Source organism: Natrix helvetica, assembly GCF_964273705.1.
Source record: "Natrix helvetica genome assembly, chromosome: 3".
Classification (NCBI taxonomy): domain Eukaryota; kingdom Metazoa; phylum Chordata; class Lepidosauria; order Squamata; family Natricidae; genus Natrix; species Natrix helvetica.
This window is the reverse complement of record NC_138549.1, coordinates 160,238,810-160,310,898: the sequence shown is the minus strand read 5'-3', so window position 1 is coordinate 160,310,898 and position 72,089 is coordinate 160,238,810. Positions and strand designations below refer to the sequence as shown.

The 72,089-nt window shown below is 41.3% G+C and overlaps 1 protein-coding gene and 1 long non-coding RNA gene across 3 annotated transcripts; one reads left to right on the top strand and one right to left on the bottom strand.

Annotated features, from left to right (window-relative positions):
* Positions 1 to 17,448: 17,448 nt before the first annotated feature.
* TFAP2C (transcription factor AP-2 gamma) lies at positions 17,449 to 43,207 on the bottom strand. Of its 2 annotated transcripts, none has more exons than XM_081946210.1 (7): positions 42,900 to 43,207; positions 35,955 to 36,434; positions 32,335 to 32,386; positions 29,556 to 29,778; positions 26,919 to 27,037; positions 22,073 to 22,214; positions 17,449 to 19,821 (listed from the first exon to the last, which is right to left on the bottom strand). In XM_081946210.1, exons 1-7 carry the CDS (start codon positions 42,945 to 42,947, stop codon positions 19,536 to 19,538), a joined length of 1,350 nt encoding a protein of 449 aa, XP_081802336.1. In that variant the 5' UTR covers positions 42,948 to 43,207; the 3' UTR covers positions 17,449 to 19,535. The 2 variants fall into 2 exon arrangements, with proteins under 2 accessions (XP_081802336.1, XP_081802337.1); XM_081946211.1 differs by having other exon boundaries at positions 29,556 to 29,745.
* Positions 43,208 to 43,536: 329 nt separating this feature from the next.
* Positions 43,537 to 45,518, top strand: LOC309389818. The gene is made up of 3 exons (XR_014175011.1): positions 43,537 to 43,796; positions 44,330 to 44,490; positions 44,871 to 45,518. It is a non-coding gene; the product is annotated as an uncharacterized lncRNA (long non-coding RNA).
* The last annotated feature ends 26,571 nt before the right edge of the window (positions 45,519 to 72,089 follow it).

Here is a 72,089-nt window from a genome sequence, read left to right as displayed (position 1 = left end):
CATTCAAGCAAGATACAAGTAACGTTTCTTTCAAGTGGAGCAAAATTCCTTATAACTTGGACACGATTTTTTCTCAGTACAAAAGGCTGTCTTATTTTTGGGATTTTTTTTTTTGCTTTTGTTTGTTTTTTGACTTCTTAAACTCCCATAAAATAATAACCAAGCCTGACCCTGCTTAGCTTTTCAGTCAGCCAGGCAAGTCACGCTACTGAAGCCACGGAAGGATAGATGTTATATTAACAGATCAGACCAGAGGTGGTATTCTACTGGTTCGGACCGGATTGCCCGAACCAATAGCGGAAATCGTGGATGGCTCCACCCACCTGTGCCTGGCTCTATGGCATCTCATTTTGGCTCCTTTTTTTGCCAAAAGTGCAGAGGTCACATTTGCAAATCGGTAGGGAAGGTACGTGTATACCCCTGGCTCAGACCCATTACATATAGCCATTTCAGTCTTTGATAGCATTGCATCAAAATATGTCTTCACAAATGCTTCCTGAATCTACTGGGCTTCTGCTGTTCTCGTTTATTCTGAGAATGTTGAAGCATTTCTTCTGCATTGCTGTTGGTGGCGTTGGTTGAGGTTGCAGGAAGAATCATTGTTTTCATCACTATGCCTTTCTATCTGTTGGAATCAAAGGTGGGTTGCTAATTTTTTTACTACTGGCTCGGGCACGCTCCCACGCACGCTCCCACATACGCACAATGCTTCTGTGTATGCGCAGAAGTGTCTGGGCAGGTGGGCAGAGCCTCCCGCTGCTGCTACTACCAGTTCGGCCAATCTGGGCCGAACCATCAGCAATTCACCTCTGGTTGGAATCCATTGAGTTTGTTTATCTTCCCAAACTCAGAGAGAGGTATTTCTTTCCAAAGTCCCACTCTGAGACTTGATGGGAGGCTTCCTTTTGTATCGCTGCTTATTGTGCAATGAAGGACAAGACATTCATGAATTTCCCCCGTGGCTCGTTCATCGCAGATTCCACAAATGAGAGTTTCACTGCAGATCCCTTCTTTTCTGAAATAAATGTCAGAAGCATTTTTTCCCCCACCAAACTGAAAGACAACTGGTAGGACAAAATGTAGGAGATATATTTCTGCACTAGCTGTCTAAAACTAAGGTAAAGGTTCCCTTCGCACATATGTGCTAGTTGTTCCCGACTCTAGAGGGCAGTGCTCATCTCCGTTTCAAAGCAGAAGAACCAGCGCTATCCATAGATGTCCCTGTGGTCATCTGGCTAGCATGAGTAAATGCCGAAGGTGCACGGAACACTGTTATCTTCCCACCAAAGTGTTCTCTATTTTTCTAATTGCATTTTTAAGTTCTTTCGAACTGCTAGGTTGGCAGAAGCTAGGACAAGTAACAGGAGCTCACTCTGTTACGCGGTGCTAGGGATTCGAACCACCGAACTGCTGACGTTTCTGATCAACAAAGTCAGTGTCTTAGTCATTGAGCCACCACGTCCCTTAAACTAGCTGACTATTATTTGACACTGGAAAATAGTTGTAAAGCTGTGGTTCCTGGATTCTATACTTTCGGGGGGGGGGACTTTTACCTCTCTAAAAACTAACTCTAAATTGTCTTCCATGCAAATACATTTTAGGCCTTAGGTGTATGGAGATCTGTTTAGTTTACTGGACTTCAGAGAAATAGGCAAAACATTGTCCTCAAGATGTGTCACCCTATAACTCCTCTCCATCTTTACTATTAACTATTATTGCTGTCATGATTAGGGAATATCTAGAGGATGCTATCTAATAAAATGAAATTCAATGGTCAAAAGTATAAGGTTCTACATTTAGGCAACAAAAACGGAATGCACAGGTACAGTATAGGTGGTACCTTCCTCAGTAGTAGTAACTGTGAAAGGGATCTTGGAGTCCTAGTGGACAACCATTTAAATATGAGCCTGCAGTGTGTAGCAGCTGCCAAAAAAGCCAACACAGTTCTAGGCTGCATCAACAGAGGGATAGAATCAAGATCACGTGAAGTCTTAATACCACTTTATAATGCCTTGGTAAGGCCACACTTGGAATCCTGCATTCAGTTCTGGTCGCCACGATGTAAAAAAGATGTGGAGACTCTAGAAAGAGTGCAGAGAAGAGCAACAAAGATGATTAGGGGACTGGAGACTAAAACATATGAAGAACGGTTGCAGGAACTGGGTATGTTTAGCTTAAGAGAAAGAAGGACTAGGAGAGACATTATAGCAGTGTTCCAATATCTCAGGGGTTGCCACAAAGAAAAGGGAGTCAAACTATTCTCCAAGGCACCTGAGGGTATAACAAGAAGCAATGGGTGGAAACTAATCAAGGAGAGAAGCAACTTAGAACTGAGGAGGAACTTCCTGACAGTTAGAACAATTAATCAGTGGAACAGCTTGCCTCCAGAAGTTGTGAATGCCCCAACACTGGAAGTCTTTAAGAAGATGTTGGATAGCCATCTGTCTGAAACGTTATAGGGTTTCCTGCCTAGGCAGGGGGTTGGACTAGAAGACCTCCAAAGTCTCTTCCAACTCTGCTATTGTATTATTGTATAATTGTATTATTGTATTATATACCCTGGCTCTTGACATCAGCATTTGTAAATGGAAATTGTGGTTCTTAATACATGAAAATATTGTAAAAAATTCATCTAGGAAGGAAACAAAAATACTGGAACTCATGTCTTCCAGATGCCAATATCCAGATAAGCAGGTATTCACACCAGGAAAGCAATTGGGCAGAAACCAATACACTAATCAAAGAATTCCCAAGGAGGAAACCATATCTCTGCTAAAACCAGTAGGAGAAAGTACTATCTATAAATAGGCAGCAAGCTCCATCTCACTTGCACTGATGATGTTACCAAGCTGGGTAATGAAATGTACAAGCAAACAATCAAAAACTCCACAATTGAATCCTGAACTACAAATGTTCTTTTCCATTGGAATTCCATAGAAATCTAGAAACCATGAACAGATTGCCTTTAGAGAAAGTATGACCATCCTGATTGCCTTCTCACTGCAATATTCCAACAAGTTAACCAAAGAACTTTAGGATTTTTCAAAATACAGTTGAAATATAACAAGTCCCATGTCAGAAGTCTTCATCTCCAAGTGTTTTCCAGGACTTTAACAATTATATTAGGACATATCACCATCAACTTCCATTTCTCATCTCTCAGTGCCCTGAACAGCGTAATGATTTGAGTTGTTCTGAATGTTGTTTTTCTCTGCCTTCGGCCATGTTACTTAGGGCCAATTTTGTGTGCGTTCTTCTATTTCAGTTAATATTAATGTCAAGATTTTTTTCAGTGTCATCAAATCAACCCCTTAAGAGAGAGCCGAGAGAAACAGGGAGTGGGTTGGAAGAAGTAAGAAAACAAGAGAAGAACAATCACTTTGAACCGCAGTTACTTGATTAAGGAAAAAATACCTTCTCAGAATTTCAACCGAAGTATCATTGAGCACACAGAGACACAAACCGACATGTAGACAGAGCCATGCTTACGTTTCCCTTCTTGCCATTTTTCATTCTTAATTGCAGGCCCCTCTGCAAACATGGCTCAAACCTACACAAAAAAAAAGGAGAGAAACTTACAACCCAACTGTCTTGTGTGATTTTGATGTACAGGATGTCAGAACCATTATAAATCCCTTTATTGCAGAGGGTTATCTTTTGTGCTTGAAGGCATGCTTGCTATTCATACATCTACAGCTCAGCTGTTCCAGTTTTTAGTTCTGCATAAATGGCCAGTCATTATGTCCAGAGGGTTTTGCCTGTAGCTTTGTATTTGCAGCCTTGAGGCACATGTCTTGATTGCTTAGAAAACTTCAAGCAAATGGCCAAATAACATGAGATTTTCCACAGCAACGAAGCTATTATGGGACAGAGTTTCTCTATAACACAGCATCCTTCACAATCTAATCATTATAACTAAGGGTCTAAAGCAGGCTCCCGGGGAAAGGGGGGGGGTAACAAAATCTCTTTGAGACTGAAAGAAGCTACATAAATAAATTCAGTAACTATCAAGCTCAGTTAATCTTTCAGATGTATGAATCAGGTGCCTTCTGCTTTTCAGCATGCCATTGGAAGTCAATAAAATTGAAATACTAAAACAAGCTTTGCTGGGTAATACTAAATCTGTCCCTTCAATGAGTAAACAGCTTCGTACAATAGCAATTACCTTCCTAAAGAAGTGTTGGAAGAAATGACCTTCTAGGTTCAGTTCCAAGTAGGGGAAAAGACACTGGAAACATGAAGGCTGCTTGGAAAGATGGTTTAATGGTGGACAGGATCCCATGGCTTGAGCTCCTGAACAGAAAAGGGGGATCACATGCTTCCGGATATTGGGTGAAGAAGAAAAGAGGGCGAGATGCTGAAAATTCCTTGTTTTATGCCAGTGGTGGGTTCTGGATCCCATTGCAACCAGTAAGGTGCAACGGGGCCCAGCGTCCACCACATGAATGCGTGCAGCATGCCCACACACATGCACAGCACACACATGCATCCTTACCTCCTGCGATGCTCCACAACACCTCTGCGATGGTGGAGCGTTGCGCAGGCACCGTAAGCTCTGTGTGCGGAAGCGCTGAAGAGCTCAAATACAGGTAAAGACGGCGGGCAGGCAGGTGGGCCCTCCAGAGCACCATACCAGAATGGTACCCAGTGCTCCCGGCAGGCACCAGTATGCCCATACCAGGACGTACCGTCTGCAACCCACCACTGCTTTATGCCCTCTCTAGCCTTTGTTGTGAGTCTGTTTCCTGCCTAAAAACATTTTAATTGCCATGTAATTAGTTAATTGTAAGCACAAGAGAAGAAGTAGCATGATATTGCTTCTAACTGGAATTCAGTTAGGATTGAAATATCCACAGAATTAAAAAGGAGATTTCAAAGGTCAAATTGAAAAACCTAGGCTTAAAATGAAGAGATTCTAGAATTGGGTTAAAAACAAACCCACTTTATTTTTGGATGCTAATCATATTTTCAGTCAGATCTTGCAATTCGCTTTTCCTGGATCCTTTTACAAAAGCTACTATTAAAAGAGTCATTTTCGAAGAAAACAGCGGTTTTATTATTGCGAATGTTCAAAGTTGGGTAATGCATAGACCTGATTAACACTAAGGATGCCCCTTTTATTTTAAAGATTATAGTATGTTTGTGTCTATGGAGAGTTTCAGTCATCCACATCAACACGTTTTCCCAAAGGTGTTTTTTTTTTTCAAGAGGCAACTGGACTTTCTTGGTTTTTCCTTGAAGTCATTTCACTTTTCATGAAGCTTCTTTTAGTTCAGATAGAAAAACAAAGACAGTCCAGTTGCCTCTTGAAAAACCACCTTTGATGCTTTTTTATGCTTGACTTTAAATGAGAGTCTGATGGTGTTAATTAGCTACAATAACTAATTATACAAATTATACAGCTACAATAGTATATTATACAAAAGTATAATAAATTTAATAAATAAATGATAATGCACAAGTCTGGTTTTTAATATTTGTAGTTAGAAAAGTACACGGAAACGACATAGTGGAAACTGAAAATAGATGATGCACCATTAGGTGTTTATCAGAGTCGCATCAAATTCACCAGATGTGGCTTCTTGCACCCACACACCCAGTTAGATTAAAAATTACTCTCTTGTTTGACCTGTTACTGGGCTGCAGTTTATTAAATTCCTGGGGAGGAAACTCTACAGTAGAAAAATTCTGATGCCTTATGATGAGTTAATAAATACTAACCACACTACTGACTGGAAGGGTTGTTGACGTAGTCTTTCCATCCCAATCAGAATTAAGTTTCGGGCAGATGCAGTCAAAAACCACAAGGCCATCTCAGGAGTGATTTTCCGATACTATCAAGGCACAATATAAATATCTCCTGTTTTTTTTAACCCCACAAAATCTTTTCCAAATACGGGATTTGGAAAATATTTAGCTACAAAGGGGCAAGTCTGAAAAAAAAAGGAATAACCATGAATTAATGATGTTGAGTAGCAAATTATGAAAATATAAATTGTATGCCATTGAGCAGGTCAAGATTTTCACAACAAAGGACGAGATTTATTAAGATCTTTGGTTATACCATGGCAGCTAAAGGAACTGGAATCTGGAAAAAAAATGAAATGTATTTTTTTGAGAGCAGCCAAACGTAGACATTGTGCCGCTCTTATTGCGTCTGCGGATAACCGCCCTGCCGCCCTGTTTAGGGTCACCCGCTCCCTCTTGGTGCAAGAGACGCGGGGGGCACCCTTACAGGGTAGAGCAGAGGAGTTTGGAGAATATCTGCAGAACAAAGTCGCTCAGATCCGGAGCGGATGGGCCCCCTCCAGTGGTCTGGACGGGCCGTCAACAGTGAGTCTTGTGAGTCCACTCTGGGAGGAGTTTGACTCTGTTGCCCCCGAGGATTTAGACAGGTTGCATGGAAGGCTGTGACCCACCACATGTTCATTGGACCCGTGTCCCTCCTGGCTGGTACTGGCATCCTGGGAGGTGACACGAGGCTGGCTTCTGGGCCTGGTGAACGCCTCGTTGGGTGAGGGATCCTTACCTACCGTCTTGAAAGAGGCGGTAGTGAGGCCCTTACTCAAGAGGCCTTCACTCGACCAAATGGAGCTAGCTAATTATCGTCCAGTCTCCAACCTCCCTTTTTTGGCGAAGGTTGTTGAGAATGTGGTGGCGCAGCACTTTCCGCGTCACCTCGATGAATCCGATTATCTAGACCCACGCCAGTCCGGCTTCCGACCCGGGCACAGCACTGAGACAGCCTTGGTCGCGTTGTTTGATGATCTCTGGAGGGCCAGAGATAGAGGTTGTTCCTCTATCCTGGTCCTATTAGATCTCTCAACGGCTTTTGATACCATCGACCATGGTATCCTTCTGCGCCGGCTGGAGGGGATGGGAGTCGGAGGCACCGTGTTACGGTGGTTCGACTCTTACCTCTCCGGCCGGATGCAATATGTGTTGACAGGGGGGCAGAGATCGACCCCGAGGCCACTCTCTTGTGGGGTGCCGCAGGGGTCGGTTCTCTCGCCCCTTCTGTTCAATGCATACGTGAAGCCGCTGGGCGAGATCATCTGTGGTTTTGGGGTTGAATACCATCTGTACGCTGATGATAGGCAGCTGTACATTTCAACCCCAAACCACCCCAACGAGGCTGTCGCAGTGATGTCCCGGTGTCTGGAAGCCGTCGGGGTCTGGATGGGGGACAACAGACTCAAACTCAACCCCTCCAAGACTGAGTGGCTGTGGCTTCCGGCACCTCGGTTCAGCCAGCTGACTCCATCGCTGGCCATAGGGGACGAGCTACTGCCCCCTGTGGAACGGGCGCGCAATTTGGGCGTCCTCCCAGATGCCCGGCTGTCAATGGATGACCATGTGGCAGCCGTGGCAAGGGGGGCGTTCCACCAGGTTCGGCTGGTGCGCCAATTGCGCCCCCTACTGGACCGGGATGCCCTACACACAGTCACTCATGCGCTGGTGACGTCTCGCCTAGATTACTGTAATGCTCTCTACATGGGGCTTCCCTTGGGACGCACCCGGAGACTGCAGCTAGTCCAGAACGTGGCCGCGCGGGTTATCATGGGGAGGTCTAGATACTCCCACATAACACCGCTCCTGCGCGAGCTGCACTGGCTACCTGTGGTTTTTCGGGTGCGTTTCAAGGTCCTGATTACTATCTTTAAAGCGCTCCATGGCTCAGGACCTAGTTACTTGCGGGATCGCATCCTCCCACATACATCCCTGCGGCCAATCCGCTCTCACAGAGAGGGCCTTCTCCAAGTGCCGTCCACTAGGCAATGCCAGCGGGCGGCGCCGAGGAGTAGAGCCTTCTCTGTGATGGGCCCAACCCTCTGAAATGACCTCCCCCCCTACATTAGAACCACCTCGGACTTCCGCTCCTTCCGTCAAAAATTGAAGACTCACCTGTTCCGACTAGCTGGCCTGGCATGATTATAAATGTTACATCTATGAACTCCTGGTAGTATATTCTCATCTGGTTATTTTAAGGGTAATGTTTTAGTTTTAATTGTTTTTAGGGCTCTTAGCCTCATATTTATTCTTCTGTACAGGACTCTTAATTTTAACCTCCTCCACATACATACATATATTTATAGCTCTATTTATATTTGTATTTTATCTGTGATTTATTGTGGACTGTACACCGCCCCAAGTCCCTTTTTGGGAGAGGGGGCGGTTTAGAAATGTGAATAAATAAATAATAAATAAATAAATAAATAAATAAATAAATAAATAAATAAATATAAATAAATAAATAAATAAATAAATAAATAAATAAATAAATAAATAAATAAATAAATAAATAAGTATATCCTGGACCGGGAGGCCCTGCTCACCATCATCCATGATCTTGTAACCTCTCACATAGATTATTGCAGTGTGCTCTATATGGGGCAGCCCTTGAAGAGCATTCGGAAACTTCAACTGGTGGAAAATGCAGCTGCGCAGGTAATAAATGATTCTGGCTATACGGCATATCTAAACACCACTACTGCTTGAACAGCACTCTTTCCAGGTGCAATTCAAGGTGCTGATTGTCACCTTCATGGCTTGGGAGTGGGTTACCTAAAGGACCTCTTTTTCCAAGAGTTTCTACCTGCCCAACCCAATCCAACAGATGCTTTAGAACCCATCATCCAAAGAGTGTCAACTGATGGAATTTGGAGGATAGGCTTTCTCTGCTGTAGCCCCATCCTTGTGAAATATTTTCCCTTTGGTGATTAGAATGATGGCAGACCTGTAGCCCATTCCCAATACTAAAAAAAAACCTAGCCACCATATTTTTTGGAGTATAACACGCACCTTTTCTCCCCCCAAAAAGAGGATGAAAATCTGGGTGCGTCTTATACACTGAATACAGCATTTTTGGCCTACTGAAACCCCACCCTCTTTACAAAAATTGGCCTGCATAGCCTTTAGGAGGCCTGCAAAGTGCTCCTGGGGGCTGGGAACAGCAAAAACGAGCAAAAAATGGGCCGCTTTTGCTCATTTTTGCCTCATCCAAGCCTCAGGAGCACTCTACAAGCCTCCCAAAGCTCTGCATGTCCTCTTTTTTTTCCAAAAAAATGGGCTGTTTTTTGCAAATTTTTTGCTCTCCCCCAGCCCCTAAGGAGCATTCTACAAGCCTCCCAAAGCTCTGCATACCCCACTTCCCCCCCCCCAAAAAAATGAGGCGTGCAGAGGGTTTGGGAGGCCTGCAAAGTGCAAAAAACTTCTTTTTTAAAATTTACCTCTTCAAACTCATGGTGCATCTTATACTCTGGTGCGTCTTATAGTCCAAAAATATGGTAAGTACCCAGGCCTGGAGCTCAGAATGTATTAAGAGTCCCGTTGTTTGGCTTTGCTATTAGTTAAATAATCATCATGGCTGCTCTTTCTATTTACTTACCTTGTGGATGTTTTTACTCTTTTAATGTGCATAATTGTTTTATAATTTTGGAGTTGGAAGCAGCCCTGGTTGAGTAGAGAGACTGTAGCAATTGAATGAATGAATGAATGAATGAATGAATGAATGAATGAATGAATGAATGAATGAATGAATACATACATACATACATACATACATACATACATACATACATACATACATAAATAAATAAATAAATAAATAAATAAGCAAAATATTCAGCAATACCTTTGACTGGTAGGGAGAAGAATCTCTATTCTTCTCCATGCAGGCATGAAACTATGTTTGATGATGCCTTAAAACACCTGGTCCAAGTTACTAATACTATAGCTCATATCTGAAGCAAGTGAAGTTTCCACATTGGTTTTGTAGGCAGTACAAAGCACAGTGTTAATACTACAAGAATTAGGGGCAACTGTGGTCAAGTTGGAATGGTTTCCTTGCAGAGTATGTCTTAAGAATAATGTGACATTAGATGGTTCATCAAATAATAGTAAAGCCAAACAACAGAATTCTTAATACATTCTGAGTTGAAAAGTTGGAAGCTTTGATTATGAAAATCACTTATTTCTGCTTTTACACTCAAGGCATAGGGAAAAAAGGAAAATAAAACAACCCCACCTTAAAAAAAAAGATGTAACCAATTAAAAATGTATATAGGCATGGAAAGGTCAAACAAAAAAAAATGAATAGCATGAGTAAAAGGTTCCAGATAGGAACCTAGTTAAAGGAAATAAAAATATTATAGAACAGAATTGTGTTGACTTTCTTGTAAGTATCTCAAACGTATCAACAGAAGGATGTTGTGATTTGTTCAGTATTGCCTCAGAATGATGGAATACAAGAATAACCTCAATCTAAGTAAGTTCTTGGTGAACAATTAGGGGAAAAAGATTCAAATAGTAGGAGCACATCAACATTTGGATCCACTTGCAGAAAGAAATCTAAGTTTGCCATTGCCAGATTATAAAGGAGTTGGGCAAGACCTCTGCAGACTTTGAACAGTTGGTGCTACTACTTTTGTAATCTATGGCCGTTGTTTCTGGTTCAAAGGATTTTGGAAAGGGTTATTTATATTGTCTACCTTCCTTCCTTCCTTCCTTCCTTCCTTCCTTCCTTCCTTCCTTCCTTCCTTCCTTCCTTCCTTCTTTTCCTATACCATGGCTAACACAAAACAGACTGATAAACCTAAATCAAGCCACGCAGTGTATTGGAGGGATGGAGGGAAGGAATGATGGAGGGAGGCAGGGAGGGGGGAGGGAAGGGAGGGAGGGAGGGAGGGAGGAAGGAAAGAAGGAAGGAAGGATGGAAGGAAGGAAGGAAGGAAGGAAGGAAGGAAGGAAGGAAGGAAGGAAGGAAGGAAGGAAGGAAGGAAATATAAATAACCCTCTCCAGAATCCTACCAAGAGACAACAGCCATGGATTACAAAAGTAGTAGCAGCAACTGTTCAAGATTTGCAAATGTCTTGTCCAACCCCTTTATAATCCAACAATGGCAAACTTAGACCTCCTTCTGTAAGTGGCTCCAAATGTTAATGTGTTCCTACTATTTGAATCTTTTTCCTAATCATTCACCCAGAACATACTTTCTTGTAGATTAAGGTTATTCTTCCATGTCCTTCATTCTGAGGCAATACAGAACAAATCATGACATCCTTCTGTTGACACTTCTGAGATACTTACATGTTCTGTTCCCACAATACAAGCAATCAAGTCCGCAGCTGTTCCTGTCAGATCAAATTAGTAGGTCTGGTAGCATAATCATATTATCTGGGTCAGAAATCACCACTCTGAAAACAGGGTTGCTGCCCATTTTCTCCAGGAAGTGCCTAGTATCCTATGAGTTCCTGCATCAGAAGATTACTGGCAAAGTTTAGTAACATCATCAGCCTGATCAAGCAGGCAGCAATAGTTGCAGTTCACCTATTACTATCCTACTGTCTTTGCTTTCTTTTGCCACAATCTACTTCAATTTGCAGATCTTTTGTGATTTTCTCCAGTTCTTTCTCCTTTATTCTGTTATCTCCAGTATCACAATATTTGCTCTCCAAACTTTTTTGTCGTTCTTATCAACAATTTTTAAGTCTGAGGTATTATGTGGCAGGATGCCAGTTTGTCTGAATTCTGAAGTCCAAGACCACTTTAGCTATTTAGTTTCTATTGTGTGGTCTATTTTGTGGACCCACAGCTTGTTGCTTGCAAGCAAAAGGTACCTCTAGCAGATATTCCAATGTACCATTGTTGCTACTTTGTCATGCCGCTGCTTGAAGTCAGTTTGTGCAATCTTCTTGCAGCAGCTTATTATCGATGATGATAGAATTATTACTATTGTGCTATTATTATTTCTCTTGAGTGATATGGATAACTGCATTAAAAGGAAAAAGAACACTGACCATTTTGACATTTTCTGCAGAACTCTCAGAAGTACAATATTTTAATTAATGAGATATTTCTTTTCCCTCCATGAAGCCAAAGTCTCTTAAGGTTTCTTAAGCACTGAAACTAGGCATTGTTGTGATACCATCTGTGTCATAAAAACAGCCATATGTATTAGTCAGGCAGTGAAAGTAATTTGTTGAATGCTGGCATCTGTATTAAGGACTAGTTCAATCCCACTAGACAATGTAGCTGGCTTCACTTGGATCCATGTTGTAATGAGTGAAAAAATGCTTGTTTCTTCTCCCAGAGGGCAATGACTCCACTGATTCATTAATAAAAGGAACGCTTACATATTCTGCTTAGCTAATTTAAAATATTGTGTTTTAGCATGATCAAAGGTTCTGAGCACAAAGGAAAAAATAGCATTCCAAGGGACAGAGACAATATTAAACATTTTCATCATTCTCTTTGTTTCACAAGAATTTGCCGTAATCACATCTTCTGCCTAAAATAACAATCCATTTAAAAATTCATGTTTCCTAGCACCAATTTATATAGGTTAAAAAGTAAATTTTAGTAAAATCAGTGGTGCTTTTAATAGATTTGCTAGCTGAGAATGATAGACACTGTAGCCAAATGTATGTAGAGCAATGGTTCCCAACATGGAGCCCACACCCACAAGGGGGCAATTTGATTTTTAATGGGAACAATTTATTTTTTAATGGGGACAATTTGAACCTTGTTTATACCAAGCTAATGGCCTTTTAGGCTTCCCTGTGAGTAGAGTTTACTTTTTGAGTAAAGTAAGAATTATATGTCACAGGGGGGGGCATCAGGATTTTAGAGATGCTTAGGTGGGGCACGATCAAAAAATGGTTGGGAACCACTGATCTAGAGTTACCTAGGTTAAAGAAAGTGAATATTAAATTTCACCTTTTTGGTAAATATGTGTTAAATGTGATATTTTTTCAGCTCATATGCTGAGACTGGCTACCCAAATAAACATGGGACAGATAATATAACACCATTTACAGCAATATTCCTAAATATTTTACCCTCGCGGCTCTCTTCTGTGTCATCCTAATGTATACACCTTCCCTAAAAATCCAAATACCAAAATGAACACAAATGAACAATGAAAACAATGCAATGAAACTTGAGGAAAGGTGGATTTTTTGTAACAATGTACAGCTGAAAGATTCTTCACACCTGCCCTATCTATCTGCAACACCCCAAGGGAAGTACACCTCAAAGTTTGGGAAAAGTTGATTTGGAGGCATTAAGTTGAAATTGTTTGTGTCATGCTGAAAGCAACAACATAGGTCTTCATTCTGTGTTGAACTGATTTGGGATGATGGTGATGACAAGCAATGAAAATATTAGGCCTCCATCTTGTTAACTACATTTTAGTAAAGAACACTAGATTTAACCATTTAATTTGCATGACTGAACTCCTGTAGGAAGAAAGAGTCTCTGGTGGATGGTTGACACTGGTGCCAGCATATTATTATGGGATGCTGCCCTGTGTCAACAAAGGAAGAATGTCTCTTTTGCCATTTTCAATTGGCATCTATAGTTAAATAAGTATTTATATCAGCATTTTGGAAACAGCATTAGTAATTACAAGCAGATACATCAAAATGGTTTTAGAAATGGCTCAAAGTCCATTTTAAGGCAAAATCCACAAGGAGCAATAAAGACAAATTTAATAAATTATTGTTGGTCACATTCAAGCAGATGTTTAGATTACATTTGATATTTTTGCCCACCTATTGAGTTTTTCCCAAGGACCCCCAGATAAGATGTTGTTTAATAATATTAAAGGTATCCCAAGATGTAAGCTGTTCCATGTAAAGCTGCCTTCTGCAATTGATTTGTGTTGTTTTGTCAAAGGTGATGGCGTTAAAGTGATGCTTCAAATGTTTTGGAATTGCACTTATTACTGCTGGTACCATCTTTGCTTTCTTTTGTCACAGTAGTTCTACTTTTATTTGTGGGTCTTTATATTTTGTGATTTTTCTCCAATTCTTTCTCTTCTCTTCTACTGTCTCCAGGTATCACAATGTGCATTATCCAAACTTGGTAGCCATGGCCTGATTTGTTTAGCATCGTTGACAGAGGAATCAATATAATGACAAACAATAGACTCTTCTCAAGTCTATCACCATTGATTAACAATTGTCTTCCATTGTGCCATTGATCTTTGCTTCTGATGTTTCTACTGACTCCTGTTATTTCTAGGCACTTGATATTATGATGATTATGGTTAGTCTTTATTATTATTGACTGATGCATTCAGGTAATGAACTTCTGCAGACTGGAATTGCATCCTACACTAGATTGCATAGCACTTCGTTTTTAGTCTTAAGCATTATGCCATCTCTACTGCTGTGGTTTATGATGCCTGTTCTTATATACACAGGTCTTTTACAATATTTCTAAACAGCCCGACTCAAACACTGTCTTAGTGGACAGTTAGAAACAGAGATGGTAAGGGTGTAGAAAATGATTCAGCCTGCTTAGCTATAGATTTGGATTTGGATTTTTGTGGGGATTGTCCAAGATGACAACCAACATAGGTTGTAGTTAAGTTGTGCATTGAAATGATATCTTTGTGGTTCTTCCGTGAGCCATTGGCCAGTCATTTGATTCTGACAATACAATACAATAGTAGAGTTGGAAGGGACCTTGGAGGCCTTCTAGTCCAACCCCCTGCCTAGGCAGGAAACCCTATACCGTTTCAGACAGATGGCTATCCAACATCTTCTTAAAGACTTCCAGTGTTGGGGCATTCACAACTTCTGTAGGCAAGCTGTTCCACTGATTAATTGTTCTAACTGTCAGGAAATTTCTCCTCAGTTCTAAGTTGCTTCTCTCCTTGATTAGTTTCCACCCATTGCTTCTTGTTCTATCCTTAGGTGCCTTGGAGAATAGTTTGACTCCTTCTTCTTTGTGGCAACCCCTGAGATATTGGAACACTGCTATCATGTCTCCCCTAGTCCTTCTTTCTCTTAAGCTAGACATACCCAGTTCTTCATATGTTTTAGTCTCCAGTCCCCTAATCATCTTTGTTGCTCTTCTCTGCACTCTTTCTAGAGTCTCCACATCTTTTTTACATCATGGCGACCAGAACTGAATGCAGTATAATGACATATATATGACATATTGGACAAACTCTGTAACTAATTATGATCAGCATAGCCTGCAATTTCAGACAGTTAAACTGAACAGTTACATAAAATCTCATTTAAGCCAACTCTTCATGACTTCACAGTCATAAAGTCATACCTTCAAAGTCATACCTTCTTTTGATTGGCCCGACTTCTCATCCTAATCCATAACCTTAAAATTCCCTAGTTGTCTCCCATTAAAATACTAATCATTTCAGTTTTTTTATTGTCATAATTTTTTAAAAAAATATCTATGTCAAGGTCTTCTAAATTAACTAAGGATAACAGGGACATCTGCTTGCCAGCCCTATTATATCTTTATATCCATGTTATACCCTTAAGCTGTTAGCTGGAGTATGTATTCATTATAAGTAGCCCTAATTTATTTGCTTAGATGTACTTTGTGTTAGGCAGGTGAGGGAAGGAGACCATGGAGTGAGATCCTGCTATTAGGTTCCCTGCTACTCCACATGTACAACAAACATTTAAATGACCGTTTAACAAAATAACTGAGTTAGAAGGGACTTGGAGGTCTTCTCGTCCAACACCTTGCTCAAGCAGAAAACCCGTATCATTTCAAGACAAACGGTTGTCCACTCTCTTCTTAAAAACATGGAGGCAAGCCATTCCACCGGTTAATTGTGCTCACTATTAATTCTAAGTTGTATCTCTCTTTGATAATCATCCACTAGTTACTTCTTGTCCTGCCCTCAATTGTTTTGGAGAATAGCTTGACTTTCTCTTCTTTGTAGCAGCCTCTCAGACGATATTGAACAGTGGTTCTGGTGTCATCCCTAGTCTGTCAGACCTGAAAACCATCTTTTACATTTGGGCCTTCATCGTTGCCACATTTTCTACTGTGGGAAAATGGGAGGGGGGTTATATAGTGTGTGGATGATATACCGTCAAAATAACATTATTTCTCAGAGTCAAGGCCATCTTGCCTTGCAGCTGTGATGAGGTGGCTGGGAGGCATCTCCAGTTTTGGATGGTGCCAGATTGGATCATGTGATAGAAAAGTGGGTGCTGAGCAGGGACCTGAACTTTCTTTTGGGTGGGGAAAACCTGGAAACTTTCAGATTCAGCTTTTCCCAGATGTGCCAATATGATATCTCAAAAAAAATAGAACTTTGAGGAAACTCAAGCCTCGGAGTCTTCTTTTGATAGGGGTGTTACTTGGAATCCTGACGTAGTCCTTCTTTTCATTAAACTAGACATACCCAATTCCTACAACCGGTCATGTTTTAGCCCCCAGTCCCCTAATTATCTTTGTTGCTCTTCTCTGCACTCTCAACATATCTCCAAATGTGACCTTACCAAGGCATTAAAAATGAATGAAAAGTTCTTATGATCTTGATTCTATCCCTGTTAATAAAGCCTAGGACCAAGTTGGCTTTTTTTTTTAGCAACTGCAGCACATTGGTGGCTCATATTTAAATAGTTGTCCACTAGGACTCCTAGATCCTTCTCACAGTTACTATTATTGAGCCAGGTACCACCTATTCTATAGGTGTATGTTTGGTTTTTCATGCCTCAAGATAGAGCCTTACTTTAGAAGGGTTTGTCGTTGTTTGTAGGGTTTGTTGAACTTTACTTTTGTAGGATTTGTTGTTCCATCCACATTAGAAAAATAAATAAATCAGTTTTCCCCAATAAACAATATTCAATATTTCTGCCCAGAATGTTTGTATTAATTGCATGTATTGTAGTCCACAATGGTATAGTGAATATAAGAAAATGTTCACAAATCTTCACAAAAAATAATGGTTGCAGTTTTATCATTTCTATGTATTTGCACACATACACTGGGGATGGGGTAGGATTAGGATTGGGGATAGGTTTGGAGCAGTGATGTGCGGTGAGGTTTATGGCTGGTGAGGCTGGTGACGTTATCAGGAAGGCAGGGAATGAGACCACGTGTGCAGGAGGCTGAGGCAGCCTCAGCCTCCTGCACACGTGGTCCCATTCCCTGCCTTCCTGAGTCAACATGAAAGGGACCGTGGAGCACGAGCCGCAGGACCGTGGAGTGTGCTCCTCCTGCACATGTGGTTCCATTCCCTGCCTTCCTGAGTCAACATGAAAGGGATCGCGGAGCGCGAGCCAGCTGAGCGTGCTCCGGGGTCCCCTTCATGTTGACTCAGGAAGGCAGGGAATCGGACCACGTGTGCCTTTTCCCTTTTTTTTCTTTTCATGATGAGAGCGGTGAGGCTCTGCCTCCCCTGACCGCACGTCTCTGGTTTGGAGATAGGATAGGAGATAAGATAGGGGATAGGAGAGGATGGAATGGAATACAATAGAATAGAAAAGGATAGAAAAGAATAAACAGGGTTGGAAGGGACCTTGGAGGTCTTCTAGTCTAACCCCCTGCTTAGGTAGGAAACCCCATACACCATTTCAGACAAATGGATGCATCTGCACGCATTCTAAATACTACCAAATATGCAGTTATAATGCTTGTTCAACAGATACTTCCAAGCAGACATAACTCTTCAGTGGCCAAAACAGGGGAAAATTTTATTTTATTTGTAAAAAGTTCTTAAATATTTAGCATAAAACAGACTGTACATCGTCTAACAGTGTATGCAGTTTAGCCAGTATTTTATTTGTTTATTTCATTTTTTAGATTTTTTTTGGCGGGGTGGGGTAAACTTTTTAAAATCTGAATCCCATTTATAAAAAAAGTATTAAAATGTTCACCATTATTTACAAACCCCTTTTAAATTACACATAAATAAATATATACATTCAAGACATTGTTTTCCCTTATACACATAAAACATCCCTAGAGACATACATATATTTATATTTTTTGGCCTAGGTAGGCAAAAAAAAAAAAATTAAAACTCACCTGCCTATTTTCAAGTTTTTTTCCTTTTTTTTAATTTAAAAAAAAAATGACCTGGTGATGCACATAAAGCTGCAGCGTCTCTTTTTCATATTTTAAAAAGTGGATGAAAAATTAAGGTTTCAATATTAGCTCAAAGTAACTCTTCCTTGAATACAGAAAAATCTGCTACAGAACATTTCAGTCTTGCAACTCTTGTATTTTTTAAAACCCTCAACCTCATTATATTAAAATACGCGTTTCTTAAACTATGCCTAGAAATCAAAACTTTTTTTTTAAAAAAAAAAGCAAGCATATTCGAAACTATTACATTATTTCACTTTATTCCCGTCTTTTTTTTTTTTCTAAAATCAAATCAGAAATCTCAGTATTTTGTCAAACACTCAGAAAAAAGGGGGCTTAATACTGCATTCTGTTCCACCTGCTGAGTTTCCAATGAAGTAATAGGAACCCAATCAAACCTCCACAGATGCATGTTTAAAATTGGAATTTCTTGCGGGACTTTTTCAAAGAGCTATCACATGTTGCTGCAAGACGCAAAACAAACACAACACCAAGGTTATGCTGCCACAAGAATTAATGTCACAAGATTTCAGCAACTGACACCACTGAAATCCACCTGACTTAGTGACCGGATATGGTATCTGCTGTTTATGGTGTGGTGGAGGGTTCTTCATGAATAGTCCAGATAGCTGTGAATGTCTGAGCATCAATTGAGGCAACTTAGAATATGATCAAGCCTTTGCCTGAATCTCACAGCAGGTTCAAACTTTTTAATTATCTCTCTTAATTAGTTTCTCAAAACTTTATTTAACTTTACATACTACTACACAATCATGCTGGTCCTGTTCTACAAGATACAGGCATGAATTCTCTTACACAGCCTAACAGATAAAAGTTTAATCATAATTTTAAAAAAGAACTTGGTCCAGCCAATGTACTTTCCTCTCCCTTCTCCATCTCTGTCTCTTAACACATATAGAAATCTGGTCCTTTGGCAGGGGCAATGAGTACAGAAACATCTGCTTCCTGTTTTAATTATAGCTCATTGATGCATCTGAAGAGGTTGCAAAATCTTGGCTAATTAAAAAGAAGGAGAATCAAATTGCAGCTCATGGTAGTTCCGTAAACCGCAGCTTGCCATTTTCAGATGCAACAATAAACCCTGGTTTTTGTTTCAACAGAGAGAAGATTTTTCCCATGGAGGGAGAAACCATGAGCATGTGACTTCAGCACATTTGTTCCTAACCTGCTGAAACAAAATTTATTGCTGAATTACATTGAGATTCCCGCCACACAAAAAGTATATTGGGGGGGGGGGAGAAACATTGCCTGCAAAGTGTCCAGGTATAGCGTTAACAAATTTCCATAGGAGGAAAAAATAAAAAGAGATAGCACCACCTTTTACAATTTAAATTTTTTTTAAAAAAATAATAATAATAATAATAAAAAGATAAATCCATGTTTACCTTCAGGTACATGGTCCCAAATGAATGGATAACAGCAGCTTTAAAGAGGAGAAAAGAGACAACACACGTCTCCAGAAAAGGATGTGGTTGAAAATTTAAAAATAAAAAATAAAAAGATAAGAAGATGCCCCAAAGCAAGTTCTAAGAAATATCTACATGCCTTCTAGGCAAGAAGATCTTAAGTCTGTGTGCAGTAACAGTTTTTAAGTCTATTTTCCCTCTGTGTGTCTTCGTATCTTTTCGTCTCTTTGTCATCTTTTCCATGCTCACTTCCTGTGCTTGTCCATCTTCTCAAGGTTCTTATTGCCATCTGGAGGGCTTTGATCTCCTGCATTCATGTAGGATTTGTCTGCTAGTTTGAGAGCTTCGTTCAGGTAATTCTGCACCGATGTCATCGCGGCGCAGATGGCAGCACTCCCAAATCCATGTGTGATCAGGCTGAAGTGAGTCAAACATCCCTGGATACCAGGATCTAAGATAGGGCTTGGCCTTGCGTTGCCAAGGGGGGTTCGATCCTGAGTGAGAAGCTCTGTGAATTCTTTACAGATTTGTCTGGAAGAGGCAATAGGAAAGCAAATTAATTTTTAATGCTGCACGAGCCACGGTGGCGCGGTGGTTAGAATGCAGTACTGCAGGCTATTTCTGCTGGCTGCTGGCTGCCTGCAATTTGGCAGTTCAAATCTCACCAAGCTCAATAATAATAATAATAATAATAATAATAAGTTTGAATTTATTAGCCGCTCCCTTTCCAAGTAGGACTCGGGGCGGCGTACAATGGGGCATATAAAACACAAAAAATATATAAAACACATAGGCGTACATACAGAACATACATACAGATACACAAACATGGACTCGGAGGAGGTAAACAATTTACATCATATAAACAGTTAAAAGACCCGCATTAAAATACCCCAATTGTAAAAACCCGATATAAAATTAAGATTTAACGTTTAAAATACAATTTAAAAACAGTTAGGAGGAATAAGAATAATTACGATTGAGCCAGGCCAGATAATTGAAAGAGGTGGGTCTTCAGCTGTACACGGAAGGAGCGGAGATCGGAAGTAATCCTGATGTCACGGGGGAGGTCATTCCACAGGGCTGGGCCCACCACAGAGAAGGCTCTGCTCCTGGGTGTCGCCCCCCGGCACTGTTTGGCGGACGGCACCCGGAGAAGTCCCTCTCTATGTGAGCGGATTGGTCGTAGGGATGTATGGGGCAGGTGAAGAAGTGTGGGGAAAGACGAGGCTTGACACACTGAGGAACGTCCAACTCTATTTTATTAGGATTTAACAACAGCAAGCAATACAGGAGAGAATCGCCCGTTCCTTAGCCTGACAGCTATTTATACGAAGAGCTGTCAGGCCGAGGAACCAATCAGGAGAGTATTGGCAACTTGGCAACTTTTAAGATTTGTGGATTTCAACTCCCAGAATTCCTCAGCCAGTCAAGGTTGATTCATCCTTCCATGGTGGGTAAAATGAGGACCCAGATTGTTGGGGGCAATGTGCTGACTCTATAAACCTTAAAGAGGCCTGGAAAGCGGTATATAAGTCTAAGTGCTATTGCTATTTCTATTTCCACTGGACAAAGGCAATGAAACCGAAGGACTTTTTATCAATTTCCTCCTACTGAGATTCTCAGACATGTTTAAGAGATGTTTAAATACGTTTAAGGAAAAAAGTCCACGAGTAACTATAATTTAATTTAAAGAGAGCATCATGTGAATTATTGCCATATTTTAAAATCTTCTTTTACCCTAGAAGTTTTTGTGTCTCAGTTTTTACAGATTAGACCAGTGTTTCTCAAACTTGGCGACTTTAAGTCCTGTGGACTTCAACTCCCAGAATTCCCCAGCCAGCTATGCTGGCTGGGGGATTCTGGGAGTTGAAGTCCACAGGACTTAAAGTCGCCAAGTTTGAGAAACACTGGATTAGACTATCTAGCTCAGGGGTCCCCAACCTTGGCAACTTTAAAACTTGTGGACTTCAAGTCCCAGAGTTCCTCAGCCAGCTTGACTGGCTGAGGAATTCTGGGAGTTGAAATCCACAAATCTTAAAAGTTGCCAAGGTTGGAGACCCCTGATCTAACACAACAATGATTCTGATGGAGGATAATTATTTATAGTTTAGGCTTGACTCCAGTCAAGTAACATGGGTAACCTGAACTAACATTTGTAATTTTGCATTTCATTTCAAAACTCCTCTTCATTAGATTAGTTCAGGCCTTGGTAGAACATATTAGTTCCCTCCTTCCAACCTTCTATTCCGAGAAAGAGATGGGGAGTGTTAGAAACAAGAGATTAAAGAATAATAAAGGGAGTGGATGTTCCCATTCACTATTTGCTTCAACTTCATCTATTACGGGGCACAGAATGAATAAGGCCATGGCAGGAGAATAAGAATAGGTATACACACACACACACCTCTGTTAACAACTGTGATTTTACCCGGGGATAGTTTTTAGGGGTGCTTTTTAATGTATTTTTTAAATTTTTATAATTGTAAATCTAACTTTAACTATTGTACAGTAAACTATTGCTACCTCCTCCAGCCACATCTATATTTATTTTATATTTATATTATGTATATTTACTGTTTTTAATATGACTGTACACCGCCCCGAGTCCCTTCTGGGAGAGGGGCGGTCTAGAAATCAAATAAAAGTTAAAATTAAAGTCTGATGATTCACTTAAAGACCATGGTGAAAGAAACTGTAACAAACACTGCGTGAGCCTTCTAACTCTTTTAATATATTCTACATCTTACACATTGCTTTCCACTCAAACAAAGATACTTACTTTGCAGCAAGGAGCATATTTTTCCTGCTGGACATCTCATTCCGGCCCAGATGGGGCCGAGTTAAATATTCCGCCACAGCTTTTGAAGGAAATTCAGTTTCACACACATAGCCAAAATCGCGGGCAAGATGTACTGCTTCCCCTGCAAATGGACCACAGAAGGGAAAAAGAGGGGGGGGGGAGCAAGAATTTGTTCATTAGATCACACCCACTTAAATAACTGTTTGCAGACAAACAGATGAACAATATTTGCCATTTGTCATAACCAGCCCTTATGTTTAACAGGTTTATTTTTCTCCCCAGCTTACATTTTAATAAAAGCACCGTTTGACTTCAGTTTTTAAAGGGGAGTGGAGCTACCTAAGACAGTTCCTCTAATCGGTGAGTAACATTCTGATGTTTATCCAGCTTTTCTCTGGATATCAAATAGTTGCAATGAAACTACCTTCCCCAGAATAATGGCTTTATGTTGTATATTGCACTCTGTTGCACATAGCATAGCCGGTTAGCAAAACTGAGAACTAAGCTATTCAGGCATTTGGAAAATTAAAGTCCGATGCACCTGAAAGGGACCAGGTAGGAGAAAGTTAATTTAAAGCAATAGGCAATATTACACTTCCATTATTATTAAGGGTCAAGCATCTTTACAGGATAATAAGGTAAAGGTTCCCCTCGCACATATGTGCTATTCGTTCCCCACTCTAAGGGGCAGTGTGCATCTCCTTTTCAAACCAAAGAGCCAGCGCTGTCTGAAGACATCTCCGTGGTCATGTGGCAGGCATGACTCAATGCTGAAGGCGCATGGAGCTGTTACCTTCCCACCAAAAGTGGTCCCTATTTTTCTACTTGCATTTTTACATGCTTTCAAACTGCTAGGTTGGCAGAAGCTGGGACAAATAACGGGAGCTCACTCCATTATGCGGCGCTACGGATTCGAACTGCCGACCTTTCTGATCGACAAGCTTAGCGTCTTAGCCACCATGTCTCTTTACAGGATAATAGTCTAACTTAAAGTAGGTCACCTTTTTGAGTCCCACCATACAAATATTTCTCATCCTATAATTGTTCTTTGCTCCAGTGTGCTCTCGCAAAATGTGAAGCAACTGCAAAAATATTTCCGTGGCAATAATTAGCATGAATTAGCACAAGTTCCAAGCAGCAGGATATTTATAAGCGAAGCAGAACAAGAATTTCCACCAACTGCTCCTGAATGTATGAGTGTCCCCTCTCACAATGTCGGCAGATTAAACCATAATACACTCACTCCAAATTCGTGGACATTCCCATCAATATACTTATAAAAAGGCAACTCTCCACTTTTAATGGATCTATATTTCATCCCGACAGCCCATTTGATAATGTGGCTCAACAAAAGCTGTGGGATGCAACTATTCTGACTATAAACATGCATACACTTCCTTGGAAATAACTGTTTTACCCATGTGAATTGGTCTTTGACTGCAGTAGCAAAAGGTGGCCTATTGACCTATGACTCAAACAGCATGGGCAAGTATTACAGAGACAAATTTCACATCGAGTTATATACTTCATTTCAACAGAGATAGGCCTTGTACTAATTTAACCTTTCATTCCAAGTCTCCCAAGTACCACACAGGAATTACACTTGCAAGTTGAAGGTTTGAAACACGAAACTCATTACATTTTGCTACTCGGCTTAACAGACATAGAAAAAACATCCTGTTTCTAAAGAAGACATAATTATCATTCAATATTCTTTGTGTTTAAAGATCCTCTACTTTTTTTTTTTGGTTACAGTGTCTGTTTATCTTCCTTCACCCATCAAAATAAAACAACATTAGAAGGGATCTTAGAAGTCATCTCATTCAACTCACTTGCTGCGCAAGTATCCCTTACAACCAACTAGCCAGAAGTTTCTTAAGCCAAGGAAGACACCATTCTCAAAACTCTTTTAAGCCAAGGAAGACACTGTTCTCAAAACTCTTTTTTTGCAGCTGACTAATCCTACAGTTTGAGGGTTTCTTCTAAGATTTAACTGAAATCTGCTCTTCTATTGGTTTTTGCTCCATCTTCTGTAACAACAGAGAACAAACCTTCTTCATGAGTGCAGTTCTGAAAACATTGACTTTAGGAATGACTGTATTTTTTGGTCAAGCTAAGCAAGCCCCAGCTTGGTTAATATTTGGACAGGAGGCTTCTGGAAAGACCTAAGATCTAGGCTAGTCCCTAGATTCCCGGAATGCAGTAGCAAACCTCTTATCAACTACTGCCAAGAAAACTGTGTGGTTGTATATCCATAACATCATGAGGAGTCAAGCCTGAGTCAAAGATTTGACTTCACTCCAAAAGTTACTGGTGGTAGAAATATGTCCTCCTTGATTGAAACTTTTCTTATTAACATATTGTTAATTTGCTAGCTGATCATTGGCTCTATTACTTGTATTCACATGACCATTTACTTCATTGTTTTAGGTTGTTGTTGTATGGGAGCCCCAAGTACTGATGGGTTAGAAATAAAACACCCCAAAACACAGAAAACACAGTCCAGCAGAAGATCTTGCTCCTATTAAACACAGCAAATTGCCATTCTACAGATTTGGTATATGAAAGGAGATGTATCAGTCCTAATTCCTTGTACAATGAGCTCATTGCATGACAAATATTTCTAAATTTAATTTAACCTTAATTTAATGGATTTTAAGGACGCCTAACTCCAAATAGTTTCTGGGAGACTTACAATATTTATATATTTCTAGATCACGTCTATCGTTTGTTTATAATATATAAATGTCAAGTTTTTGTTTTAAAAGGTGGTTTTAGAATTCCACTAACCAAACATGTATTGTTGCAATTTAACTTTCTGATTTAGCAATCCAAAAATCTCTGCTTTGGGTTCTTCTCTGTTCAGGGATCGCTTTGAACCCTTATCAGTCCTTGCCAATCTTTCTTTTCAGCTTTTTATAGGTTGTTTTTAGCTCTGCTTTACTCAGCGCAACTTTATAAGGAATTCTTTTTAGAAATCAGGCAGTGTAGCAAGAATTGAAGCTGCTTGTTAGCACACACATGAAAGTATCCCAAGAAACATAGTGATCAAAGAATGAAAAAAAAGTCTTTAGATTCATTCAACAGATGTGAAAAAGACAATCTGATTCTTCTAAATCAGTCATTCCTGCAGAAAATATCATAGTTATCAACGAGTGAAAAAGTCTTCAGATTAATGCAAGGGATGTAGAAATATCTGTCCATAATGAAACAAACAAACCAGTTATTTCACTGGAATCAGCACTGATAAAATGTGGAAAAGAAAAGAAAAATAACTGGCGGTGTTAACTATGGCTCCAGTTATACCCAGGAACGAGAAGAGAGATATTCAAAGCTGCTGATCATATCTGAAGTGTTACATCTCTTGAGACTTCAATGAACAAATTTCACCACTGATCTACAATTATTATGCACTTTAAAAAAATTGACAATCCATTTTTACTGCCTGGGCAGTAAATTAAAATGCCAATTTTACAGTGTCTATAAAATCTCCAGATCCAAACCCTTTTTTTACACAAACATACCATCCATGACAAGGATGTTTTATCCTCCAAGGTTATGCCCTAACATATCCTTCATTCCTCCCTCCCCACTTCTGGTTTGAGTATTAACATCTTCACTTGCCAGCTCTGCAGTATAAACATGTTTTAGTTGCAAAAGGCATTTTGGAATGAAAATGGGGCCACCGGGGCACAGAATTGGAAAGTGCCATTTAGACCTTCAGGTCCAACCTCTTACAGGTGGTCCTCGACTTACAACCATTCAAAGTCACAACAGCACTGAAAAAGTAACCATTTTTCACATGGTCCCAGAATCAAAATTTGGATGCTTGGCAACTGGTTCACATTTATGACTGTTGCAGCATCCCGGGGTCACCTTTTACGACCGTCTGACAAGCAAAGTCAATGTGGAAGCCAGATTCACTTAACAACCGTGTTACTAACTTAACAAATATGGTGATTCACTTAATAACCATGGCAAAAAAGGTAATAAAATAGGGCAAAACTCACATAACAACTGTCTCATTTAGCAACAGAAATTTGGGGCTCAATCGTAATCTTAATTCGTGGACTAAAACATATGAAGGACTAAAACATAAGGGGACTAAAACACACGAAGAACGGCTGCAGTATTTGGGTTTGGCTAGTCTAGAGAAAAGAAGGACTAGGGGAGGCATGATAGTAGTATTCCAGTATTTGAGAGGCTGCCACAAACAGGAGGGGAACAATTTATTTTCCAAAGCACCAAAAGAAGAGACAATAAACAATGGGTGGAAACTAATCAAGGAGGGAAGAAACCTGGAATTGAGGAGAAACTTCCCAACAGTGAGGACAATTAACCAGTGGAACCGGTTAATTAACCAGTGGAACCTAGAGGTTTTTAAGAAGAGACTGGACAGTGACTTGTCTGAAATGATACAGGATTTCCTGCTTGAGAAGGGAGCAGGACTGGAATACCTCCAAGGTTCCTTCCAACTCTATTCTTATTCTAATTCTGATTCTGATTACCTGTATTGAGAAAAGCTGAAATTCCTACTTCAGGCAAGCTTGCACTCGGACAGAACTTTAATCTGAAGTGTTTCAATCTGCTCAAACTCTACTTTAACACTTCCCTGAATAAGCCCATCACCTCTCGTGGATCCAGAGCAGATCAGCTCTTACCTTCTTACTTTCGTCTCCTTCAAATGGAATCAAGGCCATTATTTTGAGACCTGCATCCATATATCTGAAGACTGTCCTTTTCGGAAGACAGCTTGATCGGCGAACACAAATTGCTCGCCTTGCCCTTTAACCTGGAAAAGGCTTTAGAGAGAAGACCAACTGACCTTCCACCAACGATGTAAGTAATGTCACATTTGCAGCTTTCCTTCTGCCTGCAGGAAGGTTCAAGCCAATTTTGTCCAGCTTCTCCCTTAGTGAGCGGCCCCCGTTTTTAGATTTGGCTCTGCAGATGAGAGAGAGAAAAGGGCAGGGCGGGTGTTTAGATGCATTCGTTGAAGAGGTCACATTTTGAAGCAATTGGGAAATGCAACTTGCTGACATTCAATACACTTCTGCTGATGGGGGGGAGGGAGGGAAGAGAGGACTGTGACAAAAACAAGAGCTGACCTACTTTCGAATGTTCTATCACATGAACATCAGAAAGCAAGATGAAAAAGGAAGGAAGGGGGAGGGAGGAAGAGAAGGATACGCTTTGCCTCTGCGTTTACACTATCAAGCATCATTATAATCAGAATGACCGACATAATGAAAATTAAAACCCTTTACAGAGAGAGCATCAAACAAACTTTTGTTGTGGCAGTACCAGTACACGGATATTAAATGCAGCCTTAATTTTTATTTATTTATCTGTGATGTAAAAAAAGTCCACCGTACTTCCACTACTACAGATGGCATTTGAGGGTAGAGGGAATTGGGCACATTCCCCAATTCCTGAAAAATTGCTATATGTTAACAATTCTCTACAGCAATATATCTCAACCTCAGTAACTTAAGCATACTGGCTAGGAATTCTGGAAGTTGGATGCCCACCCATCTTAAAACTGGTTAGGTTGAGAAATGCATAGTAAACAATTCTGGCAAACTACTAACTGAGCAGAACTGCTTAATATGAATTTTATTTCAAAAGGTAGGGTGGATATGAATCCTTCTACAAGCTGAACACGCTTTGTGTTCAAGAACTGGTGGATCATAGTTCATAATCTTGATGAAGCATCGCTCAATCTGAGTTCAGTTTCCACTGAGAATTAAAAAACAAACAAACCAAGAGCCTATCAAAAGCTGAAGACTCAGGTAACAGACTGAAATGTGCATCATAAATTAAATCTGGGACGATCTTCCTTGCCACAGTGAGATGGATTGCATTCTTATTGTGGTAATTCCCACATTTGCTTCCCTAGATATTTATTAGGAGATACAACTATGAGGTCAATTTGTATTCTCTCTTGTGGGGATGCATTTCTTCAGTTGGGTAAGGCCTATTAAAAAGCATCCATAAATTAATATAAAGCATGTGGTTTTCAGCTCAAGACTAAATATTGGGTTCTGAGTGACATGCTGCGAAATTGCACTCCAAGACCAAAAAAAAAAATTTTTACATTCTATTAATCTGCATTAAATACCATTAAAAAGAGATGCTTACTTAAGACTTTCCCATCTTCCTGTGTCAAAAATTATGGGCACTGCCTGAAAGCTCTGGATACCTCCACTTTAAAGGTGTGCTTGGAATCTCATCTCTTCTTGGGATGACTTCCCCCAGATGTGTTGGGAGCATAGCTCTGTGATTATTTGCACGGGGAATGAGTACATATATACATACATACACACACACACACACATACATACATATCCCTTTTAGCTTTGGAGGGATAAGGAGAGGGGAGGAGGGAGGGAGAGAGGGAGGGAGGGGAGAAGCTAAAAGGATTAGTTATGGTCAGTGTTTGGATGGGATACCACTAGCATATATCAGTGCTGTAAACTAGATAGAAGTTAAGTGATAAAATCAGGACCATTCCTAAGATTGCAGCATACAAGATTTATTCTTGTAACCCTATACACAAGAATCTGGTCAACTAAAGTTCAATAAAAAAAAGTTGCACTATATATAAGGATCAACAGAATTCAAGTGGGCTGCACTTGGCTCTCCTGTGGAAACACGACGACTCTAAACTGATGGCACGTCTAACTCTACCAGCCCTAGCTCTGTCTGCTCTTCTCTTACAAGTGGTGGTCAATTACTTCCACGCTGTTGTAGAAAAACATAACCTGGGCATGGCCAGGTAGAATCCCACGATTCAAACTTGACTGAAGGACAACCTTTCTTTGTCCTTCAAAATTACAGCTGATAGCTTTTGAATCTGAGCCCCAGCCATTATGCTTTTGGTAGCCACATCATTGGGGTTAGAAGAGCTTCCCCTGTCGATTTCTAAACCTCATACAACCCAGGAATAAATCAGACTTGGCTTGTTTTTCCTCAATCAACATCTGAATACAATTTGGAAATGATGTTGTTCTCAAACAATCCATATATTTCTCTTCACAACCTTTTAACATAAGACTGTGGTGGATAAACTGGTAGAAGACCTGACTTCCTATTCAATTATTTTTCCTTTATTTTATTTTTTTACAATGCAGGGTAGTGGGGTAGAGAGAGTCTGTTTCACGGGAAAAGAGAACGCACAATGAATCCTGTTATGGCACTTTTCAATTCTGGAAAGGCAAAAGGGTGCCAAGGAGGTGGGGGGAAAGAGTGTGAAGGCAAGGCTTCAAAATAAACTCTATTAGGATGCAGCGTTTTATCTCTTGTTTGCAAGATTCACAACCAGAAAGAGACAAGAAGCGATTCTGTTCACAGGCCATTCAGCTCTGCAGGACACCAAAGGAAGCCCCCTTGACAGGACAGGGTTTCACCCAGGAGAGGAGGGGAAGGGAGAAAGGGCAGAGGGAATGAATGATGGGCTTACCTTCGGAGGACTCCTCCCAGAAGAGAGGCATTCAGACATTCGGGAGGAGACAATCTTCGCTGAACCTCGGCCACCGTCACTTTGTATTTCGATGTTGAACTGAGGAGAGAAAGCCGGCCAGGAACAGAGCAGAATACTTCGTTGGGATTGATGACTACACCCAGAAGTCCATCTTTCTGGCAAGGGAGACCTAATGCATTGTTTTTCGTTAGTGAAATGGGACCTGGAGAGCCAAGATATACAAAAAACAAACAAACTACGATGGAGTGTTTCTCCCATCTTTTTTTTTTCTTTGCTGGGAAGTCTAAGTCTTTAACGTAAGAATCCCTGAGGTTATGCCTTGCACCACTTGATGTCCTGGTAAATTGGACTTTACCTACCATAATCCCCAGCCATTCTCTGTCTGATAGCAAGGGATAATGGTATCTCTGAAGGCTTCTAGATACCAGGCTGAAGAAGGTTGCCTTCCATAATGAACCCAAAATTTTTCTAAACAATTAAAGAGCCTTCCTGGCCTAACCTGAAAAGGGCAGGCAAGGATCCACTTATTACTTGAAGACTCCTGAAGCAGTTATACGGATTTAACAAAGTATTAGGATTATATTGCTTCCCCAATTATGTCCATACAATCTATTGTATCGCAACTTAGAAGCAACTTAGAACTAAGGAGAAATTTCCTGACAATTAGAACAATTAATCAGTGAAACAATTTGCCTCCAGAAGTTGTGAATGCTCCAACTGGAAGTTTTTAAGAGACTGAACAACCATTTGTCTGAAATAATGTAGGGTTAAGCAGGGGATTGGACTAGAAGACCTCCAAGGTTCCTTCCAACTCTGTTATTCTATATTGTTCTAGTAATTAAGAACAAGAGTCAATAATCCAGCCAAGAATAATTTTAAGAAAGCTCCTCTTTTTGCTCTGAAATCCATAAACCATGGATAAAATGCAAACAAGACTATAACTTTTGCTAAGATAATAATTCTATCACAAAATTGCTGTCATATTATTGCATATTGCAGAACTGCGAGATGGGCAGCCAATAAATTTGGTAATAATAATACTAATCATCATCATCATCATCATCATCATCTACTCGGAGCATCATACATCTTAAGAAGGTACTTGGTTGATACCTAGAATGCTGGCAGCAACCCGTATCAACCATTAGCACCAGTCAATGGTATTTGGGACACATCTTTAAATGTTCAGTTGACTGAGTTTCATGTTTAATGAATACAGTTAATAATGATGATGATGATGATGATGATGATGATGATGATGATGATGATGATAATAATAATAATAATAATAATAATAATAATAATAATAATAGTCTTCAAGTTCATTCCTTTTAAGAAATGAATGCTTTTTTCTTGGCTGATAGTTCCTGGTGTGGCATCTTAACTTTATGAAAATTAAACCAGAGAAAACCCAAGTCATCAGATGTGTGTTTGTGTTCAATTGAGTAAGTATGCTCCACTGGCAGTTACATCCTGACAAAAATTAAAACCTGACCTCTTCCCCAAGAATATTTTGAGTTGGAGCAGGCAGGAGAAGAAAGGGTTAAAGTGCTAAGCCAGACACTTTATTTATCAAAGGAGGAAGATTTTGAAAAGCAGGTGAAACAGACAGCAGAAAAATTGTTCTACTATGAGCTAATTCTCAAATCAGCTATGAGCTGACAACAAAACATTTCTGGTTCTTCTCAGGCACATTTTCCCTCTTGTCACTTTTTAAGTTACAGACAAAATTGTCCTTTGATTTATATATTTATTCTAAAAACGTTTGCAGGGGAGGTTAATTGTGCAACAACAAAAGGGAAATATCTGCGCAGTTTCTCCACCAGGGATATTCACCTCAATCTTATAAATATCAACGGTAGAAGCTTGTGATGTGGATATACAACAGCCTTCTGCAACCTGGTAACCAGCTCTAAACTCACGTTAAATTAAAAGCAGTTCATGGATAAGCACATATAATTGCTTGCTGTGGCACATATTTAACAAAAAAAGAGAGACCCCTCTTTTTAAAAGGAAAGGGGATACTCTTCAATTTTTTTTATATCAAACAGAAACCCACTAAAAAAAATGTTGAGGCTGCGGCCAAAATATTGGTTGCAGCAGGAACATTTTTTGTTGATTGGCCCACCTTCAATACAAGCAATAACAATGCAAAAAAGAGAGAGGTCATTATCCTCAAACAAATATTTATATTATCCCTGAGAGCTTTCATTTCTCCCCCAAATTCTTAGATGAAGGATTTTTTTTCCTTCCAATGTATCTACAGCTACCGATGAGTGAATAATAACAAAAACACCAAATTTCCAACAAACGGAACTCCTTCTCCAAAAATTGCACATTATGGATTGTAACCCAGAACATAACATCCAAGGAATTTCTACAAGGTTTCCAGGAAGGAGACTTAACTCATTTTAAATCCATTGTATTAAGCCAAGATCCAGAATGTAGATACTTTTTTTAATTAAATGTAGTTTTGTAAACTATTTGTTTATAAATATAATATTCACAGCCCATTTCTTCAGAAAAAATATATATCCATGGGTATACATGACAGCTCATATAAAGAACCTGATGGCCTGGGGGGGGGGGGATCTTACTTTTTTATACTTGAGTTGTTTGTTATTGTTGTTTTAAACGAAGTCTCTTTTCAAGACGGAACATAAAGGCAAATCTGAAACTTCTAAAAAAGTTTACGAGTGAAAATACCATCCTATAAAAGACCAAAGAAAACAAACCAGTAGAATGTAAACTTACTGACCTTTTCTTATGACTGTCTGGTCATGCATTAATAAGTGCTGATCTTCCATATTCTGGAAAGAGAATGTGAATTTTTTTTAAGAATACAGCAATGGAATACAATTTGTTCCCCGCTCCCCCACTCAATATACAAATGTATTTCATTAACACATTCCCCTAATTCGTTTTAGCAAAAGCCACTTTAGCAAAAGCCAATACTTGAGCAAAGATTTTAATGGATACCTAAAGAGGCCAACCCAAACCAACAAAAATTAACTTTTTTGAAATCACATTGAGACCAATGGGATGGATAATCGTACGAAAAGCTCCAGTGCCCGTCAGTTTATTCAAGGAAGCAAGTCAGCAACATGCTGCCTTCATTCCTGTGCATATTTAGAATTATGATCTACTGACTTCAAAAAGGGCATCATTGTCACGGCATTCGTAGATCTACTTAAATCCCCAGTTAAACAAGTGAGGAAGTTTATTCATGACTGAGGCATTTAGGACGGTGGTGCGTGCAAACACAGAATCTGTAGTTCTCCATTGCCAAAGGGCAATGATTGTAACTCAGAATTTTTTTGAGCGGACCTTAAAATAGTTCAGGAAAAGTGGTTCGTAATATCCTGTTAAGCTATCATATGGTCAGCCTGCTTGAGGCCAGCTGTGATGTGTGAATACATGCCCAAGACAAACCCTGATTTACAGATGACAAGGGAAGGGAGCACACCTAATGGCAAAATTAAATCATAAGGCTGAGCATTGTGGGTGAACTGCACCAACATCTGAGCAGTTGGGCCTTGCCTCTGGTCTACAGGTAGTCCTCGACTTACCACCACAATTGAGCCCCAAATTGCTAAGTGAGACACCTATTAAGTAAATTTTGCCCCATTTTATGATCCTTTCTGCTGCATTTCTGAAGTGAATGCAGTTGTTAAGTTAGTAACACAGTTGTTAAGTGAATCTGGTTTTCCACATTGACTTTGCTTGTCAGAAGGTCACAAAGTCCCCACATCCCCAGGACACTGCAACCGTCATAAATATGAATCAGTTGCTAAGCCTCTGAATTTTGATCACAAGACCACTAGGATGCCACAATGTTAACGGTGAAAAACAGTCACTTTTTTCAGTGTCATTGTACCGGTAACTTTGAATGGTCCCTAAACAAACTGTTATAAATTGAGAACTACCTGTATTTATTTTCCAAGAATTATTCTAGATAACCTGAGCTAATTTGGTGTAGAGGTTAAGGCACCCTGCTAGAAATTGGGAGACCACGAGTTCCAATCTTGCCTTAGGCCCAAAGCCAGCTGGTTTGGTGACCTTGAGCCAGTCATTTTCTCTCAGTCTGAGGAAAAAGACAATGGCAAATCACTTGTGAAAACCCTTGTCTATGCAGGGACTTATCTATGCAGTCACCGAGAATCAAAACCTGACTCAAAGGGACACGAAAAATGACCTAACCATGACAGTGAAAGACCAACAATTTTGGGACCAAGCTACAAAACTACTATAAGACTACAGAATGTGATTCTTGGATTACTGAGCTGCGAAGTGTCAGTTTAAGTGTCTAAAAGAGCACCTTGTTAATAATGCAGGCTTTCTATCCCACTGGTTAAAATCTGCAATCCGTGAGGCAGTTTTATTTTGGAGCCAAAACAGAATACAGATAATCCTCGATTTACAACAGTCCACATAGTGACCGATCAAAGTTATAACGACACTGAAAAAAAGTGACTTATAACCATTTTTCGCACTTAGGATGGTTGTAGAATCCTCATAGTCAGGTGATTTACGTTCAGATGCTTGACAGCTGACTCATATTTATGACAGTTGCAGTGTCCTGGAGTCATGGGATCACCTTTTCCAACCTTCTGATTATCAAAGTCAATGGGGAAACTGGATTCACTGAACAACCGCGTTACTGATTTAAGAACTGCAGTGATTCACTTGACAAATGGGGCAAGAAAAGTGATAAAACGGGGCACAAAACTCATTTAATAAATTCCTCACTCAGCAATGTAAATTTTGGCCTCAATTGTGGCCCAAAATTGAGGACTACCTATAAATGGATTCGTTTAGCTAATTTCCCTTCGGGCATGGAGGACTTCTGAACAAATGAAATGAACCACTTTGGCTGTTTGGTTAACCAAGAAGGCAGGATGCAAATGGGAAAATACAATGAAAATAAAATGCTCATTGCTATGGCTTTCCCCAACACCTGGTGGCTCACAAATATGGAATGCTATTGGCCCTCATTGGCTGGGAACTGATTGAGAACAGCCGGAGAAACATCAGGTTGGAGAAAGCAATGTTAGCAAATCAAGCTCCCTTCCTTGGAATGATGAAGCAGAGGTAGGTCGCTGTGTCATTCGTGTAGGATTGTTCCATAACAGGATTGCACAGGTTATGAAGCAATGGAGGAAAAGCAGATTCTCACACCTCGGTGCTTGTGCAATGCCTCTTTCATGCCCAAATGATATATACACTTCAGAGTGAAAGCAGTGTTCGGTTTCACACTCGATTCACCAGTACCGGGCTTCTCATACAGATTTTCATATAAAGAAAAATAAGCATGTGTGGCTGAACAAAACCGTCCATTCTACCAGCCTCTCTAGAAGAGTTTTCTCAGCAAACAGAAAATGCTTGTAACGCCTTCCGCTCCCTTGCACAACACGCAGAAATCATTTTACGAGCATGAAATTCTCTGAGTAGATCCTTTGTGCTGCCCAACTCCACCCTTTATTTTAGCATTAATGTTATTGCACTGACTGGATACATGTTATATCTATTCATCTATTCGCTCTAGAGCGTCACCACGAAGGCAAAATTCGTGGATGAACCCGAAGACAAATGGTTTTAATTTTAATCAAGTGCTAAACAACAAAGCATTTAGTTTTTTCTCAAACTTGAGGCTATAATGCTCAGGGCAGGGTTCAGAGGGACTCCAAGATTCTGGTTGAGAGAGCAAGCTTTATCCAGAACTGGGAAATTCAACCTCTCCCAATACAAGCAGTCCTCGACTTACAACTACAATTGGGCCCAAAATTTCTGTGGCTCAGTGAGACCGTTAACTAACTTTTTGCCCCATTTCACAACATTTCTTGCCACGGTGAATCGCTGCAGTTGTTAAATTAGTATTGTGGTTTGTTAAATGAACCTGGCTTCATCATAAATATGAAGTGATTGTCATGTGCTTGAAAGCATCCAATTTGATCACGTGACCATGGGGAGACTGCAAGGGCTGCTGCAAAGTGTGAAAAATGGACATAACTCACTTTTGTCAGTGATGTTGTATCTTCAAACAATCACTAAATGAATGGTTGTATTTTGAGGACCACCTGCAAAGCTTTCTTTAATAAGATAGCCTACGTTTGCCCAAGCTATTAGTTAGCAAAGCCTGATGGAAGGAGAATAGTTGTAGCTCAGGGTTGAAAAGAAGGATCCTTGGTCATCTCTGAGCTTTTCTTGCAGACATTTTATTACCCAAACTAGGTAACATCATCAGGACTAGTTTGGTTGAATGAAACATCTGCAAGGAAACACCCAAGCTCAGAGAGCATCAAGGACCTTCTCATTAACAAAAGCTGCCGTAGCATCCTCCCCATTCATGGCATTTTATTCTGACCCCAGAAATGTTACCTGAACTTCTTCCATTTGGTGGGTCATGTCATGCAGTCCTAAGTTCTCTGCTAGGCTGGAAGCATCGAGCCCATGGCCGTGGGGCAGGAGCAGCTCAGATCGCCTGTAGGTTTCCCTTCTCGCCCCAAGGGAGCCGCTTTCCAGAGCTGGGAGATGAGGCACCAAGCCAGATCGGGCATGGTGGGATAAACCGGAAGGATCTTGGCTGGTCTGACGGTTGGGCCAGCTGGTTTGCTGCTGGCTGGGAGGAGGAGGTGGCGGCTGATGGAGTGGATTGATAGAAAAAGGATCCCCGAGGTGCGAGTAAGGATCACTGGACTGGGAGTAAGGCAGAGGCTGATAGGGGGGAGGGAAATAAGGTGGCTGGAAATCAGAGGTCCCCGAGTGGGAAAGAGGGGGAGCTGGACTGTAGAGATGCTGGCTGACAGCGGAGAGGTGAGGCAATCTAGGATTCCCGTTGCTGCTTCCATCATGGCGGTCCTGAGAGGGAAAAATGAATGCAACCCCAGTTAGTGAAATTCTGGAAGTTGAAGGGCATGACTGAGAAGTAAGCCCCGTTGATATATTCTGGTGGTTTGGGGGGGGGGGGTTCTTTTATTTTTAAGAATCAGGAAAATTACTATTAAGAATTTTGGGGCCAGTCAAGTGGAGAAAAAAAATCTAATATCTCATACACAAACATAATATCAAACTATACCCCAAAATAAATGAAAAAAACCCAAAACACCTGAATTTAGCTGCAACCTTCAAAGAGTCCAACTGGAAGTAGCTTCCAATAGGACAAAACCAAGTCCTCTGAATATTATGAGGCTGCAGAACGATGATCTCCCACTTTCCGCTAATTCCTGTATTTTCCCTTTAAAATAAAAGCATTTGCTTTGGAGTAAACAATTTAAAGACAGCCCCCTAATCCCACTTGAGATGGAAGATCAGTACTCAAATATGGCAGAGATCAATGAAATATGGCATTACTTAAATTAAAACCTGCTGTTTTAATCTTAAACGCAACAAATTACAAACCAATCAATACCAAGGTTTATTTCAGCTGTATTATATTTTATTCTCTCATCTAATAAAATGTTTTATGAAAAAAAATACCAAGTTTTATTTCAGCTACTATATTTTGGGGCCAGTCAAGTGGGGAAAAATCTAATACCTCATACACAAACATAATATCAACCCACACTCCGTAATAAATTGGGGGGGGGGGGGAACCACCTGAATTTGCAGCACTGTTTGATTTATTAATTTACAAGTCATATTGATCACCTATCTCATATGATGACTCTAGGCAGCTCACTAATTTATTAAATGTAGATGCCACCTGACTCCCAGTGCTTTACAATTGTTAAAACATAAAAAAAAAACAGAATAGAAAAAAATAAAACATGTGAAACCAAAACAAGAGAAAGGCACAAGGATGACAAAGAAAATAAATGCAGGGGAACAGAAAGAAAAAAATCTGGGCGAATAGCCATGTCTTTCATGTCCCTTAAAATCCTAGTAGAATGGGAATCCTTCGAATTCCAGGGAATAAGACCCGGAGTATCTCATTCCAAAGGGCAGACACTGCTACAACAGAGAATGTGAGCTCTTGGGATCCTGATATGTAGCATTCAGTCACTGGCAGCTATTCAGAAATGCACGTATCATCCTGAAATATTTGGCTTGCAATCTAACCATATACTTTGATTAATCAGAATAAAGTACCATGGAATTCAAGAAGTTCAATACATAACTTGGCCATTGATTCTACAGATATTGGGACCGAATCTCATTTTATTTCAATGGGCTTTCGTCTCCCTCCAAAATATAATCATAACTTCCAAATTATTTTGGTTTTTTTTTTAATAAAGATATATCAGTTTTTAACGTACTCCAGAATTTACAAAATTGTGCCTCTAAATAACAACATCCCTTTGCCCACTCGTTGCTGCATAAAACACTAAACACCCTTTTAGCAACTGAAAAGTTAATTAACTCATTAGCCAGAGCTTCTGGCATGGAGCTACAGGAGGATTCTAGTGTGTGTGTGTGTATGTGTGTAATATTTAATAATATTAACAGATAGTCTACCAACATTCAGAGGTTTTAATAAATGCATGCACTATGAAACCTAACCAGTCAAGTGGTACTTATCTTCAAGGCTGCTACATGTCACCAATTATGGATAACAGTATTAGTTAAAATTAAGTGTTAAAACCACAACCAGCATAATATCTCAATGCTAGGCTGCTGGGAGTTATGCAGCTTTCTTCCCTGTTTAAAAAAAAAGTGGGGTGGGGGGAGGAGAACAAGGAAAAACTGGAAATGGAGGCAAGAGGAAAAAAGGCTAGGGCTTCTGACAGATTAACTATAGGGCAATAGAGGAGTCAGTTTAAGGTGGCTATGGGATTCCCAAGAAGCCACAGACTGTACCCAACAACATGTCAATCTTGAAAACCTACCCCCCCCCCAAAAAAAGTTTAAATTAACCCCTCCTCGATTTTTTTTTAAATAGGAAAAATCACTCTCCCTCCCCCACCCAACAAATTACGTTTATTTTCTTGCCCTCTTTAATCTTGAGTACGCTTAAATCTTCCCATCCTGGCACTGGGTAGCCCGCTCTAGAGCCACATAAGTCTTGTTCAGAGAAAGGCCAGGACTTTTTCCTAGCGGTAAAAATCAGCCAACCAGTCACATATATATTTAGATTTATGCTGCAATTAAGATTCTCTTGACTTGTTAATTTAATTCCACCAAAGATGTTAAAACAAAGAAAAAAGTAATTTGCAGCCCAGAAAAGATGAGCTAATTTGCTTGTCAGATATTTTTTAAACCAATGCTTCTTTTTAGCTTGATCTGTTACCAGATAGTCCGTCTCTATCCCAGAGGGCTGACTTCTCAGTCTCCTTGCATCTTTAATTATTAAATATTGTCTCTATAGAATCTTGTTTTGAACTGTCTTAAATCTGATTCCAGATCATTAAATCTGTTTTTGTTTTGATGTACATCACGACAAACCCCCTCCTCCCTTGCCAGGGTATTTTCCCCCTATAATCCTTAAAGAAAAGTGAATTTAGGATCAATAAGGAATCCCCCTATTTACTCGAGGTTGCAATCCTGTACCCAATTTACTTAGCAAGAAACTCTTCCAAACCTGTTGGCCTCACTCCCAACATTTTGGAAATCAGAAATGTCCCTGCTCAGCCTGTGAAATCCTCAAGTGTCTAAATGCAAACAGAAGCACAGCACACTTAACTGGCTTTAACGATTTAACCCTCATTGTGAGTTTGCACTGAACCACAAACTGATCAAACATGTGTTAGATTCACACTCACCCATGTTAAACCATAAAAAATCTAATCAAGTATAAATGTTCTACAAATGCATCTGGCATCTCTTTATCTTGCTTGGGTAAACGTGCCCTGCCAATACAATCACTGCGATCTTGAAATATATTCCTAATCAAGGAAAAGGCTCATCGTTTTGATGGAAAATATACCTTGGAGGGGAATTACTCAAGACACACCGGTTGCCAGAACACAAATGCGCTAATCTTGCTTACTCAAACCATAGTTTGCTATGGCTACGCATTTGTCTATGTTCACCCACTACCCAGCTAGTCAGATCTCAGCTAAGGCTATTGTGTGATCTCAGCACTTTTTAAGAATCACTTGTTAGTTGTGAAATCATGTCCAACCCATCATGACCCCATGGACACCGTTCCTGTCCTCTACCATCCCCCGGAGTCCATTTAAGCTCACACCAACTGCTTCAGTGACTCCATCCAGCCACCTCATTCTCTGTCGTCCAGTTCTTCTTTTGCCCTCAATCTTTCCCAGCATTATCACTGGGGCTCTTCATTTTCCCATGGCCAAGAAAAGAGGACTGGGATCTGGTTGGGTTCTTCAAATAGGGAGGGGTGGGGACATTTAGGAAGTGGGGGGGGGGGACATCCCAGTTACTATTTCTGCTTAAGCCAAAAACCTCCTGTGGAGCTGATCTCTGACGCTTAAAAAACAACTTGCAGGAAATCAAGCCCCATTTAACCAAAACCCACCTTGCCCCCCCCCCAGGACATTATAAAAATGTGCAGTCAAAAGCAGGCCTACTCATGAATAAATTACTTGGGTGGGGAGAAACCTTAGGGAAACAAAAGGGAGGGCCAGGCCAGGCTTAAGCTGCGATTGAGAAAAGCTTTTCTATTGCAGAGTAATCGATACCCATTAACTCCCGAATTCTTTTTCACAAGGCTTTAAATACCGCATTCATTGGGAAAAAAAGAAAGAGGAAGATAAGATGCTTTTGTTCACCAAAGCTGAGGGAACACACGCTTTTTTGGGAAAGTCCTGTCCATCACTGGCCGTCCGCCCTTCCCCAGTGTGGCTAGAGCTTGTCAAACTAAGCAAGCAACCAAGCAACCTACAAGAGGTGAAAACTAGTCCAGGGCCAAATTTCTTACGGATCTTTCAAAAGGGAAACAGTCCGGCTAGGATTTCCAAACCCTCCGGCACCCCCTTTCTTCCTCGCCCTTCCCCCAGGTGCGCTTGGCTGCTTGATGCAACAGTTAAAGAGGCGCGCAAGAGGAGGAAGCCGCTGGGGTGCCCTTCGGATGCCAAGATCGTCCACTTCCTGCCCTTCCCGAGGCTGCTTCTCTTGCTCCCTCCTGCCCTTCCCAGAGAACCAGTCCAACAGGCTGGAGCGCCGGCTTCGGAGGCTCCCCTCGCCCAGGCCCTCGCTTCCACCACCACCTCTCTTCTCCTCCCCGCCCCGCCGCGTGGGAGGACTTGGAAGCCCTGCGCGCACCTCGGCCTGGAAGCGTGCAAAAGTTTGCCTGGATTTCCGCGCGGGGCGGGATTGGGAAGGGTTTTTTTTGGGGGGGGGGGTGTGTGTTGGAGAGAGCCTGCAGGGATTAATCATTTCCGTTCCTCGGCAAAAACCGAGCAATGGCTCTTTTTTCTTTTTTTCTTCCCCCCCCCCCCTTCCTCCTCTTTTCCAAACTCCTCGCGAGGAAAAGCGATGGGCAGGCCGGGAGCGGGGAAATTTAGCTTTTTCAAAGAAGGAAGCAGATATCCTTTTCCTTCAGAGGGACTGGAATCGGCTAGGAAGGTGGGGAAGTGTCAGGGATTTACAATCCTATACCGGGTATAAACCCCGTTGAGTTCAAGAGCACTTCTTTGCCGACTTACCAACGGCTGCGTTCTCACAACACATTAACCCGGTTATTGGGCGGGGAGGGCAAAAAACCCGTTTTTTCAAGTAATAAGCTAATTCAGGCAGGACTCTAGCAAATAAAAGCGAAGGCTGAAACACATAGACATATATATGCATATATATTATACACATATATATTGTATGCATATATATTATATACATATACACACACACACAAACACATGTATATACACACGCATGCATACATATATACATACATACATATACATATATATTATATACATATATTATGTATATATATATATATATATATATATATACAAAACACGCACACATACACATACACACACACACATATATATAAACACACACACATACATATATCGTGCTTGTGTGTGTGTGTGTGTGCGCGTGCGTGCGTGCGATGTAAGGCTTTTATAGCAATACAGCCTACCCAGTTTACGCGGCGATCGCCACCGAAGACTGGTATCTGGCTGGCTCAAGGGAGGAGTTTTCTTTTTTTAAGTTTAGGGTTTTTCCATACTCTTTGCCGGGTTTTCACGATCTTCCTCCGGGAAGGACGATAGTTATCAGGCCGATCGGTCCCACGCGAAATAAGCGCCCGGCCCGTCTCTCGCGGGAGCCCTTGGGCGCCTGTCCCAGGCTCTGCACAAAAAGTTGCCGGGGGGGTTCGGGGGACGCGAGGTGGATCCGAAGGATGCTCCTGGGGGGGGGGGGGAATCTCTAGGGATAACAACGCACAGGGTCAAAGGGAGACCATTTACTTTTTGGAGGAAGCCAAACAGTTATTTAAATGCGAGCAAGCTGCTTTCTTCAATCCCCGAAGCCGCCTTGGAGCGGACGCCGGCGGGGATGCGAGAGAAATCCTACCCCTCCCTCTCAAATTAAAGTCCCGCTGAAACTTTTTTAAAAGCCTTATTTCTGACCTTGGGGGGAGAGGGGGGGGAGGCTCTGGAAACTTGTCCAGGAGCCACGAAAGAGGCAGAAGAGACCAAACGTTCAAGGCCGAAGACCTCGAGAGCACCACCCCCAGGGTTGAAAAACAAAAGGCGGGGGGGACCAAAAAATAACCGAACCCCCCCTTTTTTTTTGCATCGCATGGGAAAAAGCGCATCCCGCTTAAGTTCTGTATCGCGCCGAGATTTTGCACGCACCGTCTCCATTATATATTTTTTTTACCAGGATTTTAAAAAGCGTGGGCATCACCTTAATAGAGTGAACCTAATTAAAAGCAGAAAAACTCACATTTCGGAGATCCGGGGATGAGATCTAGAGCGCTCCTTAAAACAAGCAAACAAAAAGGACGTGCCCGGGAGTGAGTAAATAAGGCTGATCCGATTTCCCCAGGACCTTTTTACGAGTACGCGACTGAACTTGCAAGGTAGCCCTTTTAAGCAGTAGCTTCAATTATTAACTAAATCAAGCCTTACGGATGTCAAGGAAACCCCGGATACATGCCCGGGACGCAGCGCTCCTAGAAGCCAATTTACTACACCCCCAAATACAATCTGGAGGAACGTTTCGCCTTCCAATAGCTCGGAGTAACTAAGGCGATCGTTCACTTAAGCTCCCTTGATCTGTCCTGTTCCCCCCACTAACTTCTGCATAGACGCGAACGGAAAGCCGGTAATCAAAGCAGCAACGAGACCACCACCCCCCCCCGTCTGATCAATGAGGACTAGCCACATGAACAGCTTTCAACTCTCATCTCCCTCCCCCGTCTGATCAATATGGACTAGCCACATGCACCCCCTGGTAAACTCTCACCTCGCAGTCTTCTTCGTACTTGACATTGTCTGCTAGTTTCCACAACATGGCGTCCAGTATTCCCCAAAATTAAAAATGATTAAAAAAATTAAAAAGTTCAATTTCTATAATAAGGATATGAACCCGAAGGGCGGGGAGGTATAAAGCGCCCCAGCCCCACCAAGTATTGGTAAATCCAAGGAGGGAGGGCGCTGGAGAAAGCAGGACTCTCTCCCCCAACCTTCAAGGAGCTGCTTTAAAGACAGGCATAGAGAGAGAGAAACAAAAGTTAGCGGGGAGTGGAATTCCGCCCGAGAATTTTAATAACTGAGTCTTCTTTTTCCCATCCCGCCAGCCTTAATGGCCACCTCATTAGAATAGCTCCACCCCGGGAGGGCCCAGGAGGGGCAGGAGGCTTTCCCCTGACAGGCGGCATGGGGATTCAGCCAATGGGGAAACAGCCGTGAGCTTTGAGAAGCCCCGCCCACCGCTGGGGCTCGGGCTTTTTTTTGGAGCCTTGCCAAAAGCGCACACACGCGCGCCTGGGAAAGCGCCAGCCTGCCCAAAGGCGAACTCACACGCATGGCTAGCAACGGAGGCGGGGAGGGGGGGGGGATAGAAGCGCTCTCCATTGCGCGCACGCAACCCGGCTGGGAGAGCTCCATGCTGCGGCGCACGCTTCCAGCTGGACCCCCGCGCGGCAGGGAAAATTTAACCCCTTGGAGGCGCTCCCTTGGCTGGATGTCTCTCCCCCTTCTCCCCCCACTCACCCACCCATCGGAGTTGGGGAGACGCGACAGCCAGGCTCAAGAACGATTGGGGGGGGAGAGAGAAAAGAAGCCACTCTCGCCGCGCACGCAAGTTTCACGGGGGATCCCCCCCCAAAAAAACCCACCTACCCAAATTGAGAGCGCCAAGGTAGTGGGGTTTGGGAATGGGTGGGTGATTGGGGAGAGGGGGAAATTCTCCCGATCCGTTCACACAACCCGTTAACTCGGGTCAGCGGCCCCTGCCGGTTCTCCACCTCGGTTTAAGGTGGGTTTTTTTGTGGGTGGCTTAGCCCCTGGTGCGAGTCCTATCCATTTGGTTCCTCAGGAGGCGCGATCTGTAGGGAGAACTCGCCATAAAATGGATGAACCCGGCTGCCGGCTTACGGGAGTTGTGTCAGTATCACCCCTATCCGTAGTAAAACCGTAGAAAAAAAAAAAAAAAAAAGGAAACGAAGAGAAGAGGCTGCCCGTGACTCGTTGGCTAACTCCTAAATAAAAATCGGAGATGATTTTTTTAGATTGCCTATTTGTACCCTATGACTAGCATTAAGTGTTGTGCCTTATGATTCTTGACGAATGTATCTTGTCTTTTTGTGTACACAGAGCACATGCACCAAAGACAAATTCCTTCTGTGTCCAATCACCCTTGGCTAATAAAGAATCCTATTCTATTCTATCTAGATGTACAGTCGCAAACTATATGCAACTAAATGTTTCGCAGCAAACGAGAAGAGGAAGCTAAAGCCAACGATCCCCCCCCCCCCCCCCGAATTCAGCATGGAAAACTTCTCCCGAGACCGGATCGCCTGATGCCTTAACGCAACCTGCGTTTGGGCCATTTAGTGGGTATCCGCTGCCCTGCGACTCTGTATTTAAATCCCCCTCGTAAAGGAGCAGCGCTTCCTCGCCAAACGGTGCAGCCGAAGCTCCCAAAGGATCCGTTCGGCAAGAGACCTCGATGCACCTTCTGGGATCTCTCTTGCTCGGCGCCCCGTAGCAGCGGTTCGCTAGTTGGGAAGGAGCCGGGTTCGCTCCTTTGCTCACCCCACCCCACCCCCACTGCCTGGACAGGCAACCATCTGCTCTGCGGGGTGCAAGTCTCGGGTAGACCCGATTCTCAGCCGGGGGAAAGAGGAAGAAAAGGGCGCCGATCCCTGGAGGAATTGCAGAAGACCCATTTTCTACATTAACTATTTAGTTACTTTTTTATTTTATTTCCTAGGGAAATAAATATTGTCCGTGGGAAGGGAATCGTCTGGAACTCCCACCTCCCCGCCAGTTGCCTCCGACGCCGATCGCCTTTTTATTCTGATCCTGCTCCCCAGAAATGAATGTTTAACTCCTGCAGCGGGAGCTCCGTAGTGCCCTATAAAGAAAAAGCAGCCAAGCTTTCCCCGAAGCGGCTCGGAGATTGCAGGGACGCCCGTCGCCTGATGAAATCGATTTAGCATCATAATAATATGAATAAAGCCTTCGAGGTGGCTGGCAAGCGATTCTAAAGCTTCCTTTTTAACGCCCACACCGCCTTCCGAGCGAGCGGCGAAGGAAAAAGCAGGCCGGCGGTGGGGAAAACTCTGCCTTGGTTTTTACAGTATGGTATATTATTTGTTACCGTCGCAGAATCGGCCTCACACATTTATTGGGAATAAATGCGTAGCTGAAAAATGCCGTTATCTCTCGACACGGGTCTCGCCTTCCTTGCCAACCTGGCTAAATCTCTCCGACCATTGATGAAATGGCAAGAGTTGCAATCAGTCAAAGAAAGCCTTGGCTAAGTTGCTCTAGCTTTAGGATCTTGGTTACTGAGTAAGATCCTCCCTTAGTCCCCCAAAAAGGAAGGAAAAAATCTGCCGCCGCCACCACCTGATCCTCATTTCAAGTCCATCACCGGGAATATTCCCATCCATAGGGAAGAGGGTGCTGGGATTTACAAAAACCAATTCTGCCTGTTCAGCTTGCCTGTGGAGGCAACCAAGTCCAGATGTAGTTGCTCTTCCCAACTTACAAAGGAGGTGGTTGACTGTCTGTCTGTCTGTCTGTCTAAACAGTGAGGCAAGGCACCTTCCTGACCCAGTTTTGTCATCTGTAAAAATAGGAAGGGGGGGTCCATCTTTTGACCTCTAGAAACTTTCAAAGAAATACTGAAGCCATAAAATGCAGGGAGGACGGGCAGGCAGGTTGGTTATTCAAGTTCTGTCTGCATTAATTTGTCTTTAAAAAAAAAAAGCAACACACAAACTTCCCTGTGTAAAGTAGACTTATTTGGAAGGGAGTTGCACTGAAATCAATGGAAACAGATTAAGGAAATAGTTTCTCCGTCCTGGGAATTTTTTTTTTAAAAAACCAGAACCACTTTCCATTAAAAGATTTATCGGCACACACATACATACAGATTTCCTTTTGGTAAGAGAGGAAAAGGAGTGCACTTTGGATTAGATTTGTCCTCCTAAATGTTGCAAGCTTTGCGGGCTGAATTCCAGATAAAGTTACTAACTTCTCACCATGCTTGGAAGGCATATGGAGAGTTGGAAGAAGGAAGTTTTATTATACCTGACTTTAGGGAGAATATGAAGGATCAGGATTGCTTCCACTAAATCCAAATAAACCAAACCAAAACTTTGAACTTATGTGATTGAAATTACATACAAAGAGAGTTAAATTTTGCCTGGTTCAAACTATTGCTAGGCAACATGTAAAAGGATTTCCTTGTATTTTAAAAGCAATTCTATACACCTCACCAATCCCCTTTACAGATTTGATGCTAAAACCAGGAAGAATCTGGTAGTGTCTAACAAATTTTATGTGGGAAAGCGTATGTGTTTTTAAAAAATGGTTGAAAATGATTCATGCCAGAATCCTTCTTAGATGTCCATTCTGTAGCTTATTTTCTCTGAGTAAACCCCTTGAAACATAATTTAGAATGGAACTGCACAGGATTAGGGCATTAAACATTTTAATGTTTCTCCATCTTCATTTTTTAAGCTTCAAGAGAAGGAGGGAAATGTCCCATTAAGAGCCATTCTTGAATTATGATTTATGTTCTATGGATCCATGGTTAATTTAAACCATGGTTTATTAAATCACCCAAGATAGCCAAAACTTTGGCAGGGCTCTTCAAAGATTCTAAGCTAAAATCAGGGCTAATTTAGCTGCGAGCAGCCAAGCCATATAATGCACAAGCCATCACTTGGTTTATTCCTTTAGGTGTAGCATCTTATGACAATGCTGAGAATTAGGGATTGAACATGATGTGTGAAACTGCCCACTGTGTACCACACTTAGCAAACCCCATCACAATCCTACATGGTTGCCTAGTGGCTTCAAACATTATTTTTTTCCCCAGCTCTCTTTCTGGGGAATCTCTTTGCGGGAACTCCAAACCAGTTTCATTAATATTGATGGTGTCACTCTGCTTCCCCTGTTTATTAAACATGTCACCCGGTCAAAAATTATTGCTTCTTCCCGAAGCAGTGGAAGATAAGATTGGAGAGCCAGAAAGTTGAAAAGTACCCACTCCGTCCCACTTTCAAAATGACCCAGGTGAAAAACTCAGAAGATGCAACTGACCAGGTTAAAAAAAAGGAGGGGGGAGGAGACTCTGAACTAATCAGCCAGCAATTAAACCCAGCCCTGTTATCTCTCAATCTGGCATGCAGGTGCTGATTCATAGCACTGGCTGAGGCCCTGGTGGAGCAAAAGAATCTGCATTTACCACAAAGGGGGGGAGAGATTCACCCTCCCCTTGCAAGCACTTGGCGTCATTAAGAGGAGGCATCTCAATAAGAAAAAGAGACAGCTCACCTTAACATTCCTCTATAGGAGAAAAACCATTATTTTCCCAACTGCTATTTGAAAAGAAAAGAAAAGAAAGAGCCACTTGCTGTAGAACTGATTTAATTATTCTGGCAGAATGGCTGACCTCTGAGAAAACTCTGAGCTGCCATTTTTAAAAAGATTTTCCCAAGGGTCAGAAAGTCCGCCGTCTTATTGAAATATAAAACAGACCTATATAGCCAGTGCTCGGGCTTTCCTTAAAAGTTTTCTTGCAAGCCTTATTAAAAAAAAATATTAATCACTAGGATGCAGTTCCTGAAACTGATGAAATATGATGAACCTTTGGGGGGCATTTTAAATAAATTCCATTTATTTCCTAAGAAATTTGAGGTGACAAATCTACTTACTGAAAAACAAACAGCTCTTCCCATGGCCAATCAAAAACTTCTGTGGGTCTATCCCTTCTTTTATGAACTGCCTTGAAGAAACTATCAATATTGCTTGGTTTTTGAAAAAGGATTTTTAAAGAAGGATTTATGGGCAGAAAATAACAATGTTTATGGGCCAACGGGGAATATTGTCCACATAAATAGGGTTAAGATCAACATTTAATACCCTGGTGCTCTTTGGTTTACCAATATGAAATTAGTTAAAATCAAGGCAGTTTCCAAAATTGGAAACACTGATTAGAATTTGAGTGTCTATGCTACACACATTTACTATGAAGGAAATCCTACCTGTTGATTATTCCCGTGTCCCTAAGAAGAGGTGTAGAGGTTTGGAAGCCTACAAACCATGTTGGTTTAAAAATAAACACAGCTCAATGTTGCTTAATCCCAAGTAAACATTGCAATTGCACAACCTGGCTTTGGATTCAGAATTGCTTCAACAGTGAGATGGGTAACATATACATTTAATAAATAAAATTACTTTGGCCATAAGCCTGAGCAAAGATATTTGATATGAACTTGCAAAGCCCTATAGCAGGGGTGTCCAAACTTGGGAACTTTAAGACTTGTGGACTTCAACTCCCAGAATTCCCCAGCTGGGGAATTCTGGGAGTTGAAGTCCACAAGTCTTAAAGTTCCCAAGTTTGGACACCCCTGCCCTATAGTATATAATACATTCCATTGAGAATCAAATTCAAACTTTTGGGGAATCAAATCAGTTCTTTGTAGGACAAATGTATCCCTTATTAAAAAGAGCCACAATGTATAAATTTTCAGGATTTGTAAGTACAAAGCTAAGTAAAAGATAACCACAGCCTTGGGTTTGTACAATATGACAGGATGAAATGTCATAAAAAAACTAGTGATTTAGGACTATTATGAACACACACACACACAAATCAGTTTCTCTTATGTATGGTATATTCTGAAAACATACACAAAATGGATTGATTCAGATACCACTTACACAAGCTGTGTGACTACATCGAGAGGAAATGCAACCAATGAAAATCTGGGAGGGAAAACATTTTCATAGACTTACAGAGAATATTAATACCTGAGCATATTCTGCAAACATACAACTTCCAGTGGTATTAACTTTGGACCAACGGATGTTCAAATCTTGGCCCATTCACTTCAATCAACCATTTTCCTTTGCTGTTTTTCTTTACTCCTTTGACTTATTCTAAAAATAATCAGTCAATTGATTGATGGAATGAGCCCAAGGTGTCCACCTTCTATTCATGCTTAGTTAAGCAATAGCATTTGAGATAAAAAAGAGAATAATAAAAGATTTGTGTCCCTTTACAGATAATCACCTATACACTGTTCAATGGTGTCATTCTCAGCCTTAACAGTTTTACTCTTAAGTATCTGCTTAAGCATTTGAGATAGCACCAGCCATACAGAACACTGCAGGCAAAGGGGTGGGAGAAAAATTCTTGGAAAACTGAAATTGTCCTCAGAACAATCTTTTCATTGGATTGTAGCCTTTCCTGTAGAGATCTTGTGGAAATCAAGACACTTATATAGAAGTCAAAGGCCTTCACACTGCAAAAAGTTTGACCTGTTTTAAAACTTCAATTTTTGATAATGTCATAGTTACAATGAGGTATCAATGCAGTGCAGATCTGTTTTAGGAAGAGATTTGTGCCAACACAGTTGTTTCTGGGACACATGATAATGAAGTAACATTTTTTAAACATTGGGCTTGCGCCATTAATCCTACTTTACAAACCACAATCCTGGCTGGATTAACTGTGTGATAAACTAAAATTGATGAACGACGTTATATTGGCATTAACCAGGTCAGTAATGAGTTTGCCAGTCCCAAGAAAAACACTGTACAATTCTCAAACCCTGAACATATTGAAAAATGAGTGAATGCTTGACAATATGCCATAGAAGTGGGAGAGAGAGAAAAATAAGTATGTTTTTTGTTCTTATTTTTGCTCTGTAGAAGAGCAAAAATTTGGAGAATGGTTAAGAGAAACAGTAAGCTGTACTGGGCAGGTTGCTAACTTTAAGCTAAAGTTTAAGCTAAAGTTAGCAATCTTTAACTTTAACTAAGAGAATTGTAGTTCATTTGCAGACAGGTAGAGGTGTGGGGGCACGTTAAACCTCCAGTTTTTCATGAAGGCTAAGAGCAATCTTTTCTGCCTATCCCTAGGCTCCGCAGATGTCCGGAATCACAAGTTCCATCACTTCCCAGCCATCCTGAAAAGGGCAAAGAAAGCATGAACCAAAAGATCTATGGTATTTACTTTGGGGGGGGGGGGGGCTTCCTCATGCAAATTTCTCTAACCTTCAACCACTGCTGAAAGTTGATTCTTGTGGTTCAAGGGTTCAGAAACAAACCAGGGTTACTTTCATGCACTTTAATTCTAAAGGGAGAAGTGTTGCTTTCAATGGGATTCCTCACCAAAACCCAGATTGAGCAGAATGACATAAGAAAAAGGAGGGGAGGGAAAGCATGCTTCCTTTATCTCTGGCCAGATAGTTCCAGCCACTCCTGTCAGCAGGTGAAGTTGATCTTCAAAAAACAGAGTGGAAGACAGACAACATAGAAAATTCCCCTGCCCATTTTGACCTCAGCCCCCCCCCCAACTTCCAGGAAAGCTCAACCACAAAGGAGCCAACTTTTAGCCTACCATGTTATTTGACCTCCAGCTTATTTTAGGGTTAGGGTTTCTTGCAAATCCAAGAAACTTGAGTTCTGCTGCAACCAACCATGGATAAATGTATCCTGAGAACAACATCTTTTTTCCTCCTTACCACATTGGGGTACTTGTTTGAGAACAGCAAACGCATTGGAAAGCTAATGATTACAAAAAAAATAGCCAATAAAATCCTGGCTAAATTGATACATGTTTTACAGTACCATTGATTGAGTTTGAATAATCCGTTTCCATACCAAACAAGAGCAGTTCACCTAACAACTAGCTATGTTACTCCCCCATCCTCCCAAAATGGAAAACGAGTTAAAAACTCTCCCCAACATTACCTGTCTAGGAACGCAGCCAGTTAAAAGGGTTAGAAAAAACGCACTAGCTTTCTGTTTTAAATATGATTAAATGCGTAAGTTGGCCAGAACTGCGCCAAGGTAGAAAGAGGAAGGAGACACTAAAGATCTTGCCCTGCTTCAAGAACGTGAGAAGACCCGTCCAGCCTGGATCGCCTTTCATTGCAACCAGAGAATCCCCCTGGCTTTTTTAAGGGCGATCCGGAGCTGTCAGCCCCACCGAAGAGCTGAGCTCAGCGGAATCCAAGTTACACCGGAAAACTGAGCGGGCGCAAAGTCAAAGCTCTTGGCCTCCCTTCGCCAGATTTCAGCAGTTCTGGCTGGACTGCGGTTGGAGTTTGCAACCACCATCACCCCTTCCCGAGCCCACCAAGCTCTCAGGTGGGCTTGGATCCCCCCACGGCTCCTGTTAATGCAGCCCATATGAAATCTTAAGTTCCAATGTTTAGGGGGTGGGTTTGGTGTTTTGCCTTGGGTCTACCTTGAGGGACTGACAAGGCTTTGGAATGTCATCCGTTTCTCTTTGCTGTAGAGAGCTGGAAGTAAGTGCGGGCTCCGGCACTTTAGGCAGAGGAAGCCTCCGTTCAGGAGTTCACAGGAGTTAAGTTAGTCTTAGGAGTAACTTGTTACTTAGGACTAACTTGTTACTCTTAGGGGCAATTTACTCTTAGGGGTAATTTACTCTTAGGGGTAACTCTTAGGGTTAACTTAAGTTACTCTTAGGAGTAAAGTGCGGCGGCAGGGGAGCCACCGGGACCGCCTTATCCAACCATCAGCGGTCGAAAGGAACGATTTTCTTCATCCCCTCTCCGTCGCGACCGCACAGGAGCATCGGCAGAGCCCCCGTCCTCCCACACCGAGACAGTGCGGGATTCCCTACCCAGCACCTGGCGGGGGAATCCCACCTCCAGTCCCCTCGACGTTCCGCCACGTGCTCGCCAGGCTCCGGAGGAGAAGTTGCGGAAAAAAGACTCGCTTCTCTTCGGAAGCAGAAGCTCGCCAAAACCGCTTTGCCTTCCCCGGAGCTTGGTAGAGGAGAGCTTGGCAAGCGGGGTTCCCCACCGTCGTCCGTCCCCCCCTTCCACACACTCCGGCCCCGCGCTCTCCTCCTCCCTTCTTCTCCTTCTCCGGGGGAAAAGCCACCCTACCTACCTGCCAGTCGATTCTCCCCAGGAGAGCCATGAACCGCCGAGGGCTGGGTAGGGGAGGCTTGACGAAGGCAACGGAGCCGGCGGGGCGGGGGAGGGGATTGGAAGGTCGAGCGGCGGCAGAAGCAGCTACTACTTTTAACTGGAGTCCCGGCCAAAGCGCTCCACCTGGGCTCAGAGGGGGTGAGCGAGCGAGCGAGCCCCGCGCCTGCGCAGAAAAGAGCAGCTTGGCGTCTTTAAGGCTTGCCTCCTCCCAGCTTCTTAAGCGCCCAGCTTCTTCTGCCCGGCTGGCTGGCGCGAGCGGCTACCTGGCGCGCAGGTTTTTCTCTTGCCCCCTCCCTCTTTTTTTTAAAGAAAGCCAAGGGGCTGTGGGTTTCCTTTTTTCTGGGAGGGGCGCTTGTTGGAAGGTTTGAAAAAACTCCAGGGAGGGGAGAACAGAAGGACAGCGTTGAAAGGGACCTGGTAAAGTCATCTAGTCCAACCCTCCCCCCCCCACCCTCCCGAGCAGGAGATCCTACCTACCTACACCATTTCTGACAGATGGCAGTCCAGTGTTTTCTTGAAAGCTTCCAAGGATGAAGCTCCCATAACTTCGGAAGGCGAGAACTGTTTGGTTGGTTGTTCTCACGGTCAGAAAATGTCTCCTTATTTCTAGGTGGGATCTCTCTCTCTCCTTGATCAGTTTTGCAAGATCGACTTGCAGCAGGTTACGCTGCACGGAAGTTCCACTCGCAACGCGCTTATACCGACCCCCACCCCGATGGGAACGAGCTACGGACTTTTCCCTTTTCCCACAAGAGCGCCTGCGCGACTTCCGCGCTTCCCAAATTTGGAAGTCTTGTTGCTTCACCAGTTGGGTTGCTGCCTCTTGCTGACCTTCCCGCTTATGGATCTGGAGGTGGTTAAAATAAACCGTGCCATGCTAAAATGACATAGAAAAGAAGGGCAGTAAAAATAAATAAATTATCCCCGTCGTTAAACATCGGTATTTTTTTATTATTTCGCATTCCATTTGTATTTTGTCTTTCTATTCAGGCAGGTAGTCCGGGGAACTAATCAAATTGGAACGAATCAAATTAAAAATAAATTGAGTATGACAAGTTGAAAATAATTCCTTTTTGAAGAAGGTAGTATTGCCAGTGCAGAACAAAAATAGTACAAAATTGCTTGGCTTGGTACCAAGCAAAGTCCCTGCCTAGGAGTTTGCCATTTTTAAAATAAAAATTGGAGCGAAATGATATGGAACACTGGCATCAGTCACCAAGGGCTGGCTGATTTTTGCATAATATTTGTAAAATATCCCCTTAATGAATTTGTTCCTGGGCAACATGAGCGTGCATTATCACCATCAATCTAAGATGCCCTTTTATGTTCCTTGATTTTAAGAGATTGGGGAAGGGGTCTGATCCAGGGCAAGTTTAATTTCTAGAGATTGCTCTAAATTGATTGTCCAGAGATTTATTGACATTTTTGGCAATCTTATATATCAGTGGTTCTCAATCAAATGTACCATGAACTTGTTTCTAATGTGCCATGAGATTTCTGTCTACATTATTGTTTAATGTTTTTGAATTCTCCATATACACTCAAATATTAAAACATTGTATAACTGCCCCTTGAGCCACGTCTTCTTACAAGCCTTAAAATATGTCCATATAATCTTTTATTTTTCTGATTTGCTACAGAATTGTTCTTGCTGACCTTCCTGTTTATAGATCTGGGGTTGGTGAAATAAACTATGCCATAAAATGACATACAGAAGAAGGGCAGTAAAAGAAATATCTCCATTTTCAATCCATTGTGTTGGATTGAAAAAGGTGGGAAAACACTCTTCGGTATGCATATTCAAAATAAATCTTAAGGGGCGCAAAAGGAGACTGACTTCAAATGACACACAATTGAATATGAATGTTCCAATTTCAGGGGAAGAGAAGAGATTTGTAACTTTTTCAGAAAGAGCCCAAGCCTAGTTGTAAGTTCGAAAGAAGTTTGAATAATATGTTGCATATGTAAGATGCGTATGTAAGACCCTCCTACATATTTAACAAAGAGGATTTGTAATGCCCTCATTGATCCAACACAATATTTTGAGATAGATATGTCTCATGATCATAATGCTCATAGATATTTAAGGTCTCTGAGCAAACCTTCAGGCCTATGCTGATAAGTGATCTATTCCATGGCTGGATTTTTAGACAATATGCTAAATCCTAAATCTGGGTTTACAAACAACAGTTGGGTTAACAACCTAACATGATTTGTCCCTGCAAATAAATTGTACCATAGCTTAGTATGCTGATTTGCTGTATATCCATACTTTCAATTTATGTTTGCAGCTCTGCAGAAGGTCAAAGCAACACACCTAGCCTTTTCACTTTTTCTTCACAACTGTAGTGATATGCAGAAGCTGTCAATCAAGAATGAACTAGAGAACCCTAGAACTTTTTGCTTCCTTCCAGACCATGCCATTGGGGGTTTGGGGGGTTTGGGAAGTCCAGCACTTCCTGGAAATCTCTGAAACAGAAACCTATTCTGGGGTGATCCAACCCACAAGCAGACATGCTTCCCATAAAGCATTATGTCCAAACCACAATCCTCTAATTTGGAAGATTTGATTCTGGAAACTACGAGGTTTCCCTGCCCTTCCAGTGGCATGGCCTGGGAGGAAACCCAAGCCTTCAAGTATCTTCAGAACTATCAATTCCTAAAGGAACATATTCAGCACATAGCTAGACAACAACACATCTGAGAGCATGGTTCAAGTTGCAAGATCTACTTGGACTCAATCCAACCTCCTATCCCTTACATATGCTGCCTCCCCCATTTATGTATTATGTGCCTTTGAATCAACCTTGACTCCAGACAACTGTGTGGATAAGTCCCTGCAGTTTTCTTAACAAAATTTCAGAAGTGGTTTGCCATTGCCTTCTTTTTTAGGGCTGAGAGACAGTGACTAAAGTCACCCAATTAGCTTTCATGTCTAAAGCAGCACTAGAACCCAAGGTCTTCCAGTTCCTAGCCTGGTGCCTTAACTACTATCCCAAACTGGCTCGCTCTCATCCCACCCCTATTCTGAGCCCTGAAGTACCCAATATTCACCTACTCTCAGGTGGAGGACATTATTCATTGTGACCTCTACAGCCCCATTTAAGAGGAGACCAGGGGGGAATTGTTAATGGTCAAGGGCTCCTGAATCTTGAAAAACTGAATTCTCCCTTCGCAGATGTGCTTCCAACCTACGGCAACCAAGTTGCTATTTTTTCTCTGCTGTCATTTCACCTTAGAAAATCTTAAATCTTGTCTTTATTGTGTTGTAACTTTCTGACATCTAATATTTCAATTACTCTAGCTAATTATTTCATTGTTTTGTTGTTATTTTATTGTATCTTATGGAATTTCTATTTTATGACCTGCAATTACAATAATAAATATTTTCTTACTTTAACAGCTTCTGAGAGAGTTAATAAGTGAAGGAGACTCTTACTTCTTTGTGGGTTATCAAAACCTGTTGCGGATACCACACCTGCTGTACTTACACACATACACACACCTCCCTGACTCCTTATGCACCTAGTCACAGGTGCAAATGACATTTTACTAATATACAGATAATTTATTCTTTTGTTATTTATTTCCAAATAAGACCAATAGCTAAGTAAAGGAATCCTCTTTGATCAAGATCAATACATCCTGAGATTAAAATTTTCTTAATTAATAGGAATCCTTTCATACAAAGGTAGATTTGCTTTTTCATTTGCAAACAAATCATATTAATTGCATGGCTAATGGATATAATGTAAGGTTTACATTAAAATTAGCTGCTTGATGTTTTAAGAGGGCGAACTCCTTGTTTTTCTGTTTGTTTATGAGACTTTTATACCATTTCAGTTCTGACTGTAAGTAGTATTCACTCAATAATGGATAAGGCAGTAACATCAGTTACAATAAGTTCAACTCACAGTAGTATCCATGGCATTGTATCCCCCTCAGACACCAGTTCATTAAAGGACTTCCAGAATAACCATATTTTAGCAAACAAAATGTGTTTTGGATCTCAGGTTAATTAAATGCATTACATTTACTCAAGTTAATTTAATCTATTACTTGGGCATGGGAATACTTGTTTGATAGTATTTGAATTGGAGGGTGACCCCTTTCCTCTCTACTTTTCAGTACTAATAGCTCTCTACTGGATTAATGAATATCATTTGGGAATTTAGAACTGTACTCCAAATCTGGTGTACTTTTTAAGCAATGTGCAGAAAACAACTTATGCAGTTGGTCAGGCAAAACCAACTCTGGTCATGTATCTTAATCTTTGTGCTGTCCTTTGTTGTGAGAACTCAGCCACCCTCCTTAATAGACCAGAGTTTGTGACAAAATGCACTGTGTGAATTGAATCCACTTTGCTTAAACAAACCACAGTTGAGGAAAACCTGGCTTAGCAGGTCATGAGAACATAGCTGGCAGGTGTTTCTGCTTGGTTGTTGTTTTAATTTCTGACTTGAATCCAGCCTATTCAACAGGCCTGTCTGTTGAATGTGTATCCCATCTCCCATTTCTGAAATAAAACCTAGTTTCTCAGCCCACTTGTCTTACCGGGCTGTACTCGGCTGTCGTAAATGGGGAGGGGGGGGGAGAGACCAGAGAATTTATGTATGTGGCTTGGAGCTCTTGAAAGAAAGTATTAAATACTAATAATACTAATGTGAATCATGTTGTAAACTGTGATGGTTATTGCACAGAGATATTTGTACCCAGATGATACATTGTTTGAAGGAAGATGGAATGTTCATATTTTTTTAAAAAAAACTTTTTATAAAAAAAAGAAAGAAAGAAAGAAAGAAAGGGGAAGGGAAAGGAAAAAGAGAGAGAGAGAGAAAGGGAAAGGAAAGGAAAGGGGGAGAGAGAGAGAGAGAGAGACAGAGAGACAGAGAGAAAGGATTAAATATAATAATACTAATGTGAATGATGTTGAAAATTGTGATGATTATTGCACAGAGATATTTGTACCCAGACGATACACTGTTTGAAAGAAGATGGAATGTTGTTATTTAAAAAATAACAATGCAACGTTTTTTATAAAGAAAGAAAGGAAAGAAAGAAAAAAGAGAGAAAGGAAGGATTAAACTATGCACCCTGATCTGGATGCAAGTTAAGTCCAGCGCCCGCAGTGGGAGTGGGAGTGCTGTAGTCGCGCTGCGTGGAAGCATTTGGGTCTTTTGTGGGGGGCGGGAAAAGACCCCGCAGGACGGGGTTGGCGAGGGCCACCAGGGCTTTCGAAAAACCCTGCTTCTATTCACTCCGCGGCCTCCGAGAGAAGGGAGGTCCGCTCTTTCGTTTTTTTTGCGGAGGCTATTTCGAGGGGTCCCGTTGAGTAGCTCCACGCTCCCCTGTATGTCACGGAAACCAACGGGGGCGGGGGGACTGGAGGATGCCCAACGCTAAAGAAGCCGAGGGAGTCCCAAAGATGCTTTAAATTCAAGGGGCAAATGGACTTTCTGGTTTTTCTTTGAAGACGACCCGCTTCTCCTCCAAGAAGGGTCTCCTGCTTGAGCAGGGTGTATGTGTGTGTAGGGACTAAATGACCTACAGGGTCCCTTCCAACTCTGTTAATCTATTAAGCTTCAGGAAGTCCAGTTGCCCTTTTGGGGGGGGTAGGGGGGTGGCGAAGCACCTTTGGGACAAAACCCCTACCTGGATGACTGAGAATCTCTATAGGAAAGTGGAGGGAGCTTCACCTTTGCAGGAATTCAACAGGTGCAGCTCCTCTGGCCAAATGCCACGTTCCCGATTAAAAAAAAAAACATTACAAAGCGGATGGAGGAATGAAACCTGTTGAAAACCTGCTTTGACCATTACCCTTAGCCCGAATGGCCAGCTAGCGACTCCGAGGGTCGAACGGAGCCAAGGCCGGAGAAGAATCTGGGACGAGCGAAAGAGGCGTAGAAACGGGGATGGGGAAAAGGAGTCGGGGTCGCCTTTAATCAGATCCGCGATTTTCCCTCTCTTGCGCCGGGGAAGGGGAGCGCTGCGCTCCCTTTACTACCCCTCTGCCCTACGGCGTGTAATCCACCTTCAAAGCCGGAGAGGCCTCTCTCCGTTTCTGCTGACACATCTTAAAGCTTTCGGGAATCCGACAGGTCGACCTACCTCCCCCACCCTTTTTTAAAGTTAAGTTTACATTTATTCCCGCTTCTTTTACACCCCCCCCCTTCAAGAATCTGGTTCAGTCCTGTGTAATTGTGCCAGAGGAGGCTTACTCAATCTGAGCTGAAGTCTCGGTGCGTTCCGCCGGAACAGATTAACAGAGTAGGAAGGGACCTTTTTTTTAAAAAAAAGTTTTTTTGAAAATTTTTTTTGTTCTCTATATATTTATAGGTATACATTCACCTAGTTATTATTCTTTTTTACATTCGTCATTCTTATACATTTATCATTCCATTTACAGGGTTATAATATACCATTTGGGTTGCTTTGTTTACCATCCCTCGCCTGTTTTGACACCTTCTTTTCCCTCTCTTTTCTCCCTCCCTCCCTTCTCTACTTCCTTCCTCCCTCCTCTCCTTTCCCTTCCTTCTTCCCTTACCTCTCTCCTACTCCTCTCTTCCTCTTCCCCTTCCTACCCTCTCTCCTTCTCCCGGCCATCTTCCTCTCCTTCCCTCTATCTTCCTTCCCTCCTCTTCCTCTCATCTCCTTTCTTCCTCTCTTCCTTTCTTTTTCTATTGTTGTAGGTGTCTCTTCCAGCTCTAATTTTTTTTTTGGTTTGGATTTCCGCAAATCCGAAAATAGTTGAATATCATTTCTTGTTCCCTTTCTTTCTCAAATCTATCCTGATTATGTTTTCCCCCCTTTGTATCTGACTTTTGAATATATACTTATATACTGTTACTTTCTTTTCTATTTTCCTCCTTCTTCCCCCACCCCTTTTTCTACTTAATGGCGTATCCATACCTTAGAGTTGGAAGGAAACTTATAGGTCATCTAGTCCAACCCCCACCTCAAGCAGGAGACCCTACGCCATTTCTGACAAATGGCAATATGTGGAGCATTGCTAGTTTTACTTTATTTTTTCTCTAGCCAGGCCACTCTCAGCCAGGTCTCGGGAGCGTGGGGCAAGTTTTCTTTCCCACCCCAGGATCAGAGATGTGGATGGAATCGCCGCTCCAATTTTAGGGCTAACAAATTGTTAAGGCTCAATCGGGATTTTAAAAAGACAGCGCTTTGAAGAGCGTTTCGACGGGAATAAAACGGGGCTTTGCGTCGGTTCGATGGTTGTCTAAGCCCTCGGATTTCATCAAATGAGTTTCCCAGAACTCCTTTCTAGAAATGTTTTTCCCTCTGTCAATCAAGGTTAGGTGTCTCCCTTTATTTTTTTATTTTAAAAAAAAATCAAATTCGTACACATTTTGCCCTCCCCGCTCTCTACCCCGAAAGTTTTAATCTGCCAGACGTAAATCATCCTCACGTAAACAAGACACGGTTCTTTACTCTCAAGAGACAGAACTGGGTCTTATTTACGTGAGGATTTAAAAACAAAAACGCGGTTAAGGTGGAAGAGAGTTTTCGTTCGAAGACAACGTAAATATTCTATTCTGTTTACGGTATTTCAGTTTCTTCATAGTCTTCTATGGCCCAAAACGGAAAAAGAAAAAAGAACACAAAAAAAAGGAGAGAGAATTCAAACCAGATTCTCTACCTCCATTTTTCTGTTTCTCCTCTCTATTTCTCCTTCAGGAAGCTCCAAAAGGGGGCTTATTTGAGTTTTTGGAGGTATTTTTATATGTGATGATTTCCCATTATTGTTAAGTGCCTTGAAATTTATTTGAAGAATGGCGGAGCAGATATGTTCTATTTATTTTATTTTTAAAAAGTCAGATTAAATATTATTATTACATTCAATCAATGTATATAATTCCCGTAACTATATACATCTATATTAGGTCACAATCTTTCATTATTCTTTTTTTTTAAAGCCATTTGAAACTTCATACCCATTGACCTGAAACTCAGCTATTGATTTGCAGAGTAACCAGGTATAAAATTGCACTGCAAGTAAAAGAGATAAGTGAAAAATAATGGCACCTGTAAACTCTGCAGGAGTTTGTTGACTGTTTATTAGGCTTTGAGGGCTGCATTCGTGTAGGATTAAACATTGGTTATGCCTGATTCTGCCTGATTCTGCCTGTACTGAATTAGAATGGAGTCTTCATCATAACTCACAGTTAGGCTGAACTCCTCATTCCTAGGGGTACTATCCTAAAAATACCATTTTACTTTTATTTTATTTTTCCTCTTTGACTTGATAGAATGGGGCGACACAGAATTCTCAGTAGCTGTAATGTTTCTATTATGGCTACTTTAAAATCTTTTAGACCTTTGCAATTAGAGCTGCAAGGGACAGTAGATGGAAAGACCACAAAACTGGCTATTTCTAGATTCCAGCAGAGATAAGCTCAATGTTTCTGAGATTTCTCTCCCTCTGCTCTCTTCAATTGAAAGGCCAGAGCTGGCCCAGAGCTTTGACATTATTATCTGTAGCATGAAGACCCACTCATGTCAAATGACTGTCACTCCCAGGGAGTTCATGGATGCAACAGAACAAAGAAATGCCTGGTCACCGCCTTCCTCCAGAATATTTTTTTCCAACTTCATAGCTTAAACTGCAACCCTGAGATTCTCATCTTTAAATACCTTTAATGTCTTAGATTTCTTTTAATTGCATAGGCTTGGATATTCCCCCAGATTCAGTAAGTAAATAAATAAGTCACCCGGTGTGGTTGACTTCTTGATAGCGACATGGGTGCCATATACATTTAATCTATAAATAATAAAATATAATGGAAATGTAAACTGCTTTTAGTCATAAAAAAAGTTAGATGGGCAGTCATATAAATTGATTAAATAAACAAGTAGGGTTGATATTTCCAAATAAACCACATTTCTGGGGTTTTTTATATGCTGGAGGTAGAAATGGTGATAGGTTTAATCACATCCATTCTGCTTTCAGACGTGACCCAGCAGATCCATGTTATTTTCTCTCTCTCCACCTTTCTCAGTTTAGATTGCATGAATGGTAAACCACAATCCACTCAACACAGCCGAGGTGGGATAGCTGAGGATGATGGAAGATGTGGCATAGTTTATTTAGAAGGTGCCAGGTTGAAGATCCTTGCAGGACAAAATATTTATTTGAAGGAGAGGATATTGATTTCAGTCATGCTCTTACCCCATTAACTGGACATTTCTGAGCACAAGTAAACTAACGTGGGAGTTTGGATTAAATCCATTTGGGCCTATGGCAGAACTCACACACTATATGCTAAGCCATAATTTTGCAAAACAATTGTTAAATAAGCCACACAATAAATCACTGGTCTTGATTCAAAACCACAAAATCTATATCCATGCATAAATATGAAATATCACACCTAAATAACATATTAGGTAATAGCTACACTTGTTCATCACGTTAAACCAAAACCAAATAAACTTCATTCTGGTTTAATGCAATGTGTGAATCCGACCAGCGGTTTGCGTAAAGGCATGTACACTGCAGGGCTGCGGAGAAATGTAGCTCCAGTTTTGCATCAGTTTATAGATTCCTAATTCACCCAAGAAGGTGTTTCTTTGATGCCACTGGCTTTAAATGCCTTTTTAAATAAAGGATTACTTCAGTGGAAAGAGTAATGTTAGAGGTTTTTTAAAAAAAATTCTTATTTTGAACCCATATAGACAGTAACACAGACATACATTGCATTTCTTAACTGGACTGCAGAGTCTTTAACAGCCACAGAACACACAAGAATCCTACCCTTGATCTTTTTTTTTTCTGGCATGTTGATAGGGAAAGCATCACCTGCTAAAATTCTATACAGATGTAAAAAAAAAGAGAGAGAGAGAGACGAGTTTAGAGTTAGAAGCGCTATCATCACTCAGACAGAATGCTACCATACAGGCCATCAGGTATGTGAATTCCATTTTATCTGAACCCCCGTGTGAAAGTTCGGCTACGTTTAGTCTATGCCAGCCATTCACACATGCAAATCACTCCATCCCCCAATTCCGCATGAACACTCCCCCCCCGCCCCACAGCCATCCACAGACTGAATCATTAGAACCATTTCACACAGACTGCGCCATCCCCATTCATTTACCCTACCACTCTCATCCAGGTTCCACTTGATGGGATGTGTTCTCTATCCCCATCCTAATTTAGTGAAGATGAATCAGACTATGAAAAGACTGGTGAACATTCCTTCTTTCCTGATTGGATGAAGAATGACTGGGCAAATAATTCAGTGGTGAGAGAGATGAGGTGGCTTCTGCCCTGGGGCAGGCCAAGGAGAGAAGACCCTTGAAGACCTATGAATCTTAAACAAATGTCTCAACTCTATGACTCCATTACCAATTCATCTGTTTAAAAGAAAGGAGGAATCCACTATGGAAGGGGGCAGTTGGACTTGCAGCCTGACAGTCAGAAAGGATCCTCTAAGAATGACAGGTTAGGTGATAGTCCATCCTTAAATTTATGTGGATTTCAACGGCCTTAGTCCCATTGGCTTTAATAGACCAAATCAGGCCCAGATTGAGGACCGTATTAAATAGAGTCCATCATTTTAAATCCAAACTTGGTTTTGCCATGTGAAGTGTCTATCTTAGGAGTGGTACAGTTATCCTGCCTCCCACAGGTGAAGGATGGGCTAGGGTTAGCTAAAAACATAGTTTGGTATTAGAACAAGTCATTAATCCTTTCAATCCCAAACTGTAAAACTAATTCCTTAAAATATAAACCCAAAGGATCTGTGAACGTTTCTGACTTTTGCCTTCTTCTGCTTTTGGACCATTGACTTCAACGGAAAAAACTAAATAGATGAGATGGGGAAAAAAACTTCAGTGTAGGATATAATAAGAATAAAAAGGACAAAGTAGGAAAATCTAAATGAATATTTACCATAGTTCCAAAGGCTTCTCAGCTACATTTTCAGTTTGACCCACTCAATGAAATTAATTTTCACCTTCTTATGTGGTAGAAGGAAGTGGCCCTCTCACTTCCTGGCAAATTGATGGGGAAGAAATGGAGGTAGTGACAGATTTTATTTTCCTGTGCTCCAAAGTCACCAAAATGGGGACTATAGCCAAGAAATTAAAAGATGCTTGCTCCTGGGGAGGAAAGCTATAGCAAATATAGACAGCATACCAAAAAGCAGAGACTTCCTTTTGCCAACAAAAGTGTGTATAGTCAAGGCTATGGTTTTCCTAGTTGCAATGTATGGCTGTGAAGATTGGATCATAAGAAAGGCTGAGTGCCAAAGAATGGAGGCCTTTGAACTATGGTGCTGGAGAAGACTCCTGCGAGTCCCTTGGAGTGCAAGGTGATCAAACTGGTCAGTCCTAGAGGAGATTAATCCTGACTGCTCCTGAAGGCCAGATCCTGAAGATGAAACTCAAATACTTTGGCCACCTAATAAGAAGGAAGGACTCACTGGAGAAGAGCCTAATGCTGGGAACGATTGAGAGCAAAAGAAGATGGGGACGACAGAGAATGAGGTGGCTGGATGGAATCACTGAAGCAGTAGGCGTGAGCTTAAATGGACCCCAGGGGATGGTAGAGGACAGGAAGGCCTGGAGGAATATTTTCCATGAGGTTGCGATGGGTCAGACATGACTTTGAACTAACAAAAGCAACATGTGGTAGAAAGACAGATGAAAAGTAACTCTCCTTAGAAAACATTCATGCTGGAAATTGACTTTTTTCTCCATATCCCAGCTATGGAAGATGGCAGATGAATCAAGTTTTTATTTATTTTAATTCATTAAATTTCTACATTGCACAACTTTCCTAAGAACTCTGGGTGGTAGACAGCAAAGTGAAGGCAAGATTGGGGCAAAAATGACATTTTTGGCAGGGCTGACAAAGATTTCCTCAATTAAAAGAGTAGATCTAATTTAACTGACATACTTAATCATACTAAGGAGGTGACCAGCAATGGGCTCTCAACATCACAAAATATCAAATACCATATTAAAAGCGTGTGTGTGTGTGTGGGGGGGAATTCTTCGGAACTTGCTTCTCCCTACGTTTTCCTGACAGGTGGTAACATAATTGTGTTAGCAAACAAACCCATGACTCTTTCAATTCTTTCAAATCATTTTGGAGTCATATTTCGTGATTACAGGAGGTTAGCCAGTTAGAGAGGCCTTGCTTTCCCTCTCCCTGTCATGATACTTCAGTGTGGTCCCTGTCTGTTTTAAATAAAGTTTCGGCTGCTTTGAAAGCCTGCAGGGAATTACAGCTCAGTGTATTCTTTTTCTTTCAGCCAAACCCAGACATAATAGTTTTAATCACCTGTACGGGTGAGAGTCTCATAACAGTTTCTCATAAAAGAGTTCTCATCTTGGTTTTATAGTAACTACAATGCTTTCATTCTACGTAATGCTGATTTTTTATATTTTTATACACAGACTTTTTTGGGAGGTGTTGGTAGTTTTGTTTATCAACTTTCGTACTCATCTTTCCACATCATCTGTCTCACCTAGGTGGTTTCTGGGAAACTTACAATGTTTGACTTATTTCAGAATGGATTGAGGAAGTATTGCATTGATTTTGTGCACCACCAATGCTTAGGCTGATTCTGGCCTTCAGCTACAAGGCATTGCTATTATCAGCATCGCCACACAGTCAGCCAGATGTTCAGGCTGGATTTGGCATTTTTGTCCACTTATCGAGTCTTTCCCAAGGACCTGGGACAGGCAGATGTGGATGTTTGATGGTATTATAGGTACCGTCACAGGATGCATGCTGTTCTGAGTAAAACTGCCTTTTACAATTGGTGGTGGACCTGTCAGTTCCAATGGTATTCAGTGGTGAAGAAAGTAAAGTTCTATATATTTAGTCAAGAAAAACCAAATGCACATGTATAGTATAGGACTATAGGTGGTACCTGGCTCAACAGTAGTGCCTGTGAGAGGGATCTTGGAGTCTTAGTGGACATTCACCTACTGTAAATATGAGCCAGCAGTGTGCTGCAACTGCCAAAAAAGCCAACACCGTCCTAGGCTGCATTAACAGAGGGATAGAATCAAGATCACGTGAAATGTTAATACCACTTTATAATGTCTTGGTAAGGCCACACTTGGAATACTCCATCCCGTTTTGGTCACTACGATGTAGAAAAGATGTGGAGACTCTAGGAAGAGTGCAGAGAAGAGCAACAAAGATGATTAGGGGACTGGAGGCTAAAACATATGAAGAACGGTTGCAGGAATATGGGTATGACTAGCTGAATGAAAAGAAGGACTAGGGGTGACACAATAGCAGTGTTCGAGTAGCTAAGGGACTGCCACAAGGAACAGGAAGTCAACCTATTCTCCAAAGCACCTGAAAGCAGGACAAGAAGTAATGGATGGAAACCTAATCAAAGAAAGAACCAATCTAGAACTAAGGAAGAATTTCCTAACAATGAGAACAATTAATTGGTGGAATAGCTTGCCTCTAGAACAGGGGTTTCAAACTCAAGGCCCGGGGGCTGGATCCATCCCGCGGGGTGCTTAGATCTGACCCACAGGGCCATCCTAAAAACAGCCCATTTTCGCTGGCAGAGCTTTTGGCCCACCATAGGCACCACTGACACCTCCACCCCACCTCCCAAGGTCAACTCTGGTGCTCCAATTGTTTTAGGATTGTACCCAAGGAGGCTATTACTATTGTTACTACCTTTGGTTGCTTTTGCCACAGTCATTCTATTTCTGTTTGCAGGTCTTTGTATTTTATTCTCTTCTCCAGTTCTTTTTCTTCTGTTCTGCTGTCTTCAGTTGCTGCCACATCCAGTATTCAGACTTTGTTGTCTCTCCTATCAACAATGGTTACATTTAGGGTGTTATGTGGCAGGTGCCTGTCTGTTTGAATTCTAAAGTCCCAGAGCATTTTAGTTTCCCCATTTTCTATTTTCTTTATTTTATGGTCCCATCAGTTTTTGCTTGCAGGCAAATAGTGTTACTTTCAGATGTTCCAATGTACAATTGTTGTTACTTTATCATGCCATTGCTTGTAGTTATCAGCAGCTAACCAGGTGATCCACTGTTTCTTCAACGTCTTCGCAGAGGCAGCACTTGCTATCCTTTGCTATCTTCTCAATTCTGGCTTTGTGTCCATTACTACTTCTACTAAGCCATGCTGATGCAGTGGTTAGAATGTAGTACTGCAGGCTACTTCTGCTGACTGCCGGCTGCCTGCAGTTTGGCAGTTCAAATCTCACCAGGCTTAAGGTTGACTCAGCCTTCCGTCCTTCCGAGGTGGGTAAAATGAGGACCCAGATTGTTGGGGACAAGAGGTTGACTCTGTAAACTGCTTAGAGAGGACTGTAAAAAGCACTGTGAAAGTGGTATTTAAGTCTAAGTGCTATTGCTATTGTTAATATTACTATTATCACTATTATAGTAGTAATATTATTGCTAGTGCTATCATACTGCTATGTATCAGTATATTTTAAACAATGGCAAGCAGCTGACTCTAGTTATTCATTTAATTTTCCCATAATCCCTCTAAGCGCTGTTCTTGGATATTATGGAAAATATTAGGAATTGTTAGTCTCGTACCACGTACCTTATCCTCTACAGCCATAATAGTTAGTGAAGCTTATCACTGAAGTGAATAGGACCCCTCCAACTTGAAATCCACTCAGGGTCCCTTATGTTGTCCATAACATTCTCCCTTATCCCTTTGTCATATAAATGGAAGCTATTTGTAATATGGATAGGAGGAATATGTAATATGGACACAATAAAAAATAACCACTATCATGGGTCTGTCTTTTGGATAAATCTTTTCTGTCTTCCTATCTTCTATTATTTAAGTGCTTTCCACTACTGATTTTAGACATTTTATTTTGGCGAAGAAAAGTAATTTAAAGGAGCCTCTTTGCAGATTGCAAAAGGCTGAAGTGTTTAAATAATAAAATTCTGCAGCTAGCTTTTTTTTTTCATTACTAATGTTGTGGCCTGCCAGCAGAGCTGGTGGCAGGCTCAGGCAGTGAGGAGGTTGGGGAGGAACATGGGCCAGTCCTGGAGTCTGGGGAAGGCTCTGATGAGGGCTCTGTGTTGGAGGCAGAGATGGGGCCAGGGCCATCGGACAGTTATCAGCTGTCTTCGGAGTCGGATATCAGTGGGGCTGAAGAACAGCTGGAGCCTGTTTCCAATCTGCGCGTGTGCAAAGCTGCCAGGAGAAGGGAACAGCTAAGGAACAAGGGCCAACTCAGGAGTAAAGCCATAAGTGGATGGTGGATGGGCCAGGAATAAAGAGGAGCGAAAGGGAAGGGGAGTTTGCAGGAGACAATTAATCCAATTCATTAGGGTGAAGATTTATTCCTGACTTCTTGCCAAGTAATTGGTGCTACAGCGTGGCATTTGGAAGATATCCTGGCAGCTCTCCAAGCCTAATAAAGGTCTGTAGTTGTGAAATCTCACAAAAGACTGTTTGCTGGGACTTTGCTGGAGAGGAATGGAGGAATAACCTAAATAAAAAAGGTTTTATCGGGATGAGGAGTCTACTTCATGATCTTGGGATCAGAACAACTAAGAGGAATATCACATTGTTCCTCCCTGAAAGCCACTTAGAATCTGGTGTCCTTTCAGAAGAACATGAATCAAGTGATAAAATCTCTTCCTGGATTATGAAAAGTAATTGGAAAGGCCAGAGATGGCAACATCCATAAGAGGACATTTTGGAACTCTTTGTGATTAAGAGTTTGGCCGACAACAGCAGTCAATGAATTATAACCTCTAGAAGTGGTTTGGTATACCTGCCATTGAGTTCATGCAAATGACTTCTAGTGGGTATATATTATCTATATTGCTAAATCCAAGGATTGGCAGTTTCCAACTTCCTTCAGCTCTTGGAGACACTTCAAGAAGAGGGCCATCTGGAAGCAGAAAGTAGTCTAGTAACCTCCCTGAATAATTACATTTTTTAGACTGTTAATGAGTTCTCAGGAGCCGTCTGAACCACAATTGATTAAATAAATCATAGATGACTGAACCATGCTGTACAACACATGAAGCTACAAACTAGGGTTCACCAACCAAAGTTGCTGAATTTACATAATACCAAAATCAAACTAATCACATTATGGCTAAAATGTTGAATGAACCAGGCATGTCTGTGCATGTTTTAGATAGAACTGGATATTCCATAATGAAAGCAGTAATATAGTTCTCTGAAAGAGCAGTTTTGATCCTATTCTAGGTAAGCCTTGTTCAAAACATTACAAAAAGGTTGTTGAGATTTTGGAAAAAGTGCAAAGAAGAGCAAGATGATTAAGTCCTTGGAGTCAAAAACATAGGAAGAACGATTGCAGGAGTTGGGTATGGCCAGTCTACAGAAAAGACTAGGGGTGACCTGATAACAGTATTTGTAGGGCTGCCACAAAGAAGAGGGGGTCAATTTATTTTCCAAAGTACCAGAAGACAGGACAAGAAAGAATGGATGGAAACTAATCAAGGAGAGAAGCAACCTGGAATTAAAGAGAAATTTCCTAACAGTGAAGAAAATTAACCAGTGGAACAGCTTGCCTTCAGAAGTTGTGGGTCATTCATCACTGAAGATTTTTAAGAAAAGGCTGGATAACCACCTGTCTAAAATGGTTTAGTGTCTCCTGCTTGAGCAGCAGGTTGGACTAGACGACCTCCAAGGCCCTTCCAGCTCTTCTCTTTTCTGATTAAACTCGGTTTCCTTCTGTTGCATCTGTCCAAGTTGAGTATCAAATGCCTAGTTTGGAGCGGGAATCTGATGTTGTTAATGCCAAAACAACAGAAAGATATAATTTAGGGAATATAGTCTTAGAACCGACTGCCTACTTATTGTCCTTCTCCAACTAAAATAATGCAGGAAACAGTGTCCTTGTAGATGATCTCAGATTTCTATAGTGTTAAAAGACCTTGGAATAACTGCCTTGCTCTACCTGTCAAAGCAGGTAGCAGTGTCTTCTGTCCCTTGCAGTTTACCTAGACTCTGTTTCATGTAACTGAAACAAAGTATAGATAAACTAAAAGGGACAGAAGACAGGTAATTTAAACAGGTAATTGATTCAAAGAGGTAAATTTCCCTCTCTGCTTTTTCAAGAAAAGCAGAATATTTCACAATGGTTTGAAAATGAATTGCAGTTGGCACTGCCAAATGACATGCAGTCATGAGCAGTATCCTTGCTAGCTTGTTGCAGAAAAATAAACTATTTTAAAAGGATGTGTTTTTCCTTTTAAAAGTACAGTCTTACAAAAACGCTTTAAAGACAGATAGTCTTATTTTGCCAGAAAGAGAAGACAATGGCTGTAATACAAATTCTTCTTGACCTGCAGTTCACTTCACCAAACGGACAACCTGTTGGCCTGACCAGAGTAGTATATTCATGAGATTATGAAATTATTAGACGAGAGGTAGATATTGACATTATCTAGTTCAGTGTTTTTCAACCTTGGCAACTTGAAGATGTCTGGACTTCAACTCCCAGAATTCCCCAGCCAGCGAATGCTGGCTGGGGAATTCTGGGAGTTGAAGTCCAGACATCTTCAAGTTGCCAAGGTTGAAAAACACTGATCTAGTTCATCAGTTGATCAGAAGCACTTTATCCAACTGATATATAGAAGTATGTGTACAACCAACCATTGAAGTATAGAATCTGTTTTTTGAGGTCAGAGCAAATTACTCATGTAAAACACTGCATTCCTCCAGATGAGAAGTCCTATCAAGTTACAGATAAGTAGATATCTCTGATGCAAACTGATGCAATCAGCAGGGTTTCAGTTAGCACATTCATCTTTTTTCTCAAGGCTGAGTCAGTTCCATCATGAATTTTCAGATGTTATTAATGCATACTATAATCTTGCTAGCCAGGGAGAGATAAGCTTGCCACATACAAAAGAACCAACACTATTAAAATCAGCTGTTGGTATATTTGTAGGACTAACCAGATTTAAGCTACAAAAACCCCAAAACTACTAGACAACAGCAGAGAGATACAAGAAAAGTCATCGCCTGTGCTCCCATCTAATGACCATCCTGAAATTGGGAACTCTACTTTTGACATCTTCCATGAGAGAGATTTCCTTCTTCCCAGTCACCAGATCTTAGGCTCCTCACCAGATATATCTGGTATAACTATTTAAATTTATATTGTCTTCCTGTAGAAATCTTAGGTGCCCTTTCCATCACGTAACACAATTGTTTGCTGTTGGTTTCAAGCAGAGGTGGGCTGCTATGGGTTTGCCTGGGTTCGAGAGAACCCATAGCTAATGTTATTGGTGGTTCAGAGAACCTCCAAATCCCACCCTGCCCCTCCCACCCTACCCCACTCCTCCCAGGAGTTTCCACGCGCCCTGTTTTGGATGCGTGGTAAGTGCAGGGCCCGTGTGGAGGTTCGGGGAGGGGAAAAAACAGGCCTCCTGGAAGATCTCTAGAGCCCGAGAAGCAGTTTTCGCCCTCCCAGAGGCTTGAGGAAAACCTCCGGAGCCTGGGGAAGGCAAAAACAGCTCCCCCCCCACACCGCTGTGGTGCAGGAGGCCGAGTAGGCCACACCTACCATGGCCACGCCCACCCAGCAACCATGCAGAGAACCCATTGCTGAAATTTTTGAAGCCCACCCCTGGTTTTAAGACATTTTCTCTTACGCTCCACATTTATTTAAAGCCTACGTCTAGATCTCTGGGCCTCCTCTTGTCTTTCTTGTCTTGTACCAGATTCATATTGTATATTGTTCCACATTATTAACAATATAAAAGTAGGGACTCCTTCATTCTCATTGGACATGGGAAAGAAATGGTATGAACACTGAATATTTGGTAATGGATCAGGTTGAAAGACAGATGAGTGAAGTCATCAATGAATGTACACGGGTGATATACCCCAGTATGACATTGGACTGAATGATGGAAAATAAATGAATGAGATCTTTTCATTCAAGATTTCAATGTATAAATGCATGCATATGGATTTAAAACATTCCTAATTGATTGTAGTTCCGTATTATAGAACTGCATTTAAATATTCTATTCATGTCTGATCACAAAAGCTGACTAAGGATAATCTACATGAGAAAATTTATGTTCCAAAAAATATATTTATAAATAAAATAAAATCAGAATGATTTTACATATATTACTGTTTCAATCGATATCTTCCCTTTCTGCCTACATTCAATTCCCTAACCCTAAATAATTTTGTAAAATAGCTCGCGGAACAATTTCAGCTTCAAAGTCTAACATTTCAATACTTAAGCCTGAACTAGTCAATTCAAATAATTTGAAATCAGACTTTGATGTCTCTGGGAAGAAAGAGAATAATAAGAATTCAAAAATAGGACATAGGAAAAAAAACACCAGTACCTAATGTCTTGTTTTAAGTACTTCCAATTAACCAAGGGGCATATAAAAATAATACCAGCCTGATTTTCAAGTGTGAAGCGGTTAATTTTTTGCCACCACAGTTTAACCATAACCCACCCCATGGCAAGGTAAAGTTCAACAAAACTCTCATCTGGAAGAGAAGCTCTGGCACATATTTTAGGTTCATGAGAAAAACACCGAAGAACTTATTTACTGGCAGGTTAAGTAAACATATGTCATGAATTTAATTTTAGCCTAGTATAAATTAGAACGCTGAAGTTAATTAGTGTTGTTCTACCATTGACAATTAAGGGATATGACTAAAAAGCATAGTTGTTGAATTGGCACAGTCATGAGTTTTCTATCCGAAATCCCGTCCTGGTATTTCTCAGACCTTTCATAGAGAAATCTTGAGTTTTGATAGTTTGACAAGAGAATTTACTGGTCCAGTAAACTTCTACTATCCAGATAGCAATAGCACTTAGACTTATATACCACTTTACAGTGCTTTACAGCCCTCTTTAAGCAGTTTACAGAGTCAGCCTATTGTTCCCAACAATATGGGTCCTCATTTTACCCACCTCGGAAGGATGGAAGGCTAAGTCAACCTTCAGCTTGGTGAGATTTGAACTGCCAAATTGCAGGCAACGAGTAGTCAGCAGAAGTAGCCTGCA

Bases quoted from the DNA above. Each gene is read 5' to 3' on its own strand.
- TFAP2C (XM_081946210.1), bottom strand. From the start codon at position 42,947: ATGTTGTGGAAACTAGCAGACAATGTCAAGTACGAAGAAGACTGCGAG. The intron at 36,435-42,899 runs GTGAGAGTTTAC...TTTCCCTCTCAG, and splicing joins AGTACGAAGAAGACTGCGAG to GACCGCCATGATGGAAGCAG. The intron at 27,038-29,555 runs GTAAGCCCATCA...TCTCATCTGCAG, and splicing joins CTGGGAGGAGTCCTCCGAAG to AGCCAAATCTAAAAACGGGG.